At 46.7% G+C, this 72,089-nt stretch overlaps 1 protein-coding gene across 1 annotated transcript; it reads right to left on the bottom strand.

Annotated features, from left to right (window-relative positions):
* Positions 1-12,770: 12,770 nt before the first annotated feature.
* Positions 12,771-68,454, bottom strand: LOC135057150 (uncharacterized). The gene is made up of 8 exons (XM_063963048.1): positions 68,435-68,454; positions 67,659-67,928; positions 66,958-67,080; positions 16,475-16,682; positions 15,323-15,463; positions 14,116-14,249; positions 12,931-13,155; positions 12,771-12,849 (listed from the first exon to the last, which is right to left on the bottom strand). Exons 1-8 carry the CDS (start codon positions 68,452-68,454, stop codon positions 12,771-12,773), a joined length of 1,200 nt encoding a protein of 399 aa, XP_063819118.1.
* Between the last annotated feature and the right edge of the window lie 3,635 nt (positions 68,455-72,089).

Below are 72,089 nucleotides of genomic sequence, written 5' to 3'. Positions count from 1 at the left end.
CTAAGCTCTCTTATTAGTTACAAACTATGTGTCTCTCTTATTATGTATAATGTTAATGAGTTAGAAGTGTGACTGTAATTATCCTTATTCACAATGACCTTTATTCTTGTGTCTCTCAGACTGTCTACACCTGTTCTATTAGAGCCTCACCATTTAGGTGTCAATAGTATAAGTCAAATACTTGACACCTTGTTCGCTCTCCCTGATTGGTGCATTTGCCAGCACATACCAGTGTACCATAAAGGATGAGGCCTTACACTAGGGGTGGGCATTGCGCTACAGCAGCTCAAAGACGCGGCGCCGCTGAGGAAATCCCGGTCACGTCACAGGGGCTGCTGACCGGGATTTCCTTTCCGACGTCAGGCGCTGGGCGGTGCGGGGGCAGAGCCAAAGCAGGGGCAGCAGCGGATGTGGCCAGCGGATCATCTGGGCAGCTGGACGCCCGGCTGTCTCTTGCTCCCTGGCTAACCACCTCGGCCGGCTCTGCATCATGGAGCATCATGGAGGAACAGCGGCAGCGTCCCCCACACCCTCCCTCCTCCAGGGAGGAGGAAGCAGACCTTGGCCTCCCAGTCACTGTTCCGCATCACACCCAAAATTACTGGCGGTGCGGCTCCATGGAGTGCACAGCACTTAATCTTCTGGCCTGTACCTGGTTCCGCATGTGACGTCCTGCAACTCAGTGGATTGGTGCAGAGAGAGGTGAGCACCCTGGGAGCCCTGTACCCACCTAACCCCCTCCCCCACCCCGTGTGTGTGACTCACTGTACCTAATACCTGTGTGAGTGACCCCCACTACCACCCTCACCCCTGGTGTGTGTCCCAGTACCCTCCTACCCCTGTGTATGTGTTCCACACCTTGTACCCCCCCCGTGTTTGATACCCAGTACCCCCTGCCTCTATATATATATGACACCCTGTACCCCTACCTCAGTGTATATGGCACCCTGTACCCCTACCTTCCTGACGTTTTTGACAGTGAACACCCCCTGACGCTTTGTGACACACCCCTGGGGGTCCGAGTTACGGATTTTCGCAGCGCAGCGATCAAGGCAAAACGGGGCTAAACTGTGCATGCACCGCAATGCGCATTCGCGTCATATCGTACGGGTACAATGGCCGGCGTGCTTTTGCACAGGATCTAGCGATGCTTTAAGTCGCACTGGCGGATGCAAGAAGATTGACAGGAAGTGGGAGTTTCTGGGTGGCAACTGACCGTTTTCTGCGAGTGTTTGGGAAAACGCAGGCGTGGCCGGGCGTTTGCAGGGCGGGTGTCTGACGTCATTACCGCGTCACTCGTCGCAGCAAACATCGCACAGAATAAGTAACTACAGGGATGGTCTTGTTTTGCACAAAATGTGTTTGCAGGCGCTCTGCTGCACAGGATGCTATTTTAATACACTCCCCCGTGGGCGACGACTATGCATTTGCACGGCTGCTAAAACTAGCTAGCGAACGACCAACTCGGAATGAGGGCCCCTGTACCCACCTACACCTGTGTGTGTTTTTGTTATACCTTGTACCTGTGCGTGCTCAGGGAGGGAGGGGATATTTTGTGTGCGGCCCTCGAATATTTGATGGAATGTGTTAAGTGGCCCCCCAGCTGAAATAATTGCCCACCCCTGCCTTACACCATAGATACACACAGTCTTAGCTTGGCCTGACATTGCAGTAGGAGCTCCCAGGCTGCTGACTTTCATTAATTTTCTGCTGGATTTTATCTCCTCTTTTCATTTCATAATGGAGAACAGGAAGAATAAGTAAGTCTTACTGTATTTATCTCTCTGTGCCTGTCTGTTTGTACCCATTCCCAATGCCTGTTGTGTTCACTATTCCGTGTTTCCTTGTCTTTTCACTAAACAATATAGCGGTCTATTCTTGAACCAGTGAAAAGTGTGGAGAAGTGAGCCAGTGGAGAAGTTGGCCGTGGCAACCAATCAGCTGCTCTGTATAATTTTATAGAATGCATTTTAGAAATGTTACCTCAACACTGATTGGTTGCCATGGGCCACTTCTCCACTGACTCACTTCTCCACTCTTTTCACTGCTACATGAATAGACCACATAGTACTGTTTGCTGCAGTGAATCTTCACTGATGTTATTCTTGTTTTTGCAGGACCCACAGAACCCCACTGGTGTGCAAATTTTGTCAAAAACTTCATACAAACTTATCTGTCCACCTTCGCCGTGTATGCCAGAAGAAGGCAGATCCTTCACAGATTCCCATTTTGGTTGAGGAAGCTCGTTCAAACTCGAGGAAGATTTTGGAGAACCTGAGCGTCATCAACTATGCTGACCCCAGCTTCAAAAATTTCACTGCGGTGCAAATGGAGGAGTTGGTGCACTTCTTGGAGAGATCTGGAATGGTTGTCAAAGGGAAACCCTCAACCACAGCACGGTATGTAAATGATGCAAAGGTTATCTCCAATGACAAACTTTGTGATGTTTCCATAGCTTTATACAATTGAAATATGCTCTTTTTACTCAGTTCTGATGCATAGCTAATCAACTATAATGCAAAAATGTAGTAATAATAATAATATTATTACAGGTTGAGTATCCCATATCCAAATATTCCGAAATACGGAATATTCCGAAATACAGACTTTTTTGACTGAGAGTGAGATAGTGAAACCTTTGTTTTTTGATGGCTCAATGTACACAAACTTTGTTTAATACACAAAGTTATTAAAAATATTGTATTAAATGTCCTTCAGGCTGTGTGTATAAGGTGTATAGGAAACATAAATGAATTGTGTGAATGTAGACACACTTTGTTTAATGCACAAAGTTATAAAAAATATTGGCTAAAATGACCTTCAGGCTGTGTGTATAAGGTGTATATGAAACATAAATGCATTCTGTATTAAGATTTAGGTCCCAGCACCATGATATCTCATTATGGTATGCAATTATTCCAAAATACGGAAAAATCCCATATCCAAAATACCTCTGGTCCCAAGCATTTTGGATAAGGGATACTCAACCTGTATTAGTTAATGAAGCAGTGAAAACAGTGGAGAAACAGACCAGTGGAGAAGTTGCCCATGGCAACTTAAATATCTTTATTGATAACATTTCCCTACTGGGATAAGCAGAATATGAGGGATAAGTAACATTAATGTTGCTACAATACTGTCTAACATGCTCATTATTTCATATATTTTATTTATTTTCCCGGTCTAGATTTGATCCCACGCCGGACACAAGCCAGGAAATCGGTCATTGAAAACTAAGTGTCATCCCGGCTTACGGATGCTGAGAAGAGAGCAGTGGCCAAGTATATGGCATTAATAGGGGAAAGATTTCATAGATTTATTAATGTAGATAACCTGGTGACGGGGTCAGAGATTAGTAACAATCTGGTATCTGAGGAGCAGCCTCGGGCATCGTCTCCACACAAGAGGAAACGGGAAGAACTGTTCCAATAAATATCATTTCTTTTGTTTCATATCAAAGTTGGTTTTCAAATATATATTTGTATTTTTTGTAAAATGTATTTAAAAGCAGTTATTCCTATAAATATAATTTGTTTCATATCACAGTGTGGCTGTCATTATTCCTGGAATACAAAGAAATGCATTAGTGTATTCACTGTGTGATAAATAAATATATATATATATATATATATATATATATATACATATATATTTTATATTTTGGCGGGACAGTCCCGTTTTTCACGGTCTGTCCTGCTGTCCCACCCGCGGGTCGCAGTGTCCCGCGAGTGGGGGGGGGCAGTTGGGAGATCCCTCCCTGTCACTCGCTGCTCTGAGGAGAGCACCGGTGAATAGATGCTGTGCACATGCGTACAGTGTCCATTCCTGGCAGAGAGGGACAGGGGGCATGACCAGACGCTCTCACAGCACTGTCCATGCCCCATAATGACGAAAACTGGGCGTGGCTTGTGATCAGGGCACTTGTCACGTGGCCACACCCCTTTTTTGGCAGGCCACATGTCCCTCCTTCAATACAAGCAAAGTTGGGAGGTATGTATGTGTATGTATATATATATATATATATATATATATATATATATATATACACTCCTTATTATATTAAAGAGTGAACCCTTAAAATCAAAATATCTGGTGAAATTTGTTAGTTTTTCTTATATATCTGTACAATATAAACCTGCATCCACCGGTGACAAGCGGAGACCTCATCAGTATCAGTACAGTCTCTGAGCTTAGCACACATATCACAAGGGGTGTATGTATGAGCAAGCTTTAGATAGATAGATAGATAGATAGATAGATAGATAGATAGATAGATAGATAGATAGATAGATACAGTGCAGAAATGGTGGCACTCGTGGGTCTTGTAATCAGGGCCGGCAACAGAAATCTCGGGGCCCCGTACAGTGATATCTGTGGGGCCCCATCTAATTTTATATATATATACTGTCTATCTATCTATCTATCTATCTATCTATCTATCTATCTATCTATCTATCCACACACAGAGGCTCCAGCAGGGGCTATGCTGCAGACAAGACCAGCACTCCATTCATAGCATAAAGTGATTTAATGTCATCCAAGACACGACTAGTGCAAAGTCAGCATATGGCATATTGGAATATTCTCACAAATAACGTCCATGCTGGGGACATGTGTCCAACCCAGCTGTGGCTCCCTCAGTCTGTCTGTCCCCAATGACTACATGCTGCATTCCTAGCTCCCCTACCCTATGCCAAAGCAATATATACCCTCACAAATCCACTCTTACCCAGGGGAGAGATTCACCTGCGCTGCACTTTCCACTATCCAGACCCGCACACCACACAGCAGATACCATGCAGCCCTCACACCCCACCAGAAGAGGCCAGCACAGGGCACAGGAATCCTGCCCAGCGGAGCTGCTGCCATGTCCCATAACTGCTTGCAACAGATAGGGACCCGGAATAGCAGGTGCACACTTGTGCCGCATAATGACTGTGTGTAAGAGGCTCCTGTCACTCTGAGGCTCCATTGTAGAGAGAGCACACCCCCTTTTTCATTTTGTACTTTTGTACTGAGCCCTTAGGGAGCCCTGGCACTCTCCACATGGCCAGCTGTCTCAGTCCTATACAGCGCAGACTTGCTACCCCCGCCCTCCTGATTACTCTGAGGCTGCGCCCACACCACCTATTTGGACAAGACGGCTCACATCCCTGACGGTCACTAAGTGGCATATCCTTGGGGCCCCTCTGACCATTGGGGCCCGGTACAGTTGTCCCCTTTGACCCCCCCTGTCGCCGGCCCTGCTTGTAATTCAAAGGAAAAACGGACACACTGGTCTCAAGCTTAGATCAACATTTCGTTAATTTAATAACGTCATCCTGCACTGTGTATTTGGCCGAAAGACCTAATTGGGAGGCACCGGGGCACTGAGACTTCTAAGGAGAGAGTGTCGGCTATTTTGTACCTAGATAGATAGATAGATAGATAGATAGATAGATAGATAGATTCCAAACCTGCATTTCACATAGTGTTATTCAGCCATATAATCTACAGTATATAATTCATGAGTGTCCCTGTGTAAAGGAATAGTATAGTAAGTATATATGTATCAGCTTGCACATATATACCCCTCTTTCTTATGCCACCCACCCCTCAGTATAAAAGCTCTGTACTGAATAAAGTTACGATGAGGGAAGTTTATGACATCATAGAGGGGGTCTGTGTGAGGTAAGAAATGTGACATAGAAGAGAACACACAGAAGCCCCTCCCCCAGTCACAGCATATTGCTCATGCAGACGCAGTCATTCTTACACAGCAGACGCAGACACCTTCTCCTACACAAGACTTAACCTATTTAGCTTTGAATATACAATCACTGCTGCTTAGTTGGAATAACCTTATAAATACAATATATATTTCTTACTTCTATATTTTCATGTGTGTTATAAAAAAACACATGAATATATATATATATATATATATATATTAGTTACCACCGTGCGGCACTCAGCTTATAGAAAGAAGTCTCTGGAAACCAGTTGAATTAAACAACGTTTCAGTGCTCGCAAGCACTATCGTCAGGTTTATAAAGTTTGAATAGACATTACATACCTTATATACACGTGCACCCGTGAATGAAGCCGCGCCGGGAGTCAAGGAAAACCCTCCTCCTTTCCGGCAGCAGCTGATGACATCATCCTAAAGTGACTCCCATCAGCAGTTATTCACTATCAATGATAACTCCGTTTATGGGGTATTAAATATGCTAAATAAATTGGTAATCTGCATATATACATAAAATAACTTTTTGAAGTTGTGTGCTACTTAATCTTATAATTTTTATACTGAATTAAAAGTTAAGTTTTATTGTCTGACTACAATCATAAGAGTGCCCCAAAACAGAGTCTTTCTTTTTTTCTCCTTCTTTTTTGGGGCCATAGTCGTGCAAGACTGGGTAGCCTATGATACAGAGATCTGTCATCAACTCTCTGATACTGTGACATACTTTAAAGTCACACCAAACCCTATGTTTGGTATAAAAAACTTGTTGATGGCACTGTGGAGATGGCTCTCCAGAAGGGTTGGATTGATGATAAGATTGCGGCTTATATAAGAGTTGATCATCCTACATGTCCTATACTTTACACATTACCCAAGATACATAAATCTTTGGATGCCCCCCCCCCCCTCCCTGGTTATCCAATTATCTCAGCCAGGGACTCTCTTATACAGCCTATTGCGAAATTTGTTGATAGTTTTCTGCAACCTCTGGTCCAAAACATGTGGAGTTACACTAGAGATACTAGTGACTTTCAGGATAAGTTGTCCAGAGTGGGTGAGATCACTGATGACATCTGGTTGGCCTCTATGGATGTCAATTCGCTTTATACGATGACCCCTAACTCAGAGGGTTTGGAGTCACTTAGGATGGCGTTCTTGAGTGGTGCCCATGTCGGTCCCCGGTTGAATTTCTACTCAGGCTGGCAAGGCTCGTACTTAGCAAGAATCACTTCTGCTATGGTAATGAGTTTTACATCCAAAACACGGGGACCGCCATGGGTTCCAACCTGGCGCCATCCTATATATATATGCGTTGTTATGAAAACGTATATATTCTTCCCACTTTTGGCGATAAGATTTCCTTCTTTGGGCGATATATTGATGACATATTCACTTTGTGGAGGGGTACAGAGAGTGAGTTTTGTGGGATGGTTCAATACCTTAACTCTCTTGATAGTCCTATTAGATTAATGCACAAAATAGATCGTAATGTGATGGACTTTTTAGATGTCACAGGTTTTTGAGACCAACAAAATCTAGGTTCAACTCTGTTTCGCAAACAAACTGATCATAACACGCTTCTTCATGCTACAAGTCATCACCCGGAGAATCTGAAGGAGAGTCTGCCAATCTCTCAATTTCTACGGGTTCTGCGAAACACCTCCTCTCCTGATGCTGCAAACTCACAAATGGCAGAAATGTCGGAGAGATTTGTAACACGAGGGTACTCACCTAACTCCATACGAAGATGTCTCAAAAAAGCGAATGCTAAATTTAGCAACACTGCTCAGACCTCCACTTCAGTATTCGACACAAGTCAACTGATTTTTACCTCCACCTTTGACACCTGTGCACGGGTGGCTGAGAAAGCAATCAAGAAGCATTGGCCAATTATTGCCAAATATTCTAAATTGGAGGGTATTAATCATAGATCTCCTATGCATTCGTATTGTAGAGGGCCAAATTTACGACCGCTTCTGATGCGACCTCTTCTACAACCACAAAAAATCAATACCTCATGGCTGACAATGAGAAAGACGGGCCGTTTCCGCTGTACCGATTGTATGACATGCAGGTTGATGGCTAGTGGATCCTCATTCTCACATCCACATGGTGGTAAAAGGATTCCCATCAAGCACAAGCTCTCCTGTACTCCGGATTTCGTTATTTATATCATATGCCCGTGTGGGCTTTACTATGTTGGCCTTACGACTCGGTGCTTCCGAGACTGCATGGCAAACCATTGCTATCGATATGTTTAGCACTTGAGACAAATCTGACAAACCTATAGCCAAACATTTCTTGCAGTATAAACACTCGGTCTCTAGCCTCAAACGTATGTTGATTTATCACATCCCTACATATATCCGTGGAGCAGGGACGTGCAGTCAGGGGAGGCAGTGCCTCCCCTGTGATTAATTATAAAAATAATACAAAGAAGATACTAATGACACATATTCTGTGTCATAAGTATCTTCTTGATTTAATTCTAATAATTTTTTGTTTAAATGGCTTTGGGAGGCACTGATAGCAGTGCCTCCCATAGATAATAGGAACGGGGACAGAGCGGGGGGCGGGGCCAAGTACCGGGCTGTAAAAGCCCATTGAAAAAGATTGTGAAAGCGGCACTGAAACAAGTGCCTCGCTGACAGGGACACCACCCCTATGTCAGCGAGGCACCTGTGATTGGACAGCAGATCCAGTGCTGGATCCGCTGTCCAATCATCCACAGCGCGAGGCGGACGTGGCGGTGGGTCCCGGCGGTGACTGTTGTTGGAGGTAGCCGGGAGCAGCGGTGGCCGTGAAGTAGTGAGTGCGGCTCTTCCCTGTCCTGCTACGCAGGCTCCGTCCTTCCACTCACAGCAGCACGTTAGTGTTGAGAGTGCGGCTCTCCTCTGCTCCGTCCTCCCACTCACAGACAGCAGCAGGTAAAGTCTCTCTCTTCTCCCCCTCCTCTTTTACCCCTGCTGTGTATTGCTTCAAGAACCAAGTCTGTAAGTATTTTCCTTTTTTCAGGTACCCCTATTGGATTCTAAGTGGACGTCATCAGCGTGTGATGTAGGCAAGTAATCTCTCTCTCATTTTTACAGGTACCCCTATTTGATTCTACATGGACAAGTGGATGAGATCGGCGTGGGATATAGGTAAGTATGTGTGAGTGTGTAAGTGTGTTTTAATAAATTTCTACTGTCACAGTGCGTGTCTTGTGTTTTTATTTGGATATTATTTGGTTGTAGAACTGCAGGTACAAGCGGGCCATTATTTCCCCGCATGCTGGTACTTGAGGTTATCCAACTACCAGCCCACGGGGAGGCTTGCTGGGCCTTGTAGTTCCACAACAAAAAACAATATTCTTTGTTAACACACTTATGGCTATCAGCCTGGCACCCACCGCCCAGGGGTGCTGGGGACAGCCTCGGGCTGGGTGCCTAGAGGTGGGGACCCCTTGATTTAAGGGGTCCCCACTCCTCCAGGGAACCCCGGCCAGGGGTGACTGTCAAAACTGGGGGCAGCTGCTGACTGGTGGAAGCCTCAGTTGTAGGGGCTGAGATGTAATTAAACTTGGGAGGTAGTATAGGACTCTTAGACATGCAGTACCCAAGCCTGAAGGCATGACCATGACAACTGGAGTAAAAGTTAACGGGTTTTATTCAAGCACAGTTCAGATGGTACATAGGCAGCAGTGTCAGATATGGTGAATGAGATGACAATACAGTTCCTGTAAAGAGCAGTAGTGATGGAGATGCTTCTGGGTGTGGAAATATATATGGTCCAGGTAGATCTAGGAGATGGTATGTCCTTTATCCAACACCCATCCGCTGAGTGATGGAATAGCGGGAGGAACTAACCAGCAGGTGTGCACTGGAAGCTGGTTGTATTGGTTAGAAATACTAATGCTGCTGGGAAGGCCGGATGGAACCAGACAAATGATGAACTGTGGTAGAGTTGATGCACCACTGTAGCTGGAGAATAGCTAGTAGCACTGGTGATGCTAGAGATCGCTGGAATTCAGATGGTCGATGGCGGAGCACCAATGATATCTGGAATTCGATGGCGGAGCACCAATGGTTTCTGGAATTCGATGGTGGAGCACCGATGGTATGTGGAAGCAGAACACTGCTGGAAGCTGGATGCTGGAAGCCGGTGTTAAACACTGTCAGTTGCAGGAAGCAATGTGAGAACACTGCAGAGTCAGGCTGCACCGCTGGGTGGTGAACTGGTGCGGGTATCTAGAGGAGTTGGAGACAGGAGCAGGAATACCTGAGAAGCAAACAACCACAAAGCAGGGAGACTGGTATTGCTGGGGATGACAACCAAAGCACTGACAACTTCCTGGTTCAGGTACAGGATATTTATACCTGTAGAGGAGCAGGCATTGGTTGATCAATTTGAGCTGAGTTCAGCAGCACAGCGGGTTGGTGGAATACTGTCATGTGATTGAAACCAACATGGCTGCACCCATACTAGCATTTGGAGGGAGAGTCAGTTTGTGGAGCCATGTGAAGAACAACAGTAATGGCGGTGGAGGCCACAGAGGACTGGAGACGCCAACTTGCACACTTGATCCACAGAGATGGCGGCAAAGGCCGCAGCAGGCAGGAGACGCCATGCAGCTTTATTATACATTGGGAGTACAGGAATGGCCGCGGAGGGCAGGGAGCGCCAATCTTAACTTTATGAGACTTCTGTGAGAGCATCTGCGGAATGACAAGGAGGAGATGTGGAGTGAGGATGTCAGCAACACGACTGAGACCCGGCCCTGGAGCGCTGAGCCAGCCTCAGGAGACACCTGAAAGGTAGATAATGGCGTCTAGTTACACGGATCGTGACAGTGACTAGTTGGGGGGGGGGTAATGCAACGGCCGCAGGGACCTACATAAATGTGTCCCCCGGCTGTGGCATTATGTCCCTGGCTAGTGGAACCCGGTGCTAGTATTAAAAATACGAGGGACCCCTACATCTTTTGCCCCCCGTATTTTTGGAACCAGGACCGGACTAAGAGCCCGAGGCTGGTTATACTTAGGAGGGGGGAACCTCACGCATTTTTTTTTTTTTTTTTTACATTTAACCCATTCAGATCCTTTTCCATTAAGTTAATGAAAGCCCTGGACAACAAAATTGCATTCATGTCCTCCTCCCACTCCCTTCCCAGTCCCAAACACTAATTTATTTTTTTCTATACAAATGTACAATATATTACATGTATGATGAGCAGGCAGGCAGCGGGCATTGGCGGCATCGGACTGAGATGCAAATTAGTGGCGGAGGGCTTGGTCAGTTGATGGTGGGTGAGTTTGTAAGCCACTGGTGGTGGTAGCGGGCAGCGGCTCAGGGGCAGTAGCGGGCATTGGCTCGGCGGCAGTAGGGGTCATCGGCAGGATTCGGTGGACTTTATGGCTGTTGCCTCACCAGCCACTGACCTCACCGCACGCCACTGTGACATACACCATAATGCCCCATATAACATTAAGTGCCCCTTACACCATATTATGCCCCACACAATAGTGCCCCTTGCACCATATTATACCCCCACAATAGTGCCCCTTACACCATATTATACCCCCACACAATAGTGCCCCTTACACCATATTATGCCCCACACGATAGTGCCCCTTACACCATATTATGCCCCACACAATAGTGCCCCTTGCACCATATTATACCCTCACAATAGTGCCCCTTAAATAATATTATGCCCCTGATACCGTATTATGTCATACACAGTAATGCCCAGGTCACCAGATTATGCCCCTCACAGTAATGGCCAGCCCAGGACACCAGATTATACCCTACACAGTAATGCCCAGGATACCAGATTATGCCCCACACAGTAGTGACCAGGACACCATATTATTCCACACACAGTAATGCCCAGCCCAGGACACCAGATTATGCCCCACACAATAATACCCAGCTCAAAATACCAGATTATGTTCCACACAGTAATGCCCAGGACACCAGATTATGCCCCACACAATAATGCCCAGCCCAGGACACCAGATTATGCCCCACACAAAAATTCCCAGCCTAGGACACCAGATTATGCCCCACAAAGTAATGACCAGCCCAGGACACCAGATTATGCCCCACACAATAATGCACAGCCCAGGACACCAGATAATGCCCCACACAGTAATGCCCAGCCCAGGACACCAGATTATGTTCCACACAGTAATGCCCAGCACAGGACACCAGATTATGCCCCACACAGTAATGCCCAGCACAGGACACCAGATTATGCCCCACACAGTAATGCCCAGCCCAGGACACCAGATTATGCCCCACACAGTAATGCCCAGCACAGGACACCAGATTATGCCCCACACAACTCTACACAGCGTGTGGCGTACTATGGATGGGCAGGGAAAGTCATATGAGGACTTCACTGAGCAGGTAGACGCAAACAGCAGGGGTTTCGGGGGGTGCCCTGTGCGATTGCACGGCTCACCAACTGGGAGATAAGACCCTGGATTGCATTTCATTCTGTTCTAGCAATAATGAAAACAGGACATTAATATGAATAGAAAAAAATATTTATTAATCTGTACAACTGTTTATAGATACATTTTCCAAAATATAAATTTTGAAGAAAATAAATAAATGTTTTTTTTATACCAGTAAACTCCACACAAACTATTCATCTAGCCATGACAATTCTGCTCCTTCCCCCCCAAAAGATGGCTTATTACTAGCACCATAATTAAAGAGAAGTTCATCCCTAGTCCTGATGTCCTTTGTGGCCCCCAGTAATAATGTAGGAGTGGCCCTATCAGAAAGGAGACACATGAGGGCTTCATGTTAGATTTCTTCTTTGAATGGTTAATAGGTTCAGGGGAAATTTGAGGAATAATGACTTCACAGAAAAGGTAGTGGACAAGTGGAATAGCCTCCCATCAGAGGTGGTAGAGGCTAAGACAGTATGGCAATATATATACATGCATGGGATAGACATAAGGATATCCTTACAAAGAAATAATGATCAAATAAATTTTGAGATAAAAATATTGTTAAAAAAAAAGGGCAGACTAGACGGGCCAAGTGGTTCTTATCTGCCGACTCTATATTCATCCTCATCTTCATTATCATCCCTTGTCCTTTTTTTTCTTCTTATTGCTTCAACGTCTCTGGAAAAGCAAAAAGACTATGTTATCTTTTTTGGACAATTATTTATCGTGCATTTCCACCTGATAATATACAGTTTTTACCTTGATGTTGATGCCTGAGGTTCTTCCTCAGATCCCAGGATGTTCACCCTTCTAGATTCCATCATGAGATCGTTTATTTTTTTCCTGTAGAGCCTCTGCGCGGTGGTTTCTGAGTGTCCCATATACCTTGCAATTGCCCTCACCATATCAGCTGCACACCTAGATGGCAGAGAAGATTCCGTGACACGGCGGATTTCCTGGCTTGTCACAGGCGTCAGATTAAATCTAGAAAGGGAAATAATATATAGTATATTGAATAGGGAAAATGTTGACTGGCATGAATGGACCAATATGTTGCTTAATCCAGATGTTTTGCTCACCCTCAATGTTTTGCTTATCCCCATTAGGAAATTTAATCAGTATAGGGTTTCAGTATGACTTACTGATGGACGGGATGCCAGCGGTGTGTATACCGACAGCGTCATCCCGTTCATGAGAATCCTGACAGCCCCCCATTAAGCTCCGTAACCCTCACCTTTTCCCTACCCTAACCCTCCCTTGTGTGTGCCTAACCCTAACCCTCTCCACTTGGTGCCTAACCCTAACGTCCCCTTCTATGTGCCTAACCCTCCTTCCCCATCCCTAACCCAAACCTTCCCGTGCCTGCACCCTAACCCTAACCCCCCTTCTATGTGCCTAACCCTCCCTCCCCGTCCCTAACCCAAACCTTTCTGTGCCTGCACCCTAACCCCCCTTCTATGTGCCTAACCCTCCCTCCCCTGTCCCTAACCCTAACCTTCCCGTGCCTGCATCCTAACCTCCCCTTCTATGTGCCTAACCCTCCCTCCCCTGTCCCTAACCCAAACCTTCCCGTGCCTGCACCCTAACCCTAACCTCCCCTTCTATGTGCCTAACCCTCCCTCCCCTGTCCCTAACCCAAACCTTCCCGTGCCTGCACCCTAACCCTAACCCCCCTACTATGTGCCTAACCCTCCCTCCCCTGTCCCTAACCCAAACCTTCCCGTGCCTTCACCCTAACCCTAATCTCCCCTTCTATGTGCCTAACCATCCCTTCCCCTGTCCCTAACCCTAACCTTCCCGTTTTGCGTTGGTATATCGACGCCGGGTTTGTGTCCTACCTTGGGATCTCGGCATCGGGAAATCGAACACCGGGATCCCATTCGTCGGGAGGCTAACTGCTTCCCCACTATAGTTCTATGTTGCATGCATGTCATCGTCACTCACCTGTGGTGGAACCTTGCCAGGTCATTTGAAGGATTATATATTTTTTCCCCCTTTGTCGAGATGAAAAAATGTTTGCTGTCCCGGGCACTGTGGAAGAACGTGGGCCTGATCTTCTGGAAATAGACATCAAACCACTGAAAGGAAAGAGATATAGATGTCATCTTTGCTGCAGGGCTGGACTTGTATTATACATTATACATGTTACCTTATACTATGGCTTATTTTCTCCAATGTATTGCTGTTATCAATCTGGTACATTATCACTAGGAGAATTTACTATATCTGATTCTACATATCTCTCTCTCATAGCCTGTATATATAAGTCAAGGGGGATCCGGTCTGAAGATCGACAGTATCTAGGTCGACAATGTTTAGGTCGACCACTATAGGTCGACAGTCACTAGGTCGACATGGATGGAAGGTCGACAGGGTTTCTAGGTCGACATGTGCTAGGTCGACAGGTCTAAAGATCGACATGAGTTTTTAAAAAAAAATAATCTTTTTTTGAATTTTTTCATACTTAACGATCCACGTGGACTACGATTGGAACGGTAATCTGTGCCGAGCGAAGCGGTAACGGAGTGAAGGCACCATGCCCGAAGCATGGCGAGCGAAGCGAGCCATGCGAGGGGACGCGGTGCACTAATTTGGGATCCCGGTCACTCTACGAAGAAAAGGACACCAAAAAAAAAAATCCTCATGTCGACCTTTAGACCTGTTGACCTAGCACATGTCGACCTTCCATCCATGTCGACCTAGTGACTGTCGACCTATAGTGGTCGACCTAAACATTGTCGACCTAGATACTGTCGATTTGATGAACCACACCCATGTCAAGGGGCCCAGCCCCTGCACTCTTTAATGGATAGTAAAACCAATGTGGCACCTGGCTACACCCCCTCTGTAGACTGGCCACACCCCTAAACATGGGCCCCTACCATTGGGTTTCCCAGTGGGCCCTTCATGCCCCAGTCTGACACTGCTTTGTCGTCACATGTCTTAATTAAATGACAAAGGTATAAAAAGATAAATGCTTGAAATAGAAACTAGTGTAGAGGAGGCCATGGGGTACAGAGTGCGGGGGAGGAATGGGAGACTGAGAAATAAGAAAGGTGAATAAGGTAGCACAGTGGACAGTGGAATAGAGGTGTGTCTTGCATTACACTAGAAGAGAAGAAACAGAACAATAGAAACATTTGATACGCACCATTTCCTCTTCCTCTACAAGAGCAAAAGCAGCATCTTGCTGGGGGGAAGTTTTCTGGTTCTTCATATCAATAATAGCCGTCTTTACCACTTTATCCCCCTCTTTATATTGATGGGCTCTTCTCTGACGCCACTCAGTCACCTGTAGGTAATAAACAAGGTCAAAATGTAACGTTTATTTGGGGTTCTGATTCAGATGACGCTGGAGGTGCTGTCACTCCTGTTTCCATAGAAGCAGCAGCAATAGCACCAATAGGGTAATGTCTCCTGTACTCTAGTAATCCATGCTGCATGCTAGGGTACAGCGTCAGATCACCTCCATCCCCATTGGCTGGCTGTGTGACCCATGGAGTTGTGCAGGCCGGCTTCCACAGATCCAACAAATCCTGGTCTCATAACTCCCCCAAAATGTCAGCAGACTGTCACTCACAGATCCAGTGTCACAGAGCCATATTGCACACGTGCAGTACAGGGGATGGTATTAGGATCCTGGCAGCCTTACCTTAACCCCCCCCTACAGCCTAATCCTGACCCTCCCCAGTGGTGCCTAACACCGAACCCCCTCCCCGCAGCCTAAACCTAACCCTCCTCAGGCGTGCCTAACCTCCTGCCATGTTGGGAACCTGGTGTCAGTATTTTGAGCAGTGGGTCTTATTCATGTTTGTTAGCAAACTAAAAAAGTAAGCAGTTGGGCAAAACCAAGTGCACTGCCGGAGGGGAGGGGGGGGGGGGGGGGGGGGGGGGGGCAGATGTAACATGTGCAGAGAGAGTTAGATTTGGGTGGGGTGTGTTCAATCTGAAATCTAAATTGCAGTGTAAAAATAAAGCAGCCAGTATTTACCCTGCACAGACACAATATACCCCACCCAAATCTAACTCTCTCTGCACATGTTACATCTGCCCCACCTGCAGTGCACATGGTTTTGCCCATTAGTGTGTTTCTTTGGTTTGCTAACAAACCTGAATAACCCCCAGTGTTGGGATTCCGGTGTCGATATTCAGACTACAGGGATCCGGAGTGCTGGGATCCTGACCGGATCCCCAGTACGGGTCTGGCACTTGCAGAACATTGTGGTATGAGCCACAGTTGTGAAGGAACCTGAATCAGGGCCCGAGGCATCAGGTATTATGGGTGGTACTAAATCTTACTTACTGTCATATTTTGCACAACACCCGGTCGTTGAAGGTGCTTCAGAATGAGCACAGCTTCCAGATAGTACAGGATGGTCAGCTTTTCTTTATCTGTAAGCCGCTGATCTGTTTTAGCCTTCTGAATGGCTTCAAGAAATCCAGGCTTTGCCACCACTAGCAGCTGACGACACTCTTCCGGTGTCTTTATTTTATCCGACGGCAACTCCTTCCTGCAAATAATAAATGGAGGAATGATTAAACATGCAGCAGCAACAATGCATGGACACAATTGCGTAGGACAAGCGAGAATTTGTCGTAATTACCCAGAAACCCCTGCTGTAGCTGTGCAGTTTCTTCCAAGCTCGTATAACTATCTTTCAAATACAGGACCTAGGCCCTCATTCCGAGTTGAACGCTCGCTAGCTGTTTTTAGCAGCCGTGCAAACGCTATGCCGCCTCCCACTGGGAGTGTATTGTAGCTTAGCAGAAGTGCGAACGAAAGGATTGCAGAGCGGCTGCAAAATATTTTTGAGCAGTTTCAGAGTAGCTCAAAACCTACTCAGCGCTTGTGATCACTTCAGACTGTTCAGTTCCTGTTTTGACGTCACAAACACGCCCTGCGTTCGGCCAGCCATGCCTGCGTTTTTCCTGGCACGCCTGCATTTTACGATCACTCCCTGAAAACGGTCAGTTGCCACCCAGAAACGCCCACTTCATGTCAATAACTCTGCGGTCAGCAGTGCGACTGAAAAGCTTCGTTAGAGCCTGTGTGAAACTACTTAGGCTATTGTGAAAGTACGGCGCGCGTGCGCAAAAGTACCGATTTTTTTGCCTGAGCGCTGCGCTGCGAACAAAAACAGCTAGCGAACAACTCGGAATGACCCTCCTAATTCATGCAGAGGAGATGTTAATAGCAAACTTTGCATTTGCAGCGATCGCAATCCGTGTGCGCAAAGAAGTTGCTGCAATCCTGCTCGCAGTGAGGACTTTATATTATTTATGTTTATGGGGAGCGATTGGGAAAGTGTGTGCTGAGTGTGTCACAGAATTTGCACACCAGTGGGGTTCTGTAAGCACTGCCCACACATGACAAGAACAGATCAGTGGAAACACATAGTAACAAATATTACTAATCTACACTGCAAAGCAAACATGGAATAGTATCAGAAGGGATGGCAGTCATTAGGTCGACATGGAAAAAGGCCGACATGAGGTTTTCACAATTTTTTTAATTTTGTGACCATTTTCATACTTTACATCCACGCGGACTACTATTGGGAACCGTGCCCGAAGCACGCGAGCCACGCGGGGGGACACTGTGCACTAATTGGGGTTCCTGGTCACTTTTCTAAGAAAATGTCACAACAACAAAAGTAAAATAAACTCATGTCGTCCTTTTTCCATGTCGACCTAGCACATGTCTACCTCATGGCCACGGCGATCTACTAGGGACAATACTACAGAGGGCATAACTACTGGGGGCATAACTACTAGGGCATATCTAACGGTGGTCGACATGGAAAAAGGCCGACATGAGGTTTTCACAATTTTTTTAATTTTGTGACCATTTTCATACTTTACATCCACGCGGACTACAATTGGGAACCGTGCCCGAAGCACGCGAGCCACGCGGGGGGACACTGTGCACTAATTGGGGTTCCTGGTCACTTTTCTAAGAAAATGTCACAACAACAAAAGTAAAAAAAACTCATGTCGTCCTTTTTCCATGTCGACCTAGCACATGTCTACCTCATGGCCACGGCGATCTACTAGGGACAATACTACAGAGGGCATAACTACTGGGGGCATAACTACTAGGGCATATCTAACGGTGGCATAACTACTGGGGATATAATTACAGGGGGAATATCTACTAGGGGCATGGGGGCATAAATACAGTAGGCATGACTACAGGTGGCATTTCTACAGGGGACAAACCTACTGGGGGCATATCTACTGTGGGCATAACTACAGGGGGCAAAACTACAGAAGGCATATCTATAGGGGGCAATACTACACTGGACCATATCTACTGGGGGCATAACTACCAGGGACATTACTACTGGGGGTATGCCTAGTTTGGGCAGATCTATTGGAGGCAATACTACATGGGTGCATATCTACTGGGAGCATGGGAGAAATAAATACATGAGGCATAACTACAGGGGACATATCTACTGGTAGCATGGGAGCATATCTACAGGGGGAATAACTACTGGGGGCATATCTACAGGGGGAATAACTACTGGTAGCATGGGAGCATATCTACAGGGGCATTACTACATGGGGGCTTATCTACAGGGGGCATAACTACAAGAAGCATATCTAATGGGGTAATAACTACTGGGGCAATACTAATGAGGGCATTACATAGGTGGCACTTCGTAAGGGGCTTTACTACTGGGGCACTGCATAAGGGGCACCAATACTATGGGCTCTACATAAGGGGCACTACCACTAAGGTGGGCATTGTATAAGGGGCACTAATGTGTGTCATAACATGAATAAGGGACACTACTATGTGGTGTAATATTAATAAGATTGTGCTACTGCGCGCCGTAATTTGAACTGGGGATACTATTTGGTGACCACACCCCTTTTTTACACAGGCGCTGGGGGTGGGGGGTGAGTTCCACCTCCTCTCTAGGACCACTGCCTCTACTTATCTCTAACAATCTAGCAGAGTATTGCACCTCTGCTCATCTCTAACACAGTAGCAGAGCATTGCACCTCTACTGTATCATTAGCAGAGTATTGTACCTCCACTATTACAAACAAGCAGAGTATTGCACCTCTAGCCTAACACACTAGCAGAGCATTGCACCTCTACTCATCTCTAGCACAGTAGTAGGACATTGCACCTCTACTCATCTCTAACACAGTAGCAGAGCATTGCACCTCTACTCAGCTCTAGCACAGTAGCAGAGCATTGCACATCTACTCAGCTCAAACACAGTAGCAGGACATTGCACCTCTACTCATCTCTAACACAGTAGCAGAGCATTGCACCTCTACTCATCTCTAACACAGTAGCAGAGCATTGCACCTCTACTCAGCTCTAGCACAGTAGCAGAGCATTGCACCTCTACTCATCTCTAGCACAGTAGCAGAGCATTGCACCTCTACTCATCTCTAGCACAGTAGCAGAGCATTGCACCTCTACTCATCTCTAACACAGTAGCAGAGCATTGCACCTCTACTCATCTCTAACACAGTAGCAGAGCATTGCACCTCTACTCATCTCTAGCACAGTAGCAGAGCTTTGCACCTCTACTCATCTACTCATCTCTAACACAGTAGCAGAGCATTGCACCTCTACTCATCTCTAACACAGTAGCAGAGCATTGCACCTCTACTCATCTCTAACACAGTAGCAGAGTATTGCACATCTACTCAGCTCAAACACAGTAGCAGAGCATTGCACATCTACTCAGCTCAAACACAATAGCAGAGCATTCCACATCTACTCAGCTCAAACACAATAGCAGAGCATTGCACTTCTACTTTATCACACTAACAGAGCATTGCACCCTATTACAAACTAGCAGAGCATTGTGCCTCTACTTATCACTAACACACTAGCAGAGCATTGCACCTCTACTCCATACTTGCCTACTTTTGAAAAAGCATTTCAGGGAGATTGTGAAATGAACACCTATAAGTGCGGACGTGTACTGCTACATCTGAGAGGCGTGTCATGAAAATGACTTACATCAAAATGTAAATGAGCCCCAAAGTTAGTATACTATATGCAAATATACTGTAAGTGGCCATGAGAAACCTTATTTAAAATGAATGTAGCCATAGGGATCATTGTGCCTTATAACCAATACAGGGAAATGGCATTGATGATCCCATTTGAATGTATATATCTCTAATTTGTCTTTTCCCCAAGAATGTAACAGCTATATAATGGGGGTAAGGTAAAATCAGGGAGATTGCTGATCTATTCATGAAGTCAGGGAGATTGCTTCTATTCAGGGAGTCTCCTGTAGAATGAGGGAGGGTAGGCAACTCTGCTCTACTCATCTCTATAATACTAGCAGAGCATTGCACATCTAGTACTCTACAGGCAAATATGGAATAGTATAAATAAGCAATTTAGATGGATACAATCAGACAGAGAGATAAATACAGTACAACTTACTTATGGTCCATATTCTCAATGATGAGATATATTACAGCAAATAGTGAATGGTCAGCAGCTGAGATACTGTAGGTCTTAGTGCTAGGCCAGGACAAGACTGGTTGTGTGACCATGGCTCTGAGGCCTCATCATTTATACTGGGGTGAGAATATTCCCTCCCCCCATTACACATCTATACAATACCTGCAGCCGTCTGTCTATGTAACATATACAAATAGCCAGGCACCCAGGTGTACAGATCTGTGGAAGCTCATGTAGCATCACCTTTAGAGATGAGCGGGTTCGGTTTCTCTGAATCCGAACCCGCCCGAACTTCATGTTTTTTTTCACGGGTCCGAGCGACTCGGATCTTCCCGCCTTGCTCGGTTAACCCGAGCGCGCCCGAACGTCATCATGACGCTGTCGGATTCTCGCGAGGCTCGGATTCTATCGCGAGACTCGGATTCTATATAAGGAGCCGCGCGTCGCCGCCATTTTCACACGTGCATTGAGATTGATAGGGAGAGGACGTGGCTGGCGTCCTCTCCATTTAGATTAGGGTTGAGAGAGAGAGAGAGAGATTGACCTGAGGCTGTGATACTGTAGAAGAGAGTGCAGAGTTTAGTGACTGACGACCACAGTGACCACCAGACAGTGCAGTTGTTTGTTTTATTTAATATATCCGTTCTCTGCCTGAAAAAAACGATACACACAGTGACTCAGTCACATACCATATCTGTGTGCACTGCTCAGCCCAGTGTGCTGCATCAATGTATATATATATCTGACTGTGCTCAGCTCACACAGCTTATAATTGTGGGGGAGACTGGGGAGCACTGCAGTGCCAGTTATAGGTTATAGCAGGAGCCAGGACTACATAATATTATATTAAAATTAAACAGTGCACACTTTTGCTGCAGGAGTGCCACTGCCAGTGTGACTAGTGACCAGTGACCTGACCACCAGTATATATAATATTAGTAGTATACTATCTCTTTATCAACCAGTCTATATTAGCAGCAGACACAGTACAGTGCGGTAGTTCACGGCTGTGGCTACCTCTGTGTCGGCACTCGGCAGCCCGTCCATAATTGTATATACCACCTAACCGTGGTTTTTTTTTCTTTCTTTATAGTCATACTAGTTACGAGTATACTATCTCTTTATCAACCAGTCTATATTAGCAGCAGACACAGTACAGTGCGGTAGTTCACGGCTGTGGCTACCTCTGTGTCGGCACTCGGCAGCCCGTCCATAATTGTATATACCACCTAACCGTGGTTTTTTTTTCTTTCTTTATACATACATACTAGTTACGAGTATACTATCTCTTTATCAACCAGTCTATATTAGCAGCAGACACAGTACAGTGCGGTAGTTCACGGCTGTGGCTACCTCTGTGTCGGCACTCGGCAGCCCGTCCATAATTGTATGTACCACCTAACCGTGGTTTTTTTTTCTTTCTTTATACATACATACTAGTTACGAGTATACTATCTCTTTATCAACCAGTCTATATATTAGCAGCAGACACAGTACAGTGCGGTAGTTCACGGCTGTGGCTACCTCTGTGTCGGCACTCGGCAGCCCGTCCATAATTGTATATACCACCTAACCGTGGTTTTTTTTTCTTTCTTTATAATACATACATACTAGTTACGAGTATACTATCTCTTTATCAACCAGTCTATATATTAGCAGCAGACACAGTACAGTGCGGTAGTTCACGGCTGTGGCTACCTCTGTGTCGGCACTCGGCAGCCCGTCCATAATTGTATATACCACCTAACCGTGGTTTTTTTTTCTTTCTTTATACATACATACTAGTTACGAGTATACTATCTCTTTATCAACCAGTCTATATTAGCAGCAGACACAGTACAGTGCGGTAGTTCACGGCTGTGGCTACCTCTGTGTCGGCACTCGGCAGCCCGTCCATAATTGTATATACCACCTAACCGTGGTTTTTTTTTCTTTCTTTATACATACATACTAGTTACGAGTATACTATCTCTTTATCAACCAGTCTATATATTAGCAGCAGACACAGTACAGTGCGGTAGTTCACGGCTGTGGCTACCTCTGTGTCGGCACTCGGCAGCCCGTCCATAATTGTATATACCACCTAACCGTGGTTTTTTTTTCTTTCTTTATAGTCATACTAGTTACGAGTATACTATCTCTTTATCAACCAGTCTATATTAGCAGCAGACACAGTACAGTGCGGTAGTTCATGGCTGTGGCTACCTCTGTGTCGGCACTCGGCAGCCCGTCCATAATTGTATATACCACCTAACCGTGGTTTTTTTTTCTTTCTTTATACATACATACTAGTTACGAGTATACTATCTCTTTATCAACCAGTCTATATATTAGCAGCAGACACAGTACAGTGCGGTAGTTCACGGCTGTGGCTACCTCTGTGTCGGCACTCGGCAGCCCGTCCATAATTGTATATACCACCTAACCGTGGTTTTTTTTTCTTTCTTTATACATACATACTAGTTACGAGTATACTATCTCTTTATCAACCAGTCTATATATTAGCAGCAGACACAGTACAGTGCGGTAGTTCACGGCTGTGGCTACCTCTGTGTCGGCACTCGGCAGCCCGTCCATAATTGTATATACCACCTAACCGTGGTTTTTTTTTTTTTCTTTATACATACATACTAGTTACGAGTATACTATCTCTTTATCAACCAGTCTATATATTAGCAGCAGACACAGTACAGTGCGGTAGTTCACGGCTGTGGCTACCTCTGTGTCGGCACTCGGCAGCCCGTCCATAATTGTATACTAGTATCCAATCCATCCATCTCCATTGTTTACCTGAGGTGCCTTTTAGTTGTGCCTATTAAAATATGGAGAACAAAAATGTTGAGGTTCCAAAATTAGGGAAAGATCAAGATCCACTTCCACCTCGTGCTGAAGCTGCTGCCACTAGTCATGGCCGAGACGATGAAATGCCAGCAACGTCGTCTGCCAAGGCCGATGCCCAATGTCATAGTACAGAGCATGTCAAATCCAAAACACCAAATATCAGTAAAAAAAGGACTCCAAAACCTAAAATAAAATTGTCGGAGGAGAAGCGTAAACTTGCCAATATGCCATTTACCACACGGAGTGGCAAGGAACGGCTGAGGCCCTGGCCTATGTTCATGGCTAGTGGTTCAGCTTCACATGAGGATGGAAGCACTCAGCCTCTCGCTAGAAAAATGAAAAGACTAAAGCTGGCAAAAGCAGTAGCACCGCAAAGAACTGTGCGTTCTTCGAAATCCCAAATCCACAAGGAGAGTCCGACTCCAATTGTGTCGGTTGCGATGCCTGACCTTCCCAACACTGGACGTGAAGAGCATGCGCCTTCCACCATTTGCACGCCCCCTGCAAGTGATGGAAGGAGCACCCGCAGTCCAGTTCCTGATAGTCAGATTGAAGATGTCAGTGTTGAAGTACACCAGGATGAGGAGGATATGGGTGTTGCTGGCGCTGGGGAGGAAATTGACCAGGAGGATTCTGATGGTGAGGTGGTTTGTTTAAGTCAGGCACCCGGGGAGACACCTGTTGTCCGTGGTAGGAATATGGCCGTTGACATGCCTGGTGAAAATACCAAAAAAATCAGCTCTTCGGTGTGGAAGTATTTCACCAGAAATGCGGACAACAGGTGTCAAGCCGTGTGTTCCCTTTGTCAAGCTGTAATAAGTAGGGGTAAGGACGTTAACCACCTCGGAACATCCTCCCTTATACGTCACCTGCAGCGCATTCATAATAAGTCAGTGACAAGTTCAAAAACTTTGGGTGACAGCGGAAGCAGTCCACTGACCAGTAAATCCCTTCCTCTTGTAACCAAGCTCACGCAAACCACCCCACCAACTCCCTCAGTGTCAATTTCCTCCTTCCCCAGGAATGCCAATAGTCCTGCAGGCAATGTCACTGGCAATTCTGACGAGTCCTCTCCTGCCTGGGATTCCTCCGATGCATCCTTGCGTGTAACGCCTACTGCTGCTGGCGCTGCTGTTGTTGCTGCTGGGAGTCGATGGTCATCCCAGAGGGGAAGTCGTAAGCCCACTTGTACTACTTCCAGTAAGCAATTGACTGTTCAACAGTCCTTTGCGAGGAAGATGAAATATCACAGCAGTCATCCTGCTGCAAAGCGGATAACTGAGGCCTTGACAACTATGTTGGTGTTAGACGTGCGTCCGGTATCCGCCGTTAGTTCACAGGGAACTAGACAATTTATTGAGGCAGTGTGCCCCCGTTACCAAATACCATCTAGGTTCCACTTCTCTAGGCAGGCGATACCGAGAATGTACACGGACGTCAGAAAAAGACTCACCAGTGTCCTAAAAAATGCAGTTGTACCCAATGTCCACTTAACCACGGACATGTGGACAAGTGGAGCAGGGCAGGGTCAGGACTATATGACTGTGACAGCCCACTGGGTAGATGTATGGACTCCCGCCGCAAGAACAGCAGCGGCGGCACCAGTAGCAGCATCTCGCAAACGCCAACTCTTTCCTAGGCAGGCTACGCTTTGTATCACCGCTTTCCAGAATACGCACACAGCTGAAAACCTCTTACGGCAACTGAGGAAGATCATCGCGGAATGGCTTACCCCAATTGGACTCTCCTGTGGATTTGTGGCATCGGACAACGCCAGCAATATTGTGTGTGCATTAAATATGGGCAAATTCCAGCACGTCCCATGTTTTGCACATACCTTGAATTTGGTGGTGCAGAATTTTTTAAAAAACGACAGGGGCGTGCAAGAGATGCTGTCGGTGGCCAGAAGAATTGCGGGACACTTTCGGCGTACAGGCACCACGTACAGAAGACTGGAGCACCACCAAAAACTACTGAACCTGCCCTGCCATCATCTGAAGCAAGAAGGGTAACGAGGTGGAATTCAACCCTCTATATGCTTCAGAGGTTGGAGGAGCAGCAAAAGGCCATTCAAGCCTATACAATTGAGCACGATATAGTAGGTGGAATGCACCTGTCTCAAGCGCAGTGGAGAATGATTTCAACGTTGTGCAAGGTTCTGATGCCCTTTGAACTTGCCACACGTGAAGTCAGTTCAGACACTGCCAGCCTGAGTCAGGTCATTCCCCTCATCAGGCTTTTGCAGAAGAAGCTGGAGACATTGAAGGAGGAGCTAACACGGAGCGATTCCGCTAGGCATGTGGGACTTGTGGATGGAGCCCTTAATTCGCTTAACAAGGATTCACGGGTGGTCAATCTGTTGAAATCAGAGCACTACATTTTGGCCACCGTGCTCGATCCTAGATTTAAAGCCTACCTTGGATCTCTCTTTCCGGCAGACACAAGTCTGCTGGGGTTGAAAGACCTGCTGGTGACAAAATTGTCAAGTCAAGCGGAACGCGACCTGTCAACATCTCCTCCTTCACATTCTCCCGCAACTGGGGGTGCGAGGAAAAGGCTCAGAATTCCGAGCCCACCCGCTGGCGGTGATGCAGGGCAGTCTGGAGCGACTGCTGATGCTGACATCTGGTCCGGACTGAAGGACCTGACAACGATTACGGACATGTCGTCTACTGTCACTGCATATGATTCTCTCATCATTGATAGAATGGTGGAGGATTATATGAGTGACCGCATCCAAGTAGGCACGTCACACAGTCCGTACTTATACTGGCAGGAAAAAGAGGCAATTTGGAGGCCCTTGCACAAACTGGCTTTATTCTACCTAAGTTGCCCTCCCACAAGTGTGTACTCCGAAAGAGTGTTTAGTGCCGCCGCTCAACTTGTCAGCAATCGGCGTACGAGGTTACATCCAGAAAATGTGGAGAAGATGATGTTCATTAAAATGAATTATAATCAATTCCTCCGCGGAGACATTGACCAGCAGCAATTGCCTCCACAAAGTACACAGGGAGCTGAGATGGTGGATTCCAGTGGGGACGAATTGATAATCTGTGAGGAGGGGGATGTACACGGTGATATATCGGAGGGTGATGATGAGGTGGACATCTTGCCTCTGTAGAGCCAGTTTGTGCAAGGAGAGATTAATTGCTTCTTTTTTGGGGGGGGTCCAAACCAACCCGTCATATCAGTCACAGTCGTGTGGCAGACCCTGTCACTGAAATGATGGGTTGGTTAAAGTGTGCATGTCCTGTTTTGTTTATACAACATAAGGGTGGGTGGGAGGGCCCAAGGACAATTCCATCTTGCACCTCTTTTTTCTTTTCTTTTTCTTTGCGTCATGTGCTGTTTGGGGAGGGTTTTTTGGAAGGGACATCCTGCGTGACACTGCAGTGCCACTCCTAGATGGGCCCGGTGTTTGTGTCGGCCACTAGGGTCGCTTATCTTACTCACACAGCTACCTCATTGCGCCTTATTTTTTTCTTTGCGTCATGTGCTGTTTGGGGAGGGTTTTTTGGAAGGGACATCCTGCGTGACACTGCAGTGACACTCCTAGATGGGCCCGGTGTTTGTGTCGGCCACTAGGGTCGCTTATCTTACTCACACAGCTACCTCATTGCGCCTCTTTTTTTCTTTGCGTCATGTGCTGTTTGGGGAGGGTTTTTTGGAAGGGACATCCTGCGTGACACTGCAGTGCCACTCCTAGATGGGCCCGGTGTTTGTGTCGGCCACTAGGGTCGCTAATCTTACTCACACAGCTACCTCATTGCGCCTCTTTTTTTCTTTGCGTCATGTGCTGTTTGGGGAGGGTTTTTTGGAAGGGCCATCCTGCGTGACACTGCAGTGCCACTCCTAGATGGGCCCGGTGTTTGTGTCGGCCACTAGGGTCGCTTATCTTACTCACACAGCGACCTCGGTGCAAATTTTAGGACTAAAAATAATATTGTGAGGTGTGAGGTATTCAGAATAGACTGAAAATGAGTGGAAATTATGGTTTTTGAGGTTAATAATACTTTGGGATCAAAATGACCGCCAAATTCTATGATTTAAGCTGTTTTTTAGGTTTTTTGGAAAAAAACACCCGAATCCAAAACACACCCAAATCCGACAAAAAAAATTCGGTGAGGTTTTGCCAAAACGCGGTCGAACCCAAAACACGGCCGCGGAACCGAACCCAAAACCAAAACACAAAACCCGAAAAATTTCCGGCGCTCATCTCTAATCACCTTTACATTGTAAGGTGTCAGTCAGGTGTGTTATCTGTGTGGTCTGAGCAGTAATGGGATTAGCATCTGACTTCCACAGTGTACAGGATTCTCTTCCTCACACCTACATCACAGGGACACAGGAGACGCCTCATCTGCATTTCATAGGGAAGGTGCAGTCTGTCCTCACTCCCCGTCTGCTAGGCTGGAGATGTACCATCAGCAGATAATGGAATGGATGTATAGATGTTTCCTCTGTGCATTATCTGCATGGTGTGCTGGGCATTGCGGTCCCTTGTTAATAATAATAATATAATACGACAAGGGCTCTGAAGGCAGGGGCATCTAGGTTGGCAGCAGGGCAGATGTAAAGCAGATGCAAGTACCAGTCCTAGGTCTATATGTACATTGTACATGACCTCTTCATCTCCCACTCTTTTCACCTTCTCGCCATCACTGAAACCTGGCTCTCCTCCTCTGACACCACCTCCCCTGTTGCCCTCTCCTACGGAGGCCTCTCCTTCACCCACACAGTCAGAACTGATGGTCGCCAGGGTGGAGGCGTGGGCGTCCTTCTCTCCCCTAACTGCACCTTTCGTGTCATCCCACCTGAGCCCTCTCTCACCTTCTCCACCTTTGAGGTCCACACTATCCGCCTCTTCTACCCCATTCACCTCCTTGTGGCAGTGATCTACCGCCCCCCTGGCCACTGTTCACCTTTCCTTGACAACTTTGCTGCCTGGCTTCCCCACTTTTTCTCCTCTGACCTCCCCTCTGTCATCCTCGGAGACTTTAACATCCCTATTGACATCACTAATGCCGCTTCCACTAATCTTCTCACCCTTTCCACCTCCTTTGGACTTTCTCAATGGACCTCCACCGCTACTCACAATCTTGGCCACTCCCTTGACCTTGTCTTCACCCACCGATGTGATCTCTCTGATTTCTCAAACTCTCCCTTCCCTCTCTCTGACCACCATCTGCTTTCTTTCACCCTCTCATCCTCCCTCCTCCTCTCCACGCCCAGACCCACCACCACCAGACGCAATCTTGGGTCTCTCAACCCCTCTTTCATGTCCTCCCTCAAGACTTTCCTCTCTCCTCTTTCCACTATGACTTGTCCCAACCAGGCAGCCACCTTCTATAACTCTTCCCTAACCACTGCTCTCGACTCTGTGGCCCCCCTCTCCTCTGTCCCCCTCCGCCGCTCCAAACCCCAACCCTGGCACACAGTGGCGGTTCTTGCCACGGGCAAGCAGGACTTTTGCCCGGGGCGCCGCCTTCCGGAGGGCGCTGGCGCCATCCGGAGGGCGCCGCACCGTGGCAAGATCTGCCACTGCTGCCCGCTGTGTCCCCCGTCCGCCTCCGCTGCCCGCTGCCGTCCCCGTCCTCGGCGCCTCCTGTGAAGGGAACTAGACGCTATGCGTCTAGTTTCCCTTCGTGGAGAGTAACTGCTGAGCGGTGCGCGATGACGTCATCGCGCACCGCACAGCAAAGGTCCTCTCCACGAAGGGATCTAGACGCATAGCGTCTAGTTTCTCTTCGTGGAGAGGACCTTTTGCTGTGCGGTGCGCGATGACATCATCGCGCACCGCTCAGCATTCAAGCGGCGCTTTCAATGTACAGGGGGCGTGACTCACCACGCCCCCTGTATTAGGCCACGCCCCTTCCCTGCCCGGGGCGCTCTGCGCCCTTGAACCGGCCCTGCTGGCACACCAAACTAACACGTTTCTTACAAAAATGCTCACGCTCCGCTGAACGCTCCTGGAGGAGATCTCACTCTCTGGCGGACTTCCTCCATTTCAAGTTTATTCTCTCCTCCTACAGCTCTGCTCTTTCCCTCGCCAAGCAATCCTTTTTCCAAGCACTCATCTCTTCTCAGTCCTCCTGTCCACGCCGTCTCTTTGAAACTTTCAACACTCTCCTTCGCCCCCCTCCTCCTCCCCTCCCATCCTCCCTCACTGCCACTGACTTTGCCTCCTTCTTCATCTCTAAAATTGAGGATATCCGACACATCTCCCGCCGTCACACCTCTGCTTCTCCCCTGCCCCCTCTATCCCTCCCCTCCATCTATCCCACCCTGTCCTCCTTCCATCCGACTTCAGAAAAGGAAGTCCACTCCCTCATCTTATCCTCCCCCCCACCACCTGCCCCCTGGACCCCCTCCCCTCCCGTCTTCTCCGCTCCCTCTCCCCCACTGCCTGCTCCCATCTTGCTCACCTCTTTAACCTGTCCCTCTCCACCGGCATCCTCCCCTCACCATTCAAACATGCTCTGGTCTCTCCTATTCTCAAAAAACCCAACCTCGACCCCTCATCATCCACTAACTACCGCCCCATCTCTCTTCTCCCTTTCGCCTCCAAATTACTTGAACGACTAGTCTACAGCCGTCTCACAAGCTACCTCTCTGACAACTCCATCCTCGATCCACTACAATCTGGCTTTCGCCCACTCCACTCAACTGAGACTGCCCTGGTGAAAGTCACCAATGACCTGCTTTCGGCCAAATCCAGGGGCCACTTCTCTCTGCTCATCCTTCTGGACCTCTCTGCTGCCTTTGATACCGTAGATCATCCTCTCCTCCTCGGCACACTCTAAAACGCTGGCCTCTCTAGCACTGTCCTTGACTGGTTTTCTTCTTACCTCACTAACCGCTCCTTCTCTGTGTCTGCCTCAAGCACCACCTCACACCCTTCCATCCTTCCTGTTGGTGTCCCTCAGGGTTCTGTCCTTGGACCCCTTCTGTTCTCCCTGTATACCTCTTCCCTGGGTGTGCTCATTAACTCATTTGGCCTTCAATATCACCTCTATGCTGATGACACACAACTCTACCTCTCATCTCCTGATCTGTCCCCCTCTGTCCTCTCTCAGGTTTCGAGCTGCCTCTCTGCAATCTCCTCCTGGATGTCTGAACGCTCTCTAAAGCTCAACATGGACAAAACGGAACTCATCATCTTCCCCCCATCCAGAGCAACACCCCCGACCAATATCTCCATCATTGTTGACAACACCACCATCTCCCCCGTTCCCCAACTCCGCTGCCTGGGCGTCACTCTTGACTCCTCCCTCTCCTTTGCACCCCACATCCAAGCTCTGGCACAATCCTGTCGTTTCCAGCTACGCAACATTGCTCGTATCAGGCCACATCTCTCCCAGAGTGCAACTAAACTCATCATCCACTCACTGGTCATCTCACGACTTGACTACTGCAATGTCCTCCTCACTGGCCTCGCTTGCTCCCATCTTGCTCCCCTCCAATCTGTCCTGAACTCCGCAGCTAGGCTTATCTTCCTCTCACGCCGCACCACATCTGCCACTCCCCTTCAACAAAATCTACACTGGCTCCCATTTCCCTACAGAATCCTCTTCAAACTCCTCACCCTTACATACAAGGCCATATCTATCTCCACTGCTCCCTACATCTCCAACCTCCTTTCCCTTCATACTCCCTCCCGCCCCCTACGGTCGACTAATGACCGTCGCCTCTCCACCGCCCTGGTTACTGCTTCCCATGCACGAGTTCAGGATTTTGCCCGTGCTGCACCCCTTCAGTGGAACGCACTCCCCCGCTCCATTAGACTCTCCCCAACCTTGCAAAGCTTCAAACGGGCACTAAAAACCCACCTATTCATCAAAGCGTACCCTTCTGATGCATAACCCAATGCTGAAGCCGCGCCTCCACCCCCTGCCTCATGCCGTGAACATCTTAGCTTTGCTTGCATACTACCATCAGGCTACCTCCTACTTGCCTGCACCTCTTGTCATCTGTCTGTCGCCCCTCCCCAATAGATTGTTAGCTCTTCAGAGCAGGGCCCTCTTTCCTCTTGTTATCCAAGCCCTCGTCTCAGCACATTTCACTCACAGCTCTCCCCTACTCAACGACCATCTTTATCCTGCTAGTAAAGGCTCATCTCCATCTATGACCACCAGCCTCTAGTATTACGATGATCACTCCCTCGATACTTACATCTTAGCTGTACTATGTCTTGAGAATGTGTGGTGCTCTGTTACCTGTACTCTATTTCTGTTATTTAGTTACTGTAATGTAATGTTTTGTCCCCTGTACTGTCCTTTGGACGGCGCTGCGAAACACATGTGGCGCCTTATAAATAAAATGTAATAATAATAATAAAGATGAGCTCGCTTTAATAACAGAATTTTACATGTTATATTTCGGGTATTAGAGGTCTATTTATCACCATCCGCTTCTGATGATACTGATGACAGGTGATAAACTAGACCAAACTCACAATGTGATAACTGGGTACATCGCATGGATTTATCAATTATCGCCTGCAGGGTCAGGGCTTGTGGGCAAGCTCTGTCCCTGCGATGCTTCTCCGCAACATCATTGGGGTATTTTTCGTAAAAAATACCCTGATGTCCTGCTGCACATTCGCCGCCGCTAGTCGCTACCACCGCCACCATGTTTCCCCCATCGCTGCTACCCCCGCCCCGCAAAAAGCCCCCCCCCCAAAAAAAAAAAATTTCTTATGCTTACCAGTTCTGGAGCGGGTGCCCGCTGCTCCGGTGAGTGCTGCCAGGCGCCGGGACCTTGTTCTGCGCTGTGACCCCCGATGCTTTAAGGTGCACTGCTGCTTTGCAGCGTCACTTTACTGCACCGGGGTCATAGCGCAACATATGGTGGACCCAGCACCTGGCAGCACTCACCGGAGCAGCGGACACCGGCTCCCTGGACTGGTAAGTACAGTATGGTTTTTTTTACACTGTGATCAGCTTGTGTATCCATCGGAAACACATAGCTGATCACTGGAGCAGGGCTGTTTCTAGCCAATTTGGCTCCCAGTGCGAGATTTAAAAATGCACCCCCCCCCCATCATGACATAAAAAATGTGCCCCCACACACACACACACACACCTAGATGGAAAAAAAAACTTGTGCGCGCACTCGGCAAGGGGGCTTGGCCTCATCTAAATGGGTGTGGCCTCATTTAAATGGGCATGGCCCTGTCTGAAAAGACTACCTCACAATCCAGTTTTTGACCCTGCTCCAACAGATCAGGACCACCACAGGGAAAAAAATTCTACCATATTAAGCCCCACACAGTAATGCCCCCTGCACCATATTATGCCACACACCGCAATGCCCTTGATACATTAAATACCCACACTACGGCAGGCAAGAGTCCCCATTTCACACATTACGGCAGGTGTCCCCAGTTTACACATTGAGAGAGAGAGAGAGAGAGAGAGAATACTTACAGAGGCGATTACCGCTCTTCGGCCTGCCTCACCAGTCGCTCCTCAAGCCGGATTTTCCCTCTTTCTAACTTGGATCCCCCTCTGTACTCCGCTCGGGGGGGGGGGGGGGAGTTTTGCGGAGTGACGGGGTTGCGTTGTGACGTAACGACGCAACCTCATCATTCCGTGAAACTCCGCCCCCCGAGCGGGTAACTCTGGGAGAAATAGGAGGGGGAAGCAGGGAGCCACAGTTAGTGCCGTAGCCGGCGCCCAGTGCGGTTGCACTGCTCGCCTGCCCCAAGAAACGGCCCTGCACTGGAGCCCGGTCGCCGCTCATCTTTCTCTACCAGGAGCAGAGAAAGCTGGGCAAAGGGTGTACATCACAGTGCTGCCCTGTGATCTTGCCAGCCTGAGCTGGTGTTATTATCACAGGGCACACTGCGGTATTTCTTATTTACTAAATTCGCCCACATCTCATTTCTCATTATGAGTATGGGGAATGGAATGTGAGTTACTAAAAATAAGATTTTAAACCTACCGGTAAATCTTTTTCTCCTAGTCCGTAGAGGATGCTGGGGACTCCGTAAGGACCATGGGGTATAGACGGGCTCCGCAGGAGACATGGGCACTCTAAAGAACTTTCAGTATGGGTGTGAACTGGCTCCTCCCTCTATACCCCTCCTCCAGACCTCAATTATAGAACTGTGCCCAGAGGAGACGGACAGTACGAGGAAAGGATTTTTGTTAATCTAAGGGGCGAGATACACACCAGCCCACACCATACACACCGTACAACATGGAATATATCAAACCAGTTAACAGCATGAACAAAACAGCATCAGCCAGAGACTGATCTCAACTGTAACATAACCCTTATGTAAGCAACAACTATATACAAGCCTTGCAGAATTTGTCCACACTGGGACGGGCGCCCAGCATCCTCTACGGACTAGGAGAAAAAGATTTACAGATAGGTTTAAAATCTTATTTTCTCTTACATCCTAGAGGATGCTGGGGACTCCGTAAGGACCATGGGGTTTATACCAAAGCTCCTGACCAGACGGGAGAGTGCAGATGACTCTGCAGCACCGATTGAGCAAACATGAGGTCCTCATCAGCCAGGGTATCAAACTTGTAGAATTTTGCAAAAGTGTTTGAACCCGACCAAGTAGCTGCTCGGCAAAGCTGTAATGCCGAGACGCTTTGGGCAGCCGCCCAAGAAGAGCCCACCTTTCTAGTGGAATGGGTCTTTACCAAATTTGGTAACGGCAATCCAGCCGTAGAATGAGCCTGCTGAATCGTGTTACAGATCCAGCGAGCAATAGTCTGCTTAGAAGCAGGAGCGCCAACCTTGTTGGCTGCATACATGACAAACAGTGCCTCAGTTTTCCTAACCCGAGCCATTCTGGCTACATAAATTTTTAAGGCTCTGACTACATCAAGGGACTTGGAATCCTCCAAGTCACCAGCAGCCACAGGCACCACAATAGGTTGGTTCATATGAAACGACGAAAGCACTTTAGGCAGAAATTGAGGATGAGTCCTCAACTCTGCTCGATCCACATGGAAAATCAGATAGGGGCTCTTGTGAGACAAAGCCGCCAATTCGGACACCCACCTTGCAGATACCAAGGCCAACAACATGACCACTTTCCACGTGAGAAATTTTAATTCAACTGTTTGAAGAGGCTCAAACCAGCGTGATTTAAGGAACTGTAACACCACGTTAAGGTCCCACAGTGCCACTGGGGGCACAAAAGGAGGCTGAATGTGCAGCACTCTCTTTACAAAAGTCTGGACTTCTGGGAGAGAAGCCAATTCCTTCTGAAAGAAAATAGATAAGGCCAAAATCTGCACCTTAATGGAGCCTAACTTTAGGCCCATATCCACTCCTGTCTGTAGAAAATGGAGAAAACGACCCAGCTGAAAATCAACCGTAGGAGCATTCTTGGCTTCACACCAAGATACATATTTCCTCCAGATACGGTGATAGTGTTTCGCCGTTACCTCCTTCCTAGCTTTGATTAGACTAGGGATGACTTCCCCCCGGAATACATTTCCTAGCTAGGATTTGGTGTTCAACCGCCATGCCATCAAACGTAACCGCGGTAAGTCTTGGAACACACAGGGCCCCTGTTGCAACAGGTCCTCCCTAGGAGGAAGAGGCCACGGATCTTCTGTGATCATTTCCTGAAGATCTGAATACCAGGCCCTTCGAGGCCAATCTGGGACAATGAGTATTGTCTGCACTCTTGTTCTTCTTCTGATTCTCAATATTTTTGAGATAAGTGGAAGCGGAGGGAACACATAGACCGACTGAAACACCCACGGTGTCACCAGGGCGTCCACCGCGTCCACCGCCACTGCCTGAGGGTCCCTTGAACTGGAACAATACGTCCGAAGCTTTCTGTTGAGGCGTGACGCCATCATGTCTATTTGAGGAAGACCCCAACGACTTGTTACCTCTGCACAGACCTCTTGATGAAGTCCCCACTCTCCTGGATGGAGATCATGCCTGCTGAGGAAGTCTGCCTCCCAGTTGTCTACTCCCGGAATGAAGACCGCTGACAGAGCACTTACATGATTTTCTGCCCTTCGAAGAATCCTGGTGGCTTCTGCCATTGCAGCTCTACTCCTTGTCCCACCCTGGCGGTTTACATGCGTCACGGCTGTGACGTTGTCCGACTGGATCAGAACGGGTAAGTTGCGAAGAAGATCCTCCGCCTGTTGCAGGCCGTTGTATATGGCCCGTAATTCCAGCACATTGATGTGTAGACAAGCCTTGACCATATTCCCTGAAAAAAATTTCCTTGTGTGACTGCTCCCCATCCTCGGAGGCTCGCGTCCGTGGTCACAAGAACCCAATCTTGAATGCCGAACCTGCGACCCTCTAGAAGGTGAGCACTCTGGAGCCACCACAGGAGAGAGACCCTGGCCCTGGGGGACAGGCTTATCCTCTGATACATCTGTAGATGGGACCCTGACCACTTGTCCAGAAGGTCCCACTGAAAAGTTCTCCGCCACCATCTTTCCCAATACTCGAGTGCATTGATGAACTGACACTCTTTTTGGTTTCAGCAGGTCCTGACCTTGTTCTGGAGTTCCTGGGCTTTTTCCATTGGGAGAAAAATCCTCTTTTTTTCCATGTCCAGAATCATGCCCAAAAATGACAGCCGAGTTGTCGGAACCAACTGCGACTTTGGTAGATTTAGAATCCAGCCATGTTGTTGTAGTACTCTCAGGGAGAGAGACACGCTTTTTAGTAACTGATCTCTTGATCTTGCCTTTATCAGGAGATCGTCCAAGTATGGGATAATTGTGACACCCTGCTTGCGCAGGAGCACCATCATTTCCACCATTACCTCGGTGAAAATTCTCAGGGCCGTGGAAAGCCCAAACAGCAACGTCTGAAACTGGTAATGACAATCCTGTACAGCGAATCTCAGGTACGCCTGATGCGGAGGATATATGGGGACATGAAGGTATGCATCCTTTATGACACCATAAAATCCCCCGGAGAGATTCCATCTTGAATTTGAACATTTTCAAATATAGGTTTAGGGATTTTAGATTCAGAATTGGTCTGACCGAGCCATCCGGCTTCGGTACCACAAATAGGGTTGAATAAAACCCTTTCCCCTGTTGCACTAGGGGAACCCTGATAATCACTTGCTGTTGACACAGCTTTTGTATGGCTGCTGAAACTATTTTCCTCTCTGGGGGAGAAGCTGGCAAGGCCGATTTGAAAAATCGGTGTGGAGGCACATCTTCGAACTCCAGCATGTAGCCTTGGGATACAATTTCGACCACCCAAGGATCCAAATCCGACTGAACCCAGACCTGGCTGAAGAGTCGAAGACGTGCCCCCGCCGGTGCGGACTCCTGCAGCGGAGCCCCAGCGTCATGCAGTGGATTTTGTAGAAATCGGGGAGGATTTTTGTTCCTGGGAACTAGCCGTTGCTGGTGTTCTTTTCCCTCTACCTCTGGCGAGTAAGGAAGAGCCACGCCCCTTTCTGAACTTATGAGACCGAAAGGACTGCATCTGGCATTGAGGTGTTTTCTTCTGCTGTGGGGGAACGTAAAGCAAAAAAGAAGTCTTACCCGCGGTAGCTGTGGAAACCAGGTCCGCGAGGCCCTCCCCAAATAAAACTTCACCCTTGTAAGGCAAAGCCTCCATATGTCTCTTTGAGTCAGCATCACCTGTCCATTGACGGGTCCACAGGGCCCTTCTAGCAGAAACTGTCATGGCATTGGCTCTTGAACGCAAAAGCCCAATATCTCTCGCAGCCTCTCTCATATATAACGCTGCGTCCTTGATGTGACCTAAGGTCAACAAAATACTATCTTTATCTAGGGTGTCAATGTCAGATGACAAGTTATCAGCCCAAGCTGCAATTGCGCTACCCACCCATGCCGACGCTACTGCAGGTCTGAGCAGGGCTCCCATAGTCGCATAAATTGATTTTAAAGTAGTTTCCTGCCTGCGATCCGTAGGATCCTTTAGGGCCGCCGTGTCCGGGGACGGTAGTGCCACCTTTTTGGACAATCACGTTAAGGCCTTGTCCACCGTGGGCGAGGATTCCCACCGTAACCTGTCCTTTGAGGGGAAAGGATACGCCATAATTATTCTCTTGGGAACCTGCAGTCTCTTGTCTGGAGTTTCCCAAGCCTTTGTAAACGTTACCTCAGGCTTCTTTTCCATAAACATGCAGACCCTCGTGTCAGGGACAGAGGGTCCTCTGTGATATGCAAAACATATTTTATTGCAATAATCATATATTGAATACTCTTGGCCACTCTTGGGTGCAACCTTGCATCATCATAGTCAACACTGGAGTCGGAATCCGTGTTGGTATCAGTGTCTGCTATCTGGGAAAAGGGACGTTTATGGGACCCTGAAGGGTCTTGTGACACAGTAATAGCCATGGATTGACTCCCTGCTTTGTCCTTGGACTCTGCTTTGTCCAATCTCTTATGTAATAAAGCCACATTAGCATTTAAAACATTCCACATGAGACACCACCACCATCTGCTCTGCTTCCTCCCTAGATGAGCCTTCCGCTTCAGACATATCGACACACACGTACTGACACCCCCACACACACTGGGATATATGGATATGGGGACAGACCCACAATAAGGCCCTTTGGAGAGACAGAGAGAGAGTATGCCAGCACACACCCAGCGCCAGTAAATACTGAAACCAAGTCCCAGCCTGTACAGCACTTTATATATAGAATTAGCACCAAATAAATGTGCCCCCCCTCGTTTTTGCACCCTGTTACTTGTTCAGCAGGGGAGAGTCCGAGAGCAGCTTCTCTGCAGCATGCTGTGGAGAAAATGGCACTGGTTAGTGCTGGAAGATCAAGCTCCGCCCCCTCGACGGCGGGCTTCAGTCCAGCTATTTTTATTATACTGGCAGGGGATTTATTATATACTGCCTCCGCAGTATCTATATACGTGTGCCAGTCTTATGTGAGGTTAAAATTGCTGCCCAGGGCACCTCCCCTGCGCCCTGAACCCTTGCTGTGCCTGTGTGTGTTGTGGGAGCAATGTATTGATTCAGAGGAAATAGTGTACGTTAATTGTACCTCATGACCGGTGGAGTTGTGTTGATCTAATAAATTGGCCAGAGATCTCTCACTTCCTGTCCAAAAGATTAATAAATCATCTATATATCTCAAGTATAACTTGAGATGCTCTTGATGATGAAATAAATGTTTTTCTACCATGATCATATAGGCGTTGGCGTACGATGGGGCCACATTGGACCCCATCGCACAACCAGACACCTGAAGGTAAAATTTAGAATCATAAATGAAATAATTTTTAGTCAACACCAAATTTAACAATTGCATGAAAAATTCCACCGGTGGGCCAGTATATCGCGTGTTCCCCGTCAACAGCATCTCAACAGCCTGTACACCCCCATGATGCGGAATACAGGTATACAGGCTGTTGACGTACACTATTTCCTCTGAATCAATACATTTTTTGGATGTCAATATTACCCTGACTCCAACAGGTTTAAGTACCGCCATTTATATTAAAGAAACAGATAGAAACACTATCCTTAAACATGATAGTCACCATCCACTACCTCTGCGTGAGGGTTTACCCTACTCCCAGATGTTGAGAGTTCGAAGAATCACCAGTGATCCGAGCCAAACAGAGGTAGCCTTGGATGATATGATTCAGAAGTTTCAAGAAAGAGGTTATCCCCGTAAATTATTGGAGAAAATTAAATTGAAGGTTCTTCACATTCCTAGACATGACACCCTTTACCCTAAAACCAATGTGACCAGTAATGCATTAGTATTACCTTGGGTCAACAGATTCAATACTAAGAGTAAAGAAACTAGGCGATTAGCCAAAACATTTTGGCCTATCATTAACACTGACAGTAATTTGCCCGCATTAAAGGATACCAGGTTGCTACCATGCTATACCCGTGGACGCAACCTGGGAGATCTTCTTGTAAAAAGAGATGTCATGAAGTTGAAAAAACAAACAGCAGCTACTCATTTTCTTAGTCAGAAATCCGGGTGTCACAGGTGTTTGGGCTGCACTACTTGCAGGTCCCTCATACCTGGAGATACCATAACACATCCATACTCCGGGAAAAAATATAAGATCAGGCATTCCCTTACTTATACTACTAAATTTGTTATCTATGTTCTGTCTTGCCCATGTGGTTTAAGCTACGTGGGCAAGACAGAAAGACAATTTAGGGACAGGATGGCGGGTCACAGATCGGCTATCAGAGCTGCCTTGGAATCAGGTACTAGTGAGCAGCCAGTGCAGGGCCGGCGCCACCACTAGGCAGCTTTAGGCAGCTGCCTATGAGCGCCGGCCACTGGAGGGCGGAGCCGCATGCTGCCAATGAAAGATTGCTTCTTTCATTCTCTTCCTTAATTGACTTTGGAGCAAGGATGCTGCTGTTATCAACCGCCACGGCACTGATGTGTGTGTAACATTGGTAAGTGTAACCCATCAGGTGATGAGCAGGGCGGCTATTGTTATGTTAAATCAGTAGCACTGTTCGTGTCTGCGTGCTGACTGCTCCTCTGTCTGTAATCCAACCCCCCTCCCCCGCGCGCGATGGAACTCTGTAATTTCCTGCCCCGTACTACGACTGCACCCTCGTTAATTCGACTCCCTCATTGCATTCTACATGTTAGCTGGGCCCCTCCCGCACTTGCCTCCCGCATGTTACCCACCCCCCTCCCTCGCTTGCCTACCGCGTGTAACCCGCCCCCCTCCCGCGATTACCTACCGCGTGTAACCCGCCCCCCTCCCGCGATTACCTACCGCGTGTAACCCGCCCCCCTCTCGCGATTACCTACCGCGTGTAACCCGCCCCCCTCCCGTGATTGCCTGCCGCTTGTTTTTCAGGTGATATTTGGGAGCTGAAGTGTCAAGGCATCCCCCAACTTTGCCACGACGTACACCCACGGAGCAAATGGCTTTGCATGGATCACTTTTGTTGATGGAAATAATTCGCAGAATCAGATGGGACAAATTTGTATGAGTAGCTGTAGATTATGTATTTTCCCTCATCCTAGATCCGATTGGAAGACATGCTAACTGGTGCTAGAGGAGAAGGCAGAAAATTGTGATGGACTTTTGTTGCTGGCCGACTCAGAGGTGGTGGGCTGTCACTGATGTCATTTTCATTGTAAAGAGTGCTGGATGTTTTTGCCTGTGCATTACCTGTTTCATTGTCTTGCTGATTTCAGTTTCTTGAGAATGTACAGTAATAATATGCAGTGGTAAGGCAAAACAGCATTGGGCTGAGACAGAGAGCTTGCTGCATGAGATAGTCTGGGTCAGAGTGGGCCTGACTGTTCCTTGTATTATCACTACTTGATACATTGATTTTAACAGTATAAATGGCATAAAGTACCATCTGGTGCCTCTCCGTGTAATCCCAGTTTTCTTAAAATGCCTCTCACACTCCCTGTTTTGCTGATTATTGATTTATTATCATATGAAACATTTAGCTTATTATCTCCTAGCACTAGGGCTATCTAAGCTAACAACACCTAGAGCTGGCGTTACCATTAGCTGAGCCTAGACAGTTACGTAGCTGAGCCTAGAAGGTTTGGTACCTAAGCCTGAGCCTACAAGGTTGGGGAGGCCAGTAATGGTCAAGGGTCACATAAAACTCTGAGTGATATACTGTTTATTACTCATGAAGTGCTTTTAACTCCCTCTGAAAAGCCTTGTTACTCCCCCCCCACCCATGCGCAGTTGCCTCTGGCATATTACACCCCCTTCCCCGTAGATTGCATTTCTCATGTTACCCTCCCCCCTCCTGAGATTGCTTACATCATGTTACACAGGGCTGCAATGTTTAAGTTTTCTGTGGAGAAATGTCCAGGTCACAGAATGTTTTGAGACGATGTCAGTGTGAAAGTTTCAGGAGATGTTAAGAAATTTTACTCTAGCCTGCAGGCTGTCAGTAAGTGGTGCATGTGTGTGTCAGTAAGTGGTGTCTGTGCGTTCGTGTCAGAAAGTGGTGTCTGTCTAGTATGTGCATTTGTGTCAGTGAGTGGTGTCTGTGCATTTGTGTCAGTAAGTGGTGTGTGTGTGTGTGTGTGTGTGTGTGTGTGTGTGTGTGTGTGTGTGTGTGTGTGTGTGTGTGTCAGTAAGTGGTGTCTGCATTCTTGTCAGTAAGTGGTGTCTATGTAGGGTGTGTGTGTGTGTGTGTGTGTGTGTGTGTGTGTGTGTGTGTGTCAGTAAGTGGTGTCCATGTAGGGTGTGTGTGTGTGTGTGTGTGTGTGTGTGTGTGTGTGTGTGTGTGTGTGTGTGTGTGTGTGTGTGTGTGTGTGTGTGTGTGTGTGTCAGTAAGTGGTGTCTGTGTTCGTGTCAGTAAGTGGTGTCAGTGTAGTTTGTGTGTGTCAGTAAGTGGTGTCTGTGCATTTTTGTCGGTAAGTGGTGCGTGTGTGTGTGTGTGTGTGTGTGTGTGTGTGTGTGTGTGTGTGTGTGTGTGTGTGTGTGTGTCAGTAAGTGGTGTCTGTGCATTTGTATCAGAAAGTAATGTCTGTGTAGTATGTGCATTTGTGTCAGTAAGTGGTGTCTGTGCATTTGTGTCAGTAAGTGGTGTGTGTGTGTGTGTGTGTGTGTGTGTGTGTGTGTGTGTGTGTGTGTGTGTCAGTAAGTGGTGTCTGCATTCTTGTCAGTAAGTGGTGTCTATGTAGGGTGTGTGTGTGTGTGTGTGTGTGTGTGTGTGTGTGTGTGTGTGTGTGTCAGTAAGTGGTGTCTATGTACGGTGTGTGTGTCAGTAAGTGGTGTCTATGTAGGGTGTGTGTGTGTGTCAGTAAGGTGCCTATGTGCATTTGTGTCAGTAAGTGGTGTCTGTGTTTGTGTCAGTAAGTGGTGTCAGTGTAGTTTGCGTGTGTCAGTAAGTGGTGTCTGTGCATTTTTGTCGGTAAGTGGTGCGTGTGTGTGTCAGTAAGTGGTGTCTGTGCGTTTGTATCAGAAAGTGGTGTCTGTGTAGTATGTGCATTTGTGTCAGTAAGTGGTGTCTGTGCATTTGTGTCAGTAAGTGGTGTATGTGTGTCAGTAAGCGGTGCGTGTGTGTGTCAGTAAGTGGTGTGTGTGTGTCAGTAAGTGGTGCGTGTGTGTGTCAGTAAGTAGTGTGTGAGTAAGTAGTGTGTATGTGTGTGTCAATAAGATTTTGTGTCGGTAAGTGGTGTCTGTGTAGTGTGTGTCAGTAAGTTGTATCTTTGTCAGCAAAGGGTGTCTATGTATATGCCAGTAAGTGGTGTCAGTAAGGGGTATACTGTATATCAGTAAGTAGTGTGTGTATCAGTAAAGGGTATATGTCAGTAAGTATCTGTGTCAGTACATTTTTGTGTCAGTGAGATATGTCTGGGTATGTATGTGCCAATAACTGGTGTCTATGTCAGGGGTATTTGTCAGTAAGGGGCATCTGTGTCAGTAAGAGGTATCTGCCAGTAACTAGTGTCTGTCAGTTAGGGGGTGTCTGTCAGTAAGTATGTATGTGCCAACAAGTGATGTCTGTGTCAGTAAGTGCTGGTAGTATATCTCTGTCAGTAAGTGTGTATGTATCAGCGGAATCTGTGTAAGTAAGCGTGTTTTTTTTTTTACATATTTTTTTAGGGGACGGGCTCTTTTTGACAGCTGTGGAGCTTCTAAGAAACCACTTCCACACTTTTACCTGAGGGGCGGGTGGGTGTGGGTAGTGTGTGTGTGTGTGTGTGGTGGTGGTGGGGGGGGGGGGGCAGGCAGAAGTTTTGCCTAGGGTGCCGGGAAGCCTTGCACCGGCCCTGAGCCAGTGGCACGTCACTGTGCTGAAGCCAGACATAGTATAGCTAGTATTAGAACAAAGTTAATAGACCATGTTCCATTTAATATTAGAGGAGGAAATAGAAAGAAGCAATTACTCCAATTGGAAAGTAAATGGATCCATGTCTTGGGAACCTTGTCGCCAAGGGGCCTGAATGTCTCCTTGGGGCTACAATGTTTCTTATAGCTCCACTTCACCGTAATAATAGTTCATTTATTGGATCGGTTTTTGACATAACGATTCATCAGGTTAAATTTATAAGTAATTGCTGGCAATATTTTGATTAATGTTCCTGTTTTTAATATGTTTTTATTCTTTAGATTTGTGCATTTGTATTGCTGCCGGGGCAACGGGACGGGATGCATACTGATTGGCCCGGGGGAGTGGGCGCTCCTGGATGACGACTACACTAGGACGCGTTGGTGATGATGCGGTGATACTCGTGCAGGCTGGCGTCCGGAGCTCACACTCACCTGCGACTGATCAGGTAATTTAGTGTTTGTCTGTGTATGTATAAATGTCTTTTTCATGTAACACACATTGTTTGCTATTTCCTGACGACGGGCAGAGGCCCGAAAACGTTGAACATTAAAGCACGTTTATGCAGCTTCTTTAGTCTCTGAGTGCCGCCAACTTGCTTGCACATATTGGGACACTATACCCCTGGATGGCACCGGAGCATTATTTATCTATTCTGCTATACTAGTGCCGGATGTCTGCTACTATGTATACATATATATATATATATATATATATACATACGGGATGTAGTTAGGTGACCGGTGGTCAGGAGACTGCTGGTCACCATACGGACGTGGGATCCTGGCTTGGAGTTGGCCAGGGAGGCCAAACTGCGGGATCGGTGGTGTGCTGCGCTCACCACAGGTTCTATTCCCACTCTATGGTTGTCATGGACACAAGAATAGTCCCTGTTAGTCGGCATGCCGACTATCGGGATTGTTAGGGGTCGGGATCCTGGCGTCGGTATTGTGACCAGCGGTCTCCTGACCGCCGGTCACCTAACTACATCCCGTATATATATTATATATATAGCTATATAGAAATGTGTATGTGTATATGTAAACATATACTGTATATGCATGTGTGTGTATATATATATATATATATATAAATTTTCCTGCCTCCTTGTTAGGGTCCCCACCATTTGAAGTGCCCCGGGCCCCCCATAGCCTTAATCGGGCTCTGCAGTAGCCTAAGAAGCAGAGCCCATCAGTCCAGGAAGGTGGGTCTGCTTCTCTCCCCTCAGTCCCACAAAGCAGGGAGCCTGTTGCCAGCAGTGCTCCCTGAAAATAAAAAACCTAACAAAAGTCTTTTCAGAGAAACTCAGTAGAGCTCCCCTGTAGTGCATCCAGTCTCCTCTGGGCACAGGATCTAACTGAGGTCTGGAGGAGGGGCATAGAGGGAGGAGCCAGTTCCCACCCATCTAAAGTCTTAGAGTGCCCATGTCTCCTGCGGAGCCCGTCTATACCCCATAGTCCTTACGGAGTCCCCAGCATCCTCTAGGACGTAAGAGAAAAAATGACAATTAAAGGGTTTGGAGCAGTTTTTCATGAAAACTGCTCCAAATGCCCTGTAATACATTCAGGTGATACTAAAATAATGTGAATAAAAAGGCCCCTTACATCTTTTGAACTTTAATATGAAATAAAAAGTACCTACGCCAAATAAATAACTTTCTTTAATACTACATAGAAGCATTTGTTGTGCAGTGTGCGTCTGCATGTTGTTGTTTTTCGGTGAGGAACATCTTTTTGCTCACTCAATCCTAGGGATTATGGGCCTAATTCAGACCTGATCGCCTCTCTGCAAATTTGCGGAAGGTTTGTGATCGGATAGTCACCGCCCAGACAGAGGGAAATCCTCCCCGTGCAAGTCTGCGTACGCCGTGCGAAAAGCTTTGCTATTGCCGGTCAGCAGCAAATCCATTCACAACTCACTCACCATGGAATGATTTTTCCAGTCTGTGCAGTGTGTGCTCAGCTCAGGACCTACTCCTACAGTGCTATAGAATCAGGCTGATCGGGGCGAGAGCTGACGTGACACACCATCCCTGACAACGCTTGGGCACGCCTGCGTATTTCCTAACACTCCTAAAAAACAGCCAGTAACCAACCCCAAATGTCTTCTTTCTGTCAATCATCCTGCGTTCGCCTAGCGATAAAAAAAACACTGATTTCTTTCACAGTTTGGCCTCACACCTGCGCATTAAGATCCGTACACATGCGCAGATGATCGATAATCGTCCGCCTTGTGAATTTGCACAACAGCGATCAGATCTGAATTAGGACCTATTTTTTTTACCACCTGTATTTTAGAAATATAATATGAAAACTAGAGTTGTGCGGCTGGAACTTTTCGTGTTTTGTGATTTGGTTCTAATTCCACTTTCGTGTTTTGGTTTTGGTTTTGGATCTGGATGATTTTTGAAAAAACACAAAAAAGGCTAAAATCACAGAATTTGGGGTTAATTTTTATCCTACGGTATTACTAACCTCAGTAACACTCATTTTCACTCATTTCCAGTCTATTCTGAACACCTCACACCTCACACCTCATAATATTGTTTTTAGGCCAAAAGGTTGCACCGAGGTTGCTGGATGACTAAGCTAAGCGACACAAGTGTGCGGCATAAACACCTGGCCCATCTAGGCATGGCACTGCAATGTCAGACAGGAGGGCAGATATAAAAAAAAAAGGCCCCAAACAGCACATGATGCAAAGAAGAAAAAAAGGTGCACCGAGGTTGCTGTATGATTAAGCTAAGCAACACAACCTCCTGGCCCATCTAGTAGTGTCACGCAGTGGCTGAATGTCGAGAGTGGGCCACAGTTGTTTGGTCCACTGACAGCATCTCCAGCACTCCCCTGTCATTTTTTTTTAAATTCTGCAATTGGTGGACTTATACAGCAGTACCCCAGGACTAATACAGTAGTACCCCAGGACTCACTTACGCAGAGTCACGCAGGATGACACTTTTCAAAAACTAGGCCCCAAACAGCACCTCATGCAAAGATGTTGAAGAGGTGCAATGAGGTAGCTGTATGACTAAGCCAAGCAACACAAACAATTCCCACTGGAAGTATACGTACAAATCACTGGAATTATATGTCCAAATCACTGGAATTAATGGCAAAATCACTGGAATTAAATGTCCAAATCACTGGAATTAAATGGCAAAATCACTGGAATTAAATGGCAAAATCACTGGAATTATATGTCCAAGTCACTGGAATCATACTGCAAAATCACTGGAATTATATGTCTAAATCACTGAAATTAAATGGCAAAATCACTGCAATTATACAGATGGGTCATGTTTATCTTGACCTTTAATAGGATTAATTGAGACTGTGCAGTCGGACTTAATCCCCTGCTGTAATGACAATCCCCTGCTGTATTGTTCTCTGTATTGTATTGCAGCTGAGAACAATAGATGAAGGGTTTATGTTAATAAACCATTTTGTGCCTAGGCGCAGCAAACTAGCGAAGATAACCGTGGACCCATCTGTACATCCAAATCACTGGAATTAAATGGCAAAATCACTGGAATTATACACCCAAATCAATGGAATTATAGGTCCAAATCACTGAAACTAAATGGCAAAATTACTGGAATTATACTGCAAAATCACTGGAATTATACGTCCAAATCACTGGAATTAAATGGCAAAATCACTGAAATTATACGTCCAAATCACGGGAATTAAATGGCAAAATTACTGAAATTATACATACAAATCACTGGAATTAAATGGCAGTACCACTGGACATATACGGAAGTAAGAAAAAGTATGACATAATCACCAGGAAAACAGAAGTAATGATATATAGTTAACCAATATGAGACAATGGGGGTAATTCCAAGTTGATCGCAGCAGGAAATTTTTTAGCAATTGGGCAAAACCATGTGCACTGCAGGGGGGGGGCAGATATAACATTTGCAGAGAGAGTTAGATTTGGGTGTGTTATTTTGTTTCTGTGTAAGGTAAATACTGGCTGCTTTATTTTTACACTGCAATTTAGATTGCAGATTGAACACACCCCACCCAAATCTATCTCTCTCTGCACATGTTATATCTGCCTCCCCTGCAGTGCACATGGTTTTGCCCAACTGCTAACAAAAATCCTGCTGCGAACAACTTGGAATTACCCCCAGAATGCGCCACACACATTACCTTACACAGTGCGGCCCACACATTACCTTGTACAGTATGCCCCGCACATTACCTGTACAGTATGCCCTGCACATTACCTCACACAGTGCTCCCCACACATTACTTTGTACAGTATGCCCCGCACATTACCTCACACAGTGCGCCGCACACATTACCTCGCACAGTGTGGCCCACACATTACTTTGTACAGTATGCCCCACACATTACCTCGCACAGTGCTCCCCACACATTACCTGTACAGTATGCCCTGCACATTACCTCACACAGTGCTCCCCACACATTACTTTGTACAGTATGCCCCGCACATTACCTCGCACAGTGCTCCCCACACATTACCTTGTACAGTATGCCCTGCACATTACCTCACACAGTGCGCCGCACACATTACCTCGCACAGTGTGGCCCACACATTACCTCGCACAGTGTGGCCCACACATTACCTCACACAGGCCCTCATTCCGAGTTCGCTCGTTATTTTTTTTCGCTACGGAGCGAGTAGTCGCAAACTGCGCATGCGCAATGTTCGCAGTGCGCCTGCGCCAAGTAAATTAGCCTTAAAGTTTGGTATTTTACTCACGGCCTACCGAGGAATTTTCATCGTTCTGCTGATCGTAGTGTGATTGACAGGAAGTGGGTGTTTCTGGGCGGAAACTGGCCGTTTTCTGGGAGTGTGCGACAAAAACGCTGGCGTTTCTGGGAAAAACGCGGGAGTGTCTGAAGAAACGGGGGAGTGGTTGGGCGAACGCTGGGTTTGTTTGTGATGTCAAACCAGGAACGAAACTGACTGAACTGATCGCAGTGTAGGAGTAAGTCTCGAGCTACTCAGAAACTGCTAAGAATTTTGTATTTGCAATTCTGCTAATCTTTCGTTCGCAATTCTGCTATGCTAAGATACACTCCCAGTAGTAGGCTGCTTAGCGTGTGCAATGCTGCTAAAAGCAGCTAGCGAGCGAACAACTCGGAATGAGGGCCACAGTGCGCCGCATTACCTCGCACAGTGAGACCTGCCCCCACTAGACTTCACAGTGTGCATTTTTTCTGTTCCTAATATTGGCCCTCATTCCGAGTTGTTCGCTCGGTATTTTTCATCGCATCGCAGTGAAAATCCGCTTAGTACGCATGCGCAATGTTCGCACTGCGACTGCGCCAAGTAACTTTACTATGATGAAAGTATTTTTACTCACGGCTTTTTCTTCGCTCCGGCGATCGTAATGTGATTGACAGGAAATGGGTGTTACTGGGCGGAAACACGGCGTTTCAGGGGCGTGTGGCTGAAAACGCTACCGTTTCCTGAAAAAACGCAGGAGTGGCCGGAGAAACGGTGGGAGTGCCTGGGCGAACGCTGGGTGTGTTTGTGACGTCAACCAGGAACGACAAGCACTGAAATGATCGCACAGGCAGAGTAAGTCTGGAGCTACTCTGAAACTGCTAAGTAGTTAGTAATCGCAATATTGCGAATACATCGGTCGCAATTTTAAGAAGCTAAGATTCACTCCCAGTAGGCGGCGGCTTAGCGTGTGTAACTCTGCTAAAATCGCCTTGCGACCGATCAACTCGGAATGAGGGCCATTATCAATTGTCTTTAATGCTGGAAAAATGTTTCCTGCAGTGTTTTACTAATACAGTACTTCTGTTCTTGTTACATGGACTTGGCCTCTATATAATAGCATAACCTCCAACATTTATACATAAAAATCGGTACAAATTCAAAAAAAAGGGCGTGGTCACAGGTAAAGGGGATGTGGCCACGCCCCTTTTCCTATACTTTCAATGGAAGTTTGGAAAGCCAAAAATCAGGACAGACCATAAAAAAAGTACTGTACCTGCCAAAAAGGTCCAGTTGGAGGGTATGTAATAAAAGTACAAAGTTGCATCTTGTCAGATACTGTATCTTTCTTTCTTACATACAAATGACCGTGTACAAATATATACAGGGGGTAATTTTTAGAGATGAGCGCCGGAAATTTTTCGGGTTTTGTGTTTTGGTTTTGGGTTCGGTTCCGCGGCCGTGTTTTGGGTTCGAACGCGTTTTGGCAAAACCTCACCGAATTTTTTTTGTCGGATTCGGGTGTGTTTTGGATTCGGGTGTTTTTTTTTAAAAAACACTAAAAAACACCTTAAATCATAGAATTTGGGGGTCATTTTGATCCCAAAGTATTATTAACCTCAAAAACCATAATTTACACTCATTTTCAGTCTATTCTGAATACCTCACACCTCACAATATTATTTTTAGTCCTAAAATTTGCACCTAGGTCGCTGGATGACTAAGCTGGGCGACCCTAGTGGCCGACACAAACACCGGGCCCATCTAGGAGTGGCACTGCAGTGTCACGCAGGATGTCCCTTCCAAAAAACCCTCCCCAAACAGCACATGACGCAAAGAAAAAAAGAGGCGCAATGTGGTAGCTGACTGTGTGAGTAAGATAAGCGACCCTAGTGGCCGACACAAACACCGGGCCCATCTAGGAGTGGCACTGCAGTGTCACGCAGGATGTCCCTTCCAAAAAACCCTCCCCAAACAGCACATGACGCAAAGAAAAAAAGAGGCGCAATGAGGTAGCTGACTGTGTGAGTAAGATAAGCGACCCTAGTGGCCGACACAAACACCGGGCCCATCTAGGAGTGGCACTGCAGTGTCACGCAGGATGTCCCTTCCAAAAAACCCTCCCCAAACAGCACATGACGCAAAGAAAAAAAGAGGCGCAATGAGGTAGCTGACTGTGTGAGTAAGATAAGCGACCCTAGTGGCCGACACAAACACCGGGCCCATCTAGGAGTGGCACTGCAGTGTCACGCAGGATGTCCCTTCCAAAAAACCCTCCCCAAACAGCACATGACGCAAAGAAAAAAAGAGGCGCAATGAGGTAGCTGACTGTGTGAGTAAGATAAGCGACCCTAGTGGCCGACACAAACATCGGGCCCATCTAGGAGTGGCACTGCAGTGTCACGCAGGATGTCCCTTCCAAAAAACCCTCCCCAAACAGCACATGACGCAAAGAAAAAAAGAGGCGCAATGAGGTAGCTGACTGTGTGAGTAAGATAAGCGACCCTAGTGGCCGACACAAACACCGGGCCCATCTAGGAGTGGCACTGCAGTGTCACGCAGGATGTCCCTTCCAAAAAACCCTCCCCAAACAGCACATGACGCAAAGAAAAAAAGAGGCGCAATGAGGTAGCTGACTGTGTGAGTAAGATAAGCGACCCTAGTGGCCGACACAAACACCGGGCCCATCTAGGAGTGGCACTGCAGTGTCACGCAGGATGTCCCTTCCAAAAAACCCTCCCCAAACAGCACATGACGCAAAGAAAAAAAGAGGCGCAATGAGGTAGCTGACTGTGTGAGTAAGATAAGCGACCCTAGTGGCCGACACAAACACCGGGCCCATCTAGGAGTGGCACTGCAGTGTCACGCAGGATGTCCCTTCCAAAAAACCCTCCCCAAACAGCACATGACGCAAAGAAAAAAAGAGGCGCAATGAGGTAGCTGACTGTGTGAGTAAGATAAGCGACCCTAGTGGCCGACACAAACACCGGGCCCATCTAGGAGTGGCACTGCAGTGTCACGCAGGATGTCCCTTCCAAAAAACCCTCCCCAAACAGCACATGACGCAAAGAAAAAAAGAGGCGCAATGAGGTAGCTGTGTGAGTAAGATAAGCGACCCTAGTGGCCGACACAAACACCGGGCCCATCTAGGAGTGGCACTGCAGTGTCACGCAGGATGTCCCTTCCAAAAAACCCTCCCCAAACAGCACATGACGCAAAGAAAAATTAAAGAAAAAAGAGGTGCAAGATGGAATTGTCCTTGGGCCCTCCCACCCACCCTTATGTTGTATAAACAGGACATGCACACTTTAACCAACCCATCATTTCAGTGACAGGGTCTGCCACACGACTGTGACTGATATGACGGGTTGGTTTGGACCCCCACCAAAAAAGAAGCAATTAATCTCTCCTTGCACAAACTGGCTCTACAGAGGCAAGATGTCCACCTCATCATCATCCTCCGATATATCACCGTGTACATCCCCCTCCTCACAGATTATCAATTCTTCCCCACTGGAATCCACCATCTCAGCTCCCTGTGTACTTTGTGGAGGCAATTGCTGCTGGTCAATGTCTCCGCGGAGGAATTGATTATAATTCATTTTAATGAACATCATCTTCTCCACATTTTCTGGATGTAACCTCGTACGCCGATTGCTGACAAGGTGAGCGGCGGCACTAAACACTCTTTCGGAGTACACACTTGTGGGAGGGCAACTTAGGTAGAATAAAGCCAGTTTGTGCAAGGGCCTCCAAATTGCCTCTTTTTCCTGCCAGTATAAGTACGGACTGTGTGACGTGCCTACTTGGATGCGGTCACTCATATAATCCTCCACCATTCTTTCAATGGTGAGAGAATCATATGCAGTGACAGTAGACGACATGTCCGTAATTGTTGTCAGGTCCTTCAGTCCGGACCAGATGTCAGCATCAGCAGTCGCTCCAGACTGCCTTGCATCACCGCCAGAGGGTGGGCTCGGAATTCTGAGCCTTTTCCTCGCACCCCCAGTTGCGGGAGAATGTGAAGGAGGAGATGTTGACAGGTCGCGTTCCGCTTGACTTGACAATTTTCTCACCAGCAGGTCTTTCAACCCCAGCAGACTTGTGTCTGCCGGAAAGAGAGATCCAAGGTAGGTTTTAAATCTAGGATCGAGCACGGTGGCCAAAATGTAGTGCTCTGATTTCAACAGATTGACCACCCGTGAATCCTGGTTAAGCGAATTAAGGGCTCCATCCACAAGTCCCACATGCCTAGCGGAATCGCTCCGTGTTAGCTCCTCCTTCAATGTCTCCAGCTTCTTCTGCAAAAGCCTGATGAGGGGAATGACCTGACTCAGGCTGGCAGTGTCTGAACTGACTTCACGTGTGGCAAGTTCAAAGGGCATCAGAACCTTGCACAACGTTGAAATCATTCTCCACTGCGCTTGAGACAGGTGCATTCCACCTCCTATATCGTGGTCAGATGTATAGGCTTGAATGGCCTTTTGCTGCTCCTCCAACCTCTGAAGCATATAGAGGGTTGAATTCCACCTCGTTACCACTTCTTGCTTCAGATGATGGCAGGGCAGGTTCAGGCGTTTTTGGTGTTGCTCCAGTCTTCTGTACGTGGTGCCTGTACGCCGAAAGTGTCCCGCAATTCTTCTGGCCACCGACAGCATCTCTTGCACGCCCCTGTCGTTTTTTTAAAAATTCTGCACCACCAAATTCAAGGTATGTGCAAAACATGGGACGTGCTGGAATTTGCCCATATTTAATGCACACACAATATTGCTGGCGTTGTCCGATGCCACAAATCCACAGGAGAGTCCAATTGGGGTAAGCCATTCCGCGATGATCTTCCTCAGTTGCCGTAAGAGGTTTTCAGCTGTGTGCGTATTCTGGAAACCGGTGATACAAAGCGTAGCCTGCCTAGGAAAGAGTTGGCGTTTGCGAGATCCTGCTACTGGTGCCGCTGCTGCTGTTCTTGCGGCGGGAGTCCATACATCTACCCAGTGGGCTGTCACAGTCATATAGTCCTGACCCTGCCCTGCTCCACTTGTCCACATGTCCGTGGTTAAGTGGACATTGGGTACAGCTGCATTTTTTAGGACACTGGTGACTCTTTTTCTGAGGTCTGTGTACATTTTCGGTATCGCCTGCCTAGAGAAATGGAACCTAGATGGTATTTGGTACCGGGGACACAGTACCTCCAACAAGTCTCTAGTTGGGTCTGCAGTAATGATGGATACCGGAACCACGTTTCTCACCACCCAGGATGCCAAGGCCTCAGTTATCCGCTTTGCAGTAGGATGACTGCTGTGATATTTCATCTTCCTCGCAAAGGACTGTTGAACAGTCAATTGCTTACTGGAAGTAGTACAAGTGGGCTTACGACTTCCCCTCTGGGATGACCATCGACTCCCAGCAGCAACAACAGCAGCGCCAGCAGCAGTAGGCGTTACACGCAAGGATGCATCGGAGGAATCCCAGGCAGGAGAGGAATCGTCAGAATTGCCAGTGACATGGCCTGCAGGACTATTGGCATTCCTGGGGAAGGAGGAAATTGACACTGAGGGAGTTGGTGGGGTGGTTTGCGGGAGCTTGGTTACAAGAGGAAGGGATTTACTGGTCAGTGGACTGCTTCCGCTGTCACCCAAAGTTTTTGAACTTGTCACTGACTTATTATGAATGCGCTGCAGGTGACGTATAAGGGAGGATGTTCCGAGGTGGTTAACGTCCTTACCCCTACTTATTACAGCTTGACAAAGGCAACACACGGCTTGACACCTGTTGTCCGCATTTCTGTTGAAATACCTCCACACCGAAGAGCTGATTTTTTTGGTATTTTCACCAGGCATGTCAACGGCCATATTCCTCCCACGGACAACAGGTGTCTCCCCGGGTGCCTGACTTAAACAAACCACCTCACCATCAGAATCCTCCTGGTCAATTTCCTCCCCAGCGCCAGCAACACCCATATCCTCCTCATCCTGGTGTACTTCAACACTGACATCTTCAATCTGACTATCAGGAACTGGACTGCGGGTGCTCCTTCCAGCACTTGCAGGGGGCGTGCAAATGGTGGAAGGCGCATGCTCTTCACGTCCAGTGTTGGGAAGGTCAGGCATCGCAACCGACACAATTGGACTCTCCTTGTGGATTTGGGATTTCGAAGAACGCACAGTTCTTTGCGGTGCTACTGCTTTTGCCAGCTTGAGTCTTTTAATTTTTCTAGCGGGAGGCTGAGTGCTTCCATCCTCATGTGAAGCTGAACCACTAGCCATGAACATAGGCCAGGGCCTCAGCCGTTCCTTGCCACTCCGTGTGGTAAATGGCATATTGGCAAGTTTACGCTTCTCCTCCGACAATTTTATTTTAGGTTTTGGAGTCCTTTTTTTACTGATATTTGGTGTTTTGGATTTGACATGCTCTGTACTATGCCATTGGGCATCGGCCTTGGCAGACGACGTTGCTGGCATTTCATCGTCTCGGCCATGACTAGTGGCAGCAGCTTCAGCACGAGGTGGAAGTGGATCTTGATCTTTCCCTAATTTTGGAACCTCAACATTTTTGTTCTCCATATTTTAATAGGCACAACTAAAAGGCACCTCAGGTAAACAATGGAGATGGATGGATACTAGTACTAGCTAATAATACTAGTACTAATACTAGCTAATAATAATAGTACTAGCTAATAATACTAGCTAGATACTAGCTGCTAATATAGACTGGTTGATAATGAGATGTAGTATGTATAAAGAAGAAAGAAAAAAAAAACCACGGGTAGGTGGTATACAATTATGGATGGACTGAGTCTGCTGCTAGTATAGACTGGATGATAAATAATGATATAAAAAATATATCACTACTGCAGCCGGACAGGTATATAATATTATATAATGACGGACCTGCTGGACACTGTCTGTCAGCAGAATGAGTTTTTTATAGAAGAAAAAAACACCACACAAGTCACACGAGTCCACGACGAGTGTACTTTTTCAGGCAGACAATCAATAAATATAGTACTATAGTACTGGTGGTCAGTGTGGTCAGGTCACTGGTCACAGTGGTCAGTCACACTGGCAGTGGCACTAGTCTCTCTCTGGCAGCAAAAGTGTGCACTGTTTAATATGTTCTCCTGGCTCCTGCTATAACCTATAACTGCTCCCCAGTCTCCCCCACAATTAAGCTGTGTGAGCACAGTCAGATATTAATGACGGACCTGCTGGACACTGTCTGTCAGCAGAATGAGTTTTTTAAAGAAGAAAAAAACACCACACAAGTCACACGAGTCCACGACGAGTGTACTTTTTCAGGCAGACAATCAATAAATATAGTACTATAGTACTGGTGGTCAGTGTGGTCAGGTCACTGGTCACAGTGGTCAGTCACACTGGCAGTGGCACTAGTCTCTCTCTGGCAGCAAAAATGTGCACTGTTTAATATGTACTCCTGGCTCCTGCTATAACCTATAACTGCTCCCCAGTCTCCCCCACAATTAAGCTGTGTGAGCACAGTCAGATATTAATGACGGACCTGCTGGACACTGTCTGTCAGCAGAATGAGTTTTTTAAAGAAGAAAAAAACACCACACAAGTCACACGAGTCCACGACGAGTGTACTTTTTCAGGCAGACAATCAATAAATATAGTACTATAGTACTGGTGGTCAGTGTGGTCAGGTCACTGGTCACAGTGGTCAGTCACACTGGCAGTGGCACTAGTCTCTCTCTGGCAGCAAAAGTGTGCACTGTTTAATATGTACTCCTGGCTCCTGCTATAACCTATAACTGCTCCCCAGTCTCCCCCACAATTAAGCTGTGTGAGCACAGTCAGATATTAATGACGGACCTGCTGGACACTGTCTGTCAGCAGAATGAGTTTTTTAAAGAAGAAAAAAACACCACACAAGTCACACGAGTCCACGACGAGTGTACTTTTTCAGGCAGACAATCAATAAATATAGTACTATAGTACTGGTGGTCAGTGTGGTCAGGTCACTGGTCACAGTGGTCAGTCACACTGGCAGTGGCACTAGTCTCTCTCTGGCAGCAAAAGTGTGCACTGTTTAATATGTACTCCTGGCTCCTGCTATAACCTATAACTGCTCCCCAGTCTCCCCCACAATTAAGCTGTGTGAGCACAGTCAGATATTAATGACGGACCTGCTGGACACTGTCTGTCAGCAGAATGAGTTTTTTAAAGAAGAAAAAAACACCACACAAGTCACACGAGTCCACAACGAGTGTACTTTTTCAGGCAGACAATCAATAAATATAGTACTATAGTACTGGTGGTCAGTGTGGTCAGGTCACTGGTCACAGTGGTCAGTCACACTGGCAGTGGCACTAGTCTCTCTCTGGCAGCAAAAGTGTGCACTGTTTAATATGTACTCCTGGCTCCTGCTATAACCTATAACTGCTCCCCAGTCTCCCCCACAATTAAGCTGTGTGAGCACAGTCAGATATTAATGACGGACCTGCTGGACACTGTCTGTCAGCAGAATGAGTTTTTTAAAGAAGAAAAAAACACCACACAAGTCACACGAGTCCACGACGAGTGTACTTTTTCAGGCAGACAATCAATAAATATAGGCCCTCATTCCGAGTTGATCGGTCGCAAGGCGAATTTAGCAGAGTTACACACGCTAAGCCGCCGCCTACTGGGAGTGAATCTTAGCTTCTTAAAATTGCGACCGATGTATTCGCAATAATGCGATTACTAACTACTTAGCAGTTTCAGAGTAGCTCCAGACTTACTCTGCCTGTGCGATCATTTCAGTGCTTGTCGTTCCTGGTTGACGTCACAAACACACCCAGCGTTCGCCCAGGCACTCCCACCGTTTCTCCGGCCACTCCTGCGTTTTTTCCGGAAACGGTAGCGTTTTCAGCCACACGCCCCTGAAACGCCGTGTTTCCGCCCAGTAACACCCATTTCCTGTCAATCACATTACGTTCGCCGGAGCGAAGAAAAAGCCGTGAGTAAAAATACTTTCTTCATAGTAAAGTTACTTGGCGCAGTCGCAGTGCGAACATTGCGCATGCGTACTAAGCAGATTTTCACTGCGATGCGATGAAAAATACCGAGCGAACAACTCGGAATGAGGGCCATAGTACTATAGTACTGGTGGTCAGTGTGGTCAGGTCACTGGTCACAGTGGTCAGTCACACTGGCAGTGGCACTAGTCTCTCTCTGGCAGCAAAAGTGTGCACTGTTTAATATGTACTCCTGGCTCCTGCTATAACCTATAACTGCTCCCCAGTCTCCCCCACAATTAAGCTGTGTGAGCACAGTCAGATATTAATGACGGACCTGCTGGACACTGTCTGTCAGCAGAAAGAGTTTTTTAAAGAAGAAAAAAACACCACACAAGTCACACGAGTCCACGACGAGTGTACTTTTTCAGGCAGACAATCAATAAATATAGTACTATAGTACTGGTGGTCAGTGTGGTCAGGTCACTGGTCACAGTGGTCAGTCACACTGGCAGTGGCACTAGTCTCTCTCTGGCAGCAAAAGTGTGCACTGTTTAATATGTACTCCTGGCTCCTGCTATAACCTATAACTGCTCCCCAGTCTCCCCCACAATTAAGCTGTGTGAGCACAGTCAGATATTAATGACGGACCTGCTGGACACTGTCTGTCAGCAGAATGAGTTTTTTAAAGAAGAAAAAAACACCACACAAGTCACACGAGTCCACGACGAGTGTACTTTTTCAGGCAGACAATCAATAAATATAGTACTATAGTACTGGTGGTCAGTGTGGTCAGGTCACTGGTCACAGTGGTCAGTCACACTGGCAGTGGCACTAGTCTCTCTCTGGCAGCAAAAGTGTGCACTGTTTAATATGTACTCCTGGCTCCTGCTATAACCTATAACTGCTCCCCAGTCTCCCCCACAATTAAGCTGTGTGAGCACAGTCAGATATTAATGACGGACCTGCTGGACACTGTCTGTCAGCAGAATGAGTTTTTTAAAGAAGAAAAAAACACCACACAAGTCACACGAGTCCACGACGAGTGTACTTTTTCAGGCAGACAATCAATAAATATAGTACTATAGTACTGGTGGTCAGTGTGGTCAGGTCACTGGTCACAGTGGTCAGTCACACTGGCAGTGGCACTAGTCTCTCTCTGGCAGCAAAAGTGTGCACTGTTTAATATGTACTCCTGGCTCCTGCTATAACCTATAACTGCTCCCCAGTCTCCCCCACAATTAAGCTGTGTATCGTTTTTTTCAGGCAGAGAACAAGAACAGAACGGATTATTATTTAAATATTAATAAATTATAAAACTGCACTGGTGGTCAGGTCACTGGTCATCAGTCACTAGTAGTATAATATAATAACTCCTCCTAAGCTCCAGTAAGTATAGTAATGAACGTGTCTCACTCTCACTCTCCTATTTTAATTTCTAAACGGAGAGGACGCCAGCCACGTCCTCTCCCTATCAATCTCAATGCACGTGTGAAAATGGCGGCGACGCGCGGCTCCTTATATAGAATCCGAGTCTCGCGATAGAATCCGAGCCTCGTGAGAATCCGACAGTGTGATGATGACGTTCGTCGCGCTCGGGTTAACCGAGCAAGGCGGGAAGATCCGAGTCGCTCGGCCCCGTGTAAAAAAAACTGAAGTTCGGGCGGGTTCGGATTCAGAGGAACCGAACCCGCTCATCTCTAGTAATTTTCACCTGAAATATTTCTTTGGAGGAGACATGAGAGTAAATATCTCAAATTCACAAGAATAGTACACTATAATATTTGTAAAAATTCCAATTGTGCGCCAATAAATATAATTGTAAATACATTTAAGGCGAAATATATAAACCATATATCGATGTATATGTTTTATATTCTGTACATCGATATACACTGTAATACATTTGTGATTTTCATTAAATTACTACCCCCCCCTCTCCTGGTTATGTTGGGCTTTTTGGGATTGGTTTGGGCTTGTTTTTCACTCATCATTTCCTTGTTTCTCACTTCAGTGTTGGAGACACTGGTCCCGGCTGTCTGTATTTACACCCTGGGTGCACGGAGCCCGCTCTCTGGGGGTGCACGGAGCCCGCTCTCTGGGGGGTGCACGGAGCCCGCTCTCTGGGGGGTGCACGGAGCCCGCTCTCTGGGGGGTGCACGGAGCCCGCTCTCTGGGGGTGCACGGAGCCCTCTCGGGTGCATGGAGCCCGCTCTCTGGGGGGTGCACGGAGCCCGCTCTCTGGGGGGTGCACGGAGCCCGCTCTCTGGGGGTGCACGGAGCCCGCTCTCTGGGGGGTGCACAGAGCCCGCTCTCTGGGGGGTGCACGGAGCCCGCTCTCTGGGGGGTGCACAGAGCCCGCTCTCTGGGGGGTGCACGGAGCCCGCTCTCTGGGGGTGCAGGGATGTGGTGCAGACTGGCTGCGGATTTGCATTGCTATACACAGCCTGACAGACATTTGGAGCCAGGGAGCTGGGCTGCACTAATTGCTCTGCATCAGCTCTGGGGTGTGAGACACAGCAGGGGCCCAGGACATAAATAAGGCCTCAGACAATTTTCACGGTGTTCTGCGCATGCGCATTAGAGAAACCACTAGGAATATGGCTGCTGCGCCTTTTTTCTGGTGATCTGCGCATGCGCACTAGGGTCTGAACCCTCTAGTGTTTAGACTCTCCAGCACTGCCAGCAGAGGGGAGGGGCCCGAACAGGGGAGGCAGCACACAGGCCTCCTGCTCTCATAAAGTGCCCCTGCCCTGAAGCATACATTCACTCTGTATTTCCCTGCACACATGGACAATGATAGATAGTTACTGTGCTCAGCACTGTACTCACATAGCACATAGCTGCTGCAGGCTGGTGTACTGCAACTAGACACAATAAGTATCACTAAACACAGGTATGATAAGACTACGTTATATTTTCTAGCAGCAATATGGAGCAATGATTAGCTTTTTGCCTCATAGCACTGAGGCCATGGGTTCAATACTCAACAAGGTCCTAGCTGTGTGGAGTTTGTATGTCCTCCCCATGTGTGTATGGATTACCTCCGAGTGCTTCAGGTTCATCCTGCACTCCTAATACAGACTGGCAGATTACTGATTACTGACAAAAGATTAACCCTTGTGTATACAGATGAGTTCACGGTCACTTGACCCCTGACTACTCGCAATACGGGTCATTGGGTGCAACCAGTCCGCCCATGGCTGATTCCACTGGGAATGCATTGGTTCATACACACATAAGATCTGATACAAGATTGATACGTTATTACTTACCCAGCTGGGGTCCCTGTGAGTTCTTTAACAGTCGCCTTTGAGTGCCGCCTTCGGTATATTTGATCAAACAGATAATATATAAGCATCAGATCAGTGGGTATGTCTAAACGATGTCATACACAGAAATATCGCATAGCGTTGGGTAGAGATTCCCGGTGTTCGGGATGCCGGCGGTCAGAATCCCAACCACGGCATCCCGATATTCATAATCCCGACAGGGGAAGGTAAGTACACTTGCCATCCCCAAATGTTCCCACAATCCTCCCTCCCTGCAACCTCAACCTAACCTCCCCCTCCCTACAGCCTAACCTTATCCCTACCTTGCTGGTGCATGAACCTAAGCCCGCCTTCTCCGCAACCTAAACCTACCCACCCTGGGCCGCAGCATTACCTTTACCCTCCCCCCACAGCCTAAACCTAAAACACCCCCTTCCCCCCCGTGCGTAGCTTACCTCTCAGTCCCAGTCTTTGCTCATTCGGGATTCGGTGACCCTGACGGGATTCCGATGATGGGTCTTCCTGACCAGATCCCGGCCGTACAGCATGTCTAGCTGTGTGTATGGGCTGTGCATTGGCTGCAGGGACTGGTGACATTCATATGCCCACCCATGTGATGTCTGAACCAATATCTTAGGCCTAAGTCAGACCTGACCGCTTGATAGGTTTTTTTTTGCAGTCCTGTGTTTGCATAGTTGCCACCCACTGGGGGGTGTATTTTAGCTGTGCAAGTGTGCGATCGCACAGAACTTGTGCAGTCTCTGAGTAGCCCAGGACTTACTTAGCCACTGCGATCACTTCAGCCTGTCAGGGACCGGAATTGAAGTCAGGAACCCTCCCTGCAAACGCTTGGGAATGCCTTCGTTTTTCCAACCACTCCAAGAAAACGGTCAGTTGCCACCCACAAATGCCTTCTTCCTGTCAATCTCCTTGCAAATGCGCATGCGAATGGATTCTTCGCACAAACCAATCACTGAGCAGCGATCCACTTTGTACCCGTTTGACGCACCTGCGCATTGCGGTGCATAAGCATGCGCAGTTCTGACCTCTGGGCGGTGCAAAAAATGCTAGCGAGCGATCAGGTCTGATTTAGGCCCATTGAGCAGCCAATTGCTAAGTGCTCGCAGATGCTTACATGAATCAGCCATTTGGCCAGTGCTGCGGCCAGCTAGTGGATATATCTGCTAGTTGTGTACCCAGACTACGTGTGTTATGGCGTATAGGCTAGGTGGATCTTTCACCTTTAAAGGACTGCGTGCAGATGAGATTGGAACCAGGAAGCATTTTTTTACATTTAACTCTAAAGTGACAGCAATTGCCATGTTTATAATGCTGAGTGACAGAGTAGGACTAGCACAAAAATGGGGTCCCTTGCCAGGCGCTGTAAGCTTAAATGTTTTATTCAAAATATGAACTACATTGCCCTGTTTTATTATGCAGAGTTCAGAGCTTCTGTAAGGTGTGTGTGTGTGTGTGTGTGTGTGTGTGTGTGTGTGTGTGTGTGTGTGTGTGTGTGTGTGTGCGTGTGTGCGTGTGTGTGTGTGTGTGTCAACCTCAACAACACTGACATGGTCAACTGTTGACAGGATCCAGGTTTACACCCTCAAACTGCCGACTGTTAGGTTTAGGCTGTAGGGAGGAGGGTTAGGGGAGAAATAGTCACCTGAATTCGAATCCTCAGATGCCCACGCCAGCACTGATCCTCACACAGTGACGTGCGGTGAAGTTAATGGCCGAGGAGACATAGGTGGTTATTCCGAGTTGTTCGCTCGCAAGCAGTTTTTAGCAGCCGTGCAAACGCTATGCCGCCTCCCACTGGGAGTGTATTTTAGCTTAGCAGAAGTGGGAACAAAAGGATCGCAGAGCGGCGGCATCATTTTTTTTGTGCCGTTTTAGAGTAGCTCAATACCTACTCGGCACTCTCGATCACTTCAGACTGTTCAGTTTCTGTTTTGACGTCACAAACATGCCCTGCGTTCGGCCAACCACGCCTGTGTATTTCCTGGCACACCTGCGTTTTTTTCAATACTCCCTGAAAACGGTCAGTTGACACCCAGAAACGCCCACTTCATGTCAATCACTCTGCGGCCAGCAGTGTGACTGAAAAGCTTCGCTAGACCTTTTGTGAAACTACATCGTTCGTTGCAATTGTACAACGCGCATGTGTATTGCGCCGCATGCGCAGAAGTGCAGTTTTTTTGCCTCATCGTTGCACAGCGAACGAATGCAGCTAGCGATCAACTCGGAATGACCACCATAGCTAGATGCATCATTGCTTGGAGAGTGATAATATGGAAAGTGATAAACTACCAGCCAACCAGCTCCTAGCTGTCATTTTTCAAACGGCCTGTGACATGGTAGTTAGGAGCTGATTGGCTGGTGCCTTTTCTCTTTCCAATTTATCACTCTCTATCTGTGGGCCGGAGTTACACACACATATATGAACCTGAAGGTGCATGTTGGCAATATACACAGGTGCAGCAGCTGGGCTCGCTCCAGGCATGTTCCAATAGAGCGGCCGAACAGGGCGCCACACTTTATGGGTGCCACTAGCTCTGGCCGCCATATTGGAGCCTGGAGCCATCCCTACAACAGCAGCAGTGTCCGCCTCCTAGCAGAGACCTACACTGCATCAGTGTATCTTGTGCAGATAATTACACAGACTGGGGCAGATGTATTAACCTGGAGATGTCATACGTAAGTGATAAAGCAGTGATAAGTGCAATGTGATAAACGCACCAGCCAATCAGCTCCTAATTGCTAATGTACACATTGGAGCTGATTGGCTGGTGCATTTATCACCTTGCATTTATCACTTCCTTATGCCTTCTCCAGGTTAATACATCTGCCCCAGTCTGTGCAATTTTCTATTAAACTATATAAATTAATCTCTGTTATAGGAACCCTATGAATATGAAATCAAGCTAAATGCTACCAATTAGTGGAATCCACTATATAATGACGTAAGATGTGGTAAAAATAATGTAACGTTTCAATTATTCCTATAAAAAGTAATTGTGAATTGTCTATTACTCCCCTAATTATGTACAATCCCCTTAATTGATGGATGTAATATTGTTTATTCTCTACAAATGTACTGTGTATTAAGATATTCCTTTCTTACACTCAAAGACACTCCTGAAGAAGTCGCCACAGACGAAACGCATTGGATGAAACATTATATTAATATTGCATTATCATTGTATTAACAAGAAGTAAATGGGTATACAAACCCTTGAGCAATTGACAATTGAAAATTAACTCTTTAATTTTTTACTTGTATTTTAACAATAAAGTAAAGTTTTTATACTTTGGGTGTAATTAATAATTTAGTACTGTTATTATTGTGGTTAGAATTTACCACATCATTTAAAATAACAGCACATAAGGAATTCATTTATATACATACTGTGGGGGTAAGACACCCCTAGGGGAGGGGGTGGAAGGGGGTGACATGTAAAAATCTATAGTTTTCGAGGTCGCTAAGATGAATAGTGACACTCCGATGCCGGTTCAGCATGGGGGGGGTGGGGGGGTGACAAGGGGTAGTGAACTTAAGAAGAGATTTTTTAAATTCCACCCACATAGGGGTTAAAAGGGATGAGATGATTATTGGAAATTCCCCCCTCACACAGGAGCGTCATGGTGCCGGTGATACCAAGTCATGGAGGGGGAGGACACAATGCTCTGTTCCTGGGAAGCTTGATAGTCAGCAACTGCTTATCCGCTGTGTAAAGGGCACCGACAGCTGTCCCTGTGACCAGGGACGGATTGGGAACAAAAAGCGGCCCTGGAAAAACTTGTACTAGTGGCCCCACATGGGCAGCACCAGAGGTGTAAGGTCTAGCCATGGGCCATGGCAGCAGAACCCTCCCCACAAGACTTTCCAGATAGTGGGCATGTCCAGCATCAAGGGGGAAGTTAAAAATACATACAATTAAATATGAGCACATTATATGATACATCTTCAGAATTTAGGAAACTATATAATTCTTTAGAAAGATATATTTTCTTGCTTATTACACCAACCGTATCCCAATCACTATTCACTCAATCTTATATGTCAGCCAAGCAGGCAGACAGAGCATACACTAGATCATCTGCAATCACAGGCTAAGAGGCAAAGTAATTTTCATATATGCAAATTATTTTGCATCTTATTCATTATGTCTATAAAAATGACCACATGTCCTCAAACAAAACAGGCCCCACAGGTGCGTCGGCCCACCGGGAATCTTCCCTGTGAACCCTATGGCCAATCCGCCTCTGCCTGTGACCTTTAGTGATATGCAAAAATCTTTACCTTTTTACCTCAAAGGAGGTGCCCTAAGGTGAGCAAGAAGCTAAGCAAGGAGACCTTGGGCCCTTTGGCATAGAGTCAGTCTGCCATCCTTACATATTTACCATACAGCGGGCGGAGCTTGGCCTGTCATCCCAGCATTTACAGCACTGAGCATGGCAGCATCACAGAGGCGGGACGGGGCAGAGAAGGAAGCGGATTATTCTCCTCAGCACCAGCATTTTTACAGCATCAATCTGGGGAAGCTCAGAGGTGCGGCCTGACAAGGATTTGCATTATTCCTTATGGGGGAGTGTATTTCTGCATAGCAAGGCTGCGATCGCTTGTGCAGCCCCGCTATGCTAAAAACGTTCTGTGTGAAACAAGACTAGCCCTGCAGTTACTTATCCTGTGCGATGGATCCAGTGAAGATGATCCCGGAATTGATGTCAGACATCCGCCCTCCAAACGCCTGGACACGCCTGCATTCGTTGCTCCACTCCCAGAAAATGGTCAGTTGACGCCCCGGAATGCCTTCCGCCTGTCACTCTTTGTGCGATCGTGGCAGCAATCACTTTCATCGTTATTCCTGTCATTGTGCAACGACACGCGTGCGCATTGTGGCCGCGCACATGCTCAGAACTGACCTGTTCGCACCACTGCGACATACAGCAGCATACGAATGGGTCGGAATGACCCCCAACGTCTTGTTATGTTTTGACTCAGTATAATGACCTTGTCCAGAAAGGATATTTGCGATTGCAGAAATTACAATAAGGCCCAGTGTAAAGATCTGAATATTCATAAAGAAAGTTTTGTTATGCTTGGTTTGTATTAAATCACCCAAAAGACACCGTATCTGATAGCTCCCAGTAAGAATATGTTCTGATACTATTTTTAATAATAATATTCATAGGCTACACTGCCTTACAACCATTTTGGGTGGACCATTCGATTTAATCATTGCAACTCTTTAACAAAGATTTTTACTCTATATGGAATATGGATGTTTGTATCCATGAGGGATTTTCTTCCTTTTTCTGGAATGTATTTTTCCTCCGGCCCTTCCTTTTTTATGAAAACTTCTTTAGATTATAAAGTTTTAATGGATTATCTGACCACCCATTTTATTTTATAGTCATACCATATATAAACCCCTGAGGAAGTCATTCTGACGAAACGCGTTGGTTTAAATCAGTTATGGTCTCTTGTTCAGTTCACCATCACACCCTATTGAGCTCACACCTGTGAAGGTGAGGGTGGTTTGATTCCTTCAACTCTTGAAACTGACAAAATTCATTGGCTGTATCTCGATGTATTTTTTACAATGTTCATGTGAACATATTACATTTTATCATGTATCTTTCTAATAAAAGTATTTGGTATCATATATAATTAGGCCATTTGGCCATTGTATGGGGGTGTATTTCTGGTGTGAGGTTATACTTACAGGTGACATCGTATGTAAGAACCCACACCATGGAGGAATATTCATTGTATATATATATATATGAGGATGAAAAATAAAATTCAAGCATCTCTATAAGGCTATACACTGAGTGCAATTGTTTTTTAGTTTGGATAGATAGATAGATAGATAGATAGATAGATAGATAGATAGATAGATAGATAGATCATGTCTTATAGTGAGATGTTTATCTATTACAGTCTAACACCTACTCTCAGGCTTGTGCCCGTGTTTCAAAGGAAAAACTAGGCCAACATTTGTAAATAAACGTAGTTCTATAGTGTAACATTAATTATGAAAAAACAGCTGTATAACTCCCACTGTCACTCACACGCTACTGTACTTTCTGTGAACAGCCTACAGCATAGAGAAATGCGCAGTATTTGTGTAAATATAAATGTTTTATTTTTAACAATAAAAACTGTAAAAACAGCGACTTATGTACAGATAAATAACAACAAACTATTCACAGTAAAGAGAGCAGCCGGGCTATGGGGGTCATTCAGACCCGTTTTTGCACAGCAGCGATCGGGTCTGAACTGCGTGTGCCAGACAGCCAATGGCTGTCTTTAGCTAGATACCGCCTCTGCCTGATTGGCAGGAAGAGGCGGTCGCTGGGTGGGAGGGGGCGGGATGGCAGTGTTAAGCAACCGTTTAGGGGGCGTGGTCCGGGCAACATAGACGTGGCCGGACCACTGGGGGGGCGGGTCACATCACAAGCAGCGATTAGTAGCTCCCGGCCAGCACGCAGGAGCTGCACTAGCTGGGAGCTACTACTGAAGCACAAAAGCATCACTGCTGTGTGACGTGATAGGGCCAGACATGCGGAGCGGACTAGCCCTGTGCTGGGCGTCCCCCCACATATCAGTGTGCCTGATCGTAGATGTGCTAAATTTAGCACAGCTACGATCAACTCTGAATCACCACCTATGTCCCGTATTATTGCACAGTACAACCTCTTATTTTAGGCACAATAGTTGGTACAAGCTCCATCAGAAACTTCTCACACGTTCCGTTTGCTCCTCTAACACAGATATCTCTGGTAATTAATTGCCTTGCATTGCTTGTCCTTCTCTTCCCTCATCATCATCTGATTCCAGGGGCCTGTCCTCTCCTTCATCATTGGTGACTGCAGATACTTCCAAATCTGCTGCTCCTTTATGTACAATGGTAGATTGTGACCTGCATACACAAATACATGGTTTACAGTATAAAAAAGTTATAAAGTACAATAACATCTCTATATTGTAATGGTGACTCCTGGAAATGTATTAGGAGATGTTTTACAGCGTGTTACTCTTCACTATGGGCCTAATTCAAGGTTGATTGCAAAAGCAAAATTTTCCTCTAATGGGCAAAATCATGTGCAGTGCAGGTGGGGCCGATGTAACATGTGCAGAGAGAGTTAGATTTGGGTGGGGTGTGTTCAAACTGAAATTTAAATTGCAGTGTAAATATAAAGCAGCCAGTATTTACCCTGCACAGAAACAAAATAACCCACCCAAATCTAACTCTCACTGCACATGTTACATCTGCCCCCCTGCAGTGCACATGGTTTTGCCCATTAGAGGAAGATTTTGCTTTTGCAATCAACCTTGAATTAGGCCCTATGGGTGTTATTTCTTATGCTTAAATCATATACTTATGTCTGCAGAATTGTATGCAATGCCTTTGCTTCAATAAATAAACATATCAAAAAATTAAAAGTACAGTAAATACATAATTGCACCTATAAGAAAGTAATGTATAAAGCATATTACCTTGCGGTGTGCACGGGCTTATTTATCATGATGTGGCCCTTTGCCTCCAAATAGGCTACAACACTTTCGGTGGTTTGCAATCTCACCAACTCTTCATAATCCAGAGTTCTTCCATTCTGTAAGAAGGAAATCATGCTCCAACGCGCTCTATCGGAAATGTCTTTGATTTCCCTGGTGGACGCCTCTCTCTTACACTTTCTCCTGAGATGTGTGGAGAGTTCGGTATAGGTGTTTCTGCAGAACTCACAGACCAGAGGTGTTCTTTTTATCCTGTGAATAGAAATGAATTTACGGTAGTAGAGATATGACTGCGCTCCGCAAATCATAGCGACACATCTGCCCGGTTACATGTAAAAAAAAAAAAAAAAAAACCCTTAAAAATAGAAATACATATCAAATATTTTAGCAATATAGTAACGCAGAAATTCTGGGAGAAGCAATTCATAAGTTTCCGTGAGGTGATTCAATTTTTACAGATGCTTGAAAACACCTTAATATCTTTCTATGTAATACAATTATTTAGGGGCTCATTTATCAAATGTTCATTTCACTGAGTAATAAATTGCACCAGCCAATCAGCTCCTAACTGCCATGTTACAGACTGTGTTTGAAAAATGACAATTAGGAGCTGATTGGCTGGTGCAATTTATCACTCACAGTGAAATGTATCACTCATTGATAAATGAGCCCATGACTGATATATGTTAAACACTGAGCACATAATAATATGTGCAGGCAATAAGGAGACAGAGGGATATAAATACAATGCAACTTACCTATTTGTCCTGTTATCCATGATAAATACAAATGATAGAATTTCAGGAAACAGAGAATGAAATCAGCAGCTGAGAAGCCAATGTTATGTCATGTTCTATAAGACTGGTAGTATTTATAACAGGTATGTGTAGTCACATGAACCAATCAGAGAGGACTAGGTGTCTAGAATGTGACATACAGTATACTAATGTCACCTCTGAATAATGATTGGGGCTCTGACAGAGCAGACGGAGACAGACCGACAGACATATGAAGAAAGGGAATATAAATGTGGAGAGTTGCTGTAATCCCTCTACATCATTACCTCTATACATAATGTTGGTGACACTGATATGTATTGTAATGGATAATTATAATGAAGCCTCATCGTCTTCATGAACATAACATTCCTGGAGGTGCTAAGCTCTATTATTAACTGTAAGTGTCTCTATTATTATGTATAATGGTAATGAGTTAGAAGTGTGAGTGTAATTATCCTTATCACTATGACCTTTCTTCTTGTGTCTCTCAGACTGTCTACACCTGTTCTGTTAGATTTATGGCCTGCTATACCCCTGTTCTGTTAGATTTATGGCCTGCTATACCCGTAGCCGGAATATTAGGGACAGATTAGTGAAAACTGATATTACAGGTGGAGATTCCAAGCACTATTATGTGAATACTAGAACAGGGTGCATGAAATGTTCATGTACCACCTGTAGTTATTTATTACCAGGTGATAAGTTTTATCACCCTCATTCAGGAAAACAATATACCATCAGACATGGTTTAACCTGCTTAACAAAATATGTGGTATATCAAATTATATGCCCTTGCGGCCTCTCTTACATAGGGAAGACCAAGCGGACATTCCATGAAAGAATGGCAGGCCATAGGTCATCCATTAAGGCAGTACTGACAACAAACAATAGTGACCAACCTGTAGCGCGTCATTTTACGCAATTTAGACACCGACTAGTGTCATTGAAGTATCATATCATTGATCACATCCCGGAATCCATCAGGGAGCGGCAACAGATCATCAAAACTGCTCAGACGAGAGTCTGAATGGATTTATAGACTTAACACTTTAACTCCTAAAGGACTTAATGAACAACTAGGACTTAATTATTTTTTATAGCAATATATATGTATATGTTTACAATAACGGTTTATCCCTCTGTAAAGATAACTGGGATGTGATCAGCGCTGTCTTATGCACAGTTAGGCCAGCAGCAGTAGCGGCTCTTGCCACGGGCAAGCAGGCTTTTTGCCCAGGGCGCCGTTGTCCCAAGGGCGCCGCCACCGCCGTGGCAAGGGCCGCTACTAGCACCGTGCGGTGTGCCTGATGTCATTGCGCACTGCACGGCATTGTGGGAACGGCCGTAGACGCTAGAGGTCATAATTGACCTCTAGTATTTGTGCGGTGCTATGGGAGAGGCGTCATGACGCCTCTCCCATTGATCCGAGGAGCAGCGCCGGCAGCCGGAGATGGACGGCAGCAGCAGTTGGGAAGCAGGAGCGGGGCTGGTGAGTATTTTTTTAGTTTTTTGGTAACCAGCGCTACTAGGGGTACAACTCTACAGGGAGCACAGCTACTGGGGGTACAGTTACAGGGGGCACAACTACTAAGGGCACAGCTACAGGGGGCACAGTACTGGGGGCAAAACTACTGGGGCACAGCTACTGAGGGCACAGCTACAGGGGCAAAACTACTGGAGGCACAGGTACAGAGGGCACAACTATGGGGGCAAAACTACAGGGGGCACAACTATTGGGGGCACAACTACTGAAGGCGCCAAAGGAAACTTTCGCCTTGGGTGCCACAAGGTCTAGAACCGGCCCTGGCCAGCAGCTATTGATATGTAGTATTGTTTATGTGCTTTAAATTCATGATATTTTAATTGATATACAGCAGTGCAAACTTTATCCTATATGGTATTGTTAGTATGTTCTTTATGTGTGTATTGTATAGCCGCGGTGATGCGGGTGTAACCAGGTGACGGTGGAACGCAAGAACCGGTAATGAGCACATACAGAGATATCTGGTATTGATGATGTCACCCCGGCGCTGGAAAAGGGGGATCATGGGTCCAAGCCGGCGTCTGTTCAATCAGCCTGATGTCAGAGTCATGATTTACTATCCAGAAGTGCGGCACAGAGACAAGGTTGTATGAAGCTAACATGGAGGTAGATGGCAGTGCAGGCACCCAGCTCAGTATAAGACATTATATCTATCTATCTATCTATCTATCTATCTATCTATCTATCTATCTATCTATCTATCTCTGTCTATATATCAGCTTGCACATATATACCCCTCTTTCTCATGCCACCCACCCCTCAGTAAGAAAGCTCTGTACTGAATAAAATTACAATGAGGAAAGTTTATGACATCATAGAGGGGTCTCTGTGAGGTAAGAAATGTGCCGTAGAAGAGAACACACAGCAGCCCCTCCCCCAGTCACAGCCTATTGCTCCTGCAGACGCAGTCATTCAGGTGGCCATCCACTACTCAGACTTGTCTGAACTGCAGATCGCATCAGATTTCTCTTGAACTCTCCCGGGAGCGTCTCGGGAATCGGATCGGACCCTGGCTTTAATTTTCACTACATTCACTTCAGATATATCTGATGCACACATGCTACATGCGATTGGTCATATGCTGCTGCTGCCGCATTCTGTGGTGGGCGGGAGTGGCCAGGGAGATGCCAGTCATGTGACGCTACAGATGAATCTGATCAGATACATCTGAAGTAAAGAAAACACTCCGATGTGCACCTGATTTCTTCAGATTCAGATAAATAGTTGGGGCAGCAACAAAGATCTGTAGCTCAGACATGTCTGACACAGGACTGTGCATCAGATCGGAAGAGCCGGCCGATGTGACACTTTTCTTCAGATTTGACGGTCAGATGCGTCGAAATCTGAAGAAAAGTGGCCAAATCGGACTAGTGGACGGGGCCTTTATACATAAGACACAGACACCTTCTCCTACACAAAACTTAATCCTATTTAGCTTAGCATATACAATCACTGCTGCTTAGTTGTAACCAGTCTGTGATTTATAGGCAAAGTATCTGTTTCTGCATAAAATATATAATTCTTATTTCTCTACTGTAATTAATGTGTGTATGTATATATGTGTGTGTGTGTGTGTGTGTGTGTGTGTGTGTGTGTGTGTGTGTGTGTGTGTGTGTGTGCGCGCGCCCATGGCAATCAGGGGCCTTGGTGCCTACTAGCAGTGTCTGTATTTGTAAGATATATTTTCCTTATTTCTCTGCCCCCCCCCCCACTTGTTTTATATATTAATAGATTTAGATATAAATATAATATTAATAATGGATCAACAAGAAGTTTCTGTTTTTTTTATTATTTTTATGAGGGTGAATATAAGTTGGACTAGTGAGATGTTTATCTATTACAGTCTGACACCAACTCTCAGGTGGGGCTGAGTTACAATGGAGAACTAGGCTGACATATGATTCCATATTGGTTGTAATGACACCTTAACTATGAAACACAGATATATAACTTCTACTGACCTTCACAGGTTACTGTAGTCTATGTGGATCACCTACAGCAAGACCTGGCCAACCTGCGGCTCTATGGCAGGTTACAGCATTGCAATCAGAAAATACTAAAACTGTGGCAGGGCATGCTGGGATATGTCAT

Source organism: Pseudophryne corroboree, chromosome 3, assembly GCF_028390025.1.
Source record: "Pseudophryne corroboree isolate aPseCor3 chromosome 3, aPseCor3.hap2, whole genome shotgun sequence".
NCBI lineage: Eukaryota > Metazoa > Chordata > Amphibia > Anura > Myobatrachidae > Pseudophryne > Pseudophryne corroboree.
The sequence above is the reverse complement of the archived record's forward strand: the minus strand, read 5'-3'. Positions and strand labels throughout refer to the sequence as shown.

Excerpts from the sequence above, each read along its gene's own strand:
- LOC135057150 (XM_063963048.1), bottom strand. The coding sequence starts at position 68,454 with ATGGATAACAGGACAAATAG. Across the intron at positions 15,464-16,474 it reads GTGTTGTGCAAAATATGACA|GTGACTGAGTGGCGTCAGAG; the intron begins GTAAGTAAGATT and ends TATTACCTACAG. Across the intron at positions 13,156-14,115 it reads CTGGCAAGGTTCCACCACAG|ATTTAATCTGACGCCTGTGA; the intron begins GTGAGTGACGAT and ends TTCCCTTTCTAG.